Here is a 53,596-nt window from a genome sequence, read left to right on the forward strand (position 1 = left end):
CACTACAGCTTGGTCTCTCTTCCCAGATGTGGTAATGAGGGTATAAAAATTATATCTGTACAAATGGCAGAGGAGTCTTTTGCACAGGGCAAATGAAAGTATAAAAGGCTGTGGTGGGTTCAAGGCACAAAGCTGGAAGTGCAGCAACAAAGAGACAGTCACCCCACACACAGCAGCCTGGTCCCTCAGTCCTGAAGGCAGCCTGAAATTCATGAACCTAAGGGTGCAGATCAATGAACAGCTGCATACCAACAGTTTTACCCACAAAGTGGCAATGTGATATCCGTAACCATTGTACCAAGCCAAGGGCTCCCAGGCTGGTTGCAGCCTGCAGCTCATCCAACCTGCACACTCCACAGAGGTGTGGATGAAATGCTGGAGTGGTGGCAACAAGCTCCTGCCTACCTTACTTCCTTCTTTGCCATTGTGCTGGGTTGCTGTATGTGCTCTACATGGCTGTGTAGTAGAGGTATATATCTGCTTCCTTTTTGGGAAGACAGTAGAGCACCCTGGGTTTTATCGTCTGCTCTGGTTACAGCAGTTCCGTGTCCTCCTTTAGAAGAGGGAGACTGACCGATGTGCTCACAGGCTCCCTAGACTGGAAAGTTTACATGCTAGTCATACCGCATAGAGTGTGAGATCTCCAAAGCAAAGCACTCCTGACAGAAGTCACAGACAAAGGCAAAGCCACTACTCAGTTGAGTGAAGGTTTCTGATGTAAGCACAAAGGGTACCAAAGCTACGACTCCTTCCCAACTCTTCTCTGGTAACACAATGAGCACATGAAATCGCAGGTCAGAGGGCAGTCCTACTGACTTCCGGAAAACAACTTCTAGAAATGTAATGAACTCCAAATGTGGAAAAACAGGCTTTTTCATTCTCCTTTGTAATGTGGAGTGCAAGACCGTTTGCAACAATACACAGCTATTTGCAACTTGTTTGCTGACCCACATGTCAGGTAGGTAAAATATTCTTTATTTGCAGTCAGAAACCACTGTGTGCAATGTTTCCAGGCTCATATCAATAAACCAAGTTCAAATCCATTTTAAAATCTGACCTTTAAAACGACATAATGGGTTTCTCAGCGCATTGTATGAGAGTGATTATTTTTCCATAGTGGGTAATTTCAGATAATAACGAATACCACAACTCCAGCTAAAGAAGGAAACAAACTCCAGGAAAAAATCATGCTGCCTTAGACTTATGACAGTACCAGTCAATTTTCTTTAAAAAGAGATGTGCTTTTGCAAAGACTATCCTGCCTCAGTTTCCCTTCAAACTTCCAAATTCACCCCATTACTTCTCCCTCCCTTGTATCTTTTTCCTCTTCCCTCTTTAAGCAGTTTCTCTCTTACAGTTTTTACCCCTTTCCCCTACCTGCCTGCAGGGATACACCTTGGCTTTCCATTCCAAAAAACTCTTTTCCTCAGCAGTAACTGGTTTTCAAACTACTGCCTTCTCTCACCATCCTTCTTTCACCTCCAAGACTGCGGACTACGCTGTTTGCTTTCTCTACTTAATTTTCCTGTAATTAAATGGTGACCCCCTAAATCAGATATCTGGCTTATGCTTTCTCTCTCTTCCACCAAATTGGTTTTTTAAAGGCTGATGATGTCCTCCATCTATCTGAGTCCTTTGTACTGCTGGAAGAGTAAATAGCAACAGTGACCATTCACTCACGGGGCAATCAGGATTGCTCGGTCACCTGAGCACAACCAGAAGTATGATTCTACATACAGAAATGATCAATTGGAAACAAGAAACGATCAAATACAACCATGGGAGCATCACTATCCCAGTGTAGTTCTGCCTCTTCCTATCTGTGACCATCATCACATGCTCATCCTATCTCATGGCCAAGAGTAGTAGGATGATCAAAGTGAAATTAATCTAACAGCATTCATATGATACTTCTGTCCACTGCAAGAAAGCTCATCACCTACAGCCATTGCCGCTCTTTTACTCACATGGCTCAGAAATAAGACTCATAGGTATTGTGGTTTGAGAAAACTACAATACAATTTATTGTTGTTTAGACAATTATTATATCACCTGATGACCCCTCCCCACCTGGAAAGGGGAATCAGGGAACGCAAGGAAACACGAGGGTTGAAATATAAGTATATTTAATAGGATAAGACTAAATAATTAACAATAATACTAAAGAATCAGTGTTAATCCTGATACTAATATAAGATATACAAGGATTATACTCAGCCCATTCTATCAGCAGGAAGCTGTGCACTCCCAGCAGTGGGCAGCAAATGTCGGACACTGCGAGTGTGGAGGCTTCAGGAGGAAGGGAAGGGCTCAGGGGTCCGGCACTGGGGAAAGGAGTTCTCTGGACTGCTCCCATCAAGGGAGAGAGAGAGACTATGCAGCAAACTTTCTAATATATATTGAAGGTGACGTTCATGGTATGAAATAATCCTGTTGGCCAGCCTGGACCAAGTGCCCAGGCCTCGCTCCCCCTCATCCCTTTCCTGGCAAGGCTTGAAAACACTGAGACCTTGAATCCCACATAGCCTACCTGGCTATAAAGTAAATATTTTCACGAATTCAGACACTAGAGTCTTCTAAAAGTGCAGTTTCCCCAGCATTAGAAGAGAAATTAGTCCTGTGTTGCTCTACCCAGGACAATAGGAAATACTGAAGGCAAATGGATTGCCTTCGCATCATCCTTTGTGCCAGGAGTAGTTTAGCATCAGCTAGTGGTTAATAAGACCACCATTACACACAGACATTTGTTTTAGCAGATCAACAAAACCTCCCTGAAGAAATGTGATACCCTATTCTACAGAGAGACAATGGGGAAAAGGATCAGAGGTACAATTCAGTATCAACAGCAGTGACTTCATTGAAACTTTAAGAAGACTCCCCTATGTCCCTAAAAGACCACATCCTTAGCTGAAGTAAGTAAAAACTCTGGCTTACTCTGGAGCAATTTCATCCACAACACGCCTGCAGAGCTGTATACAGCAAAGGCACTCAGTTCTGTATCCACAGGGTGGTGAGGCACTTTTCCTGACCTCTTTCTTTACAGAGACTTTATCTCCTTTTTCCCACCCATCTCTCAATGTCGCAAATGGCCTGCTGTTGCCATTGACAACAGTCACACATGCTTTTCTTCCTGTCCATCTGGTGCTCTCTTTCCTTCTAATCCATTCATTCCAGCAATCCCCTAAAAGGTGGGCTTGGCTTTTTTCAGCTATAATCTCTCAAACCTACCTTTAATTAAGTACTTTTTCTTTACAATGTCTCGACCTATGTTGTAGACTGGATCAGAAATGGAAAAATGTAATGTTGTTTGGGTATTGGTGGCACTGTGTAGGTATGCGGTGTTCCACAGATTACTTAATTACTGCTAAAGCCTAGTTCAGCTATGAGGCTGGTTGTTAGCTATTCAGATCTCCCGATTACAGAAAATTTCCTCTGCTTGAACCTCGAGAGTGTATAAACAGTCTACAGGCAAGGTTTTTAGAGTCACCACAAAGGCTTCCACCCGGTAGAGTTTTTTAACATGGGATGGTGATGTTACATAGCACACTGAAATGTACTTACTGGAAGAGTTGCAACACTTATCATGCATGAGGCTTATGCAAGTGTTGTGTATTGGCTTAGGCTTTTTAGTATGGGTGACAAAGTGAGTAATTTTAGGACATGGACTGTCATCTTCCATGGGAAATGGAAGCTGGTAACTCCAGAGAAGACAAATATGCTTAGTTTTGGGAGGGGATAGAGGAGGGAGTGAGCCAACGGTTTGCTTACCCTGAAATAGTCCTGGATTCCCAGGTTCTACCACATCTATTTTAATCACGTTTGCAGTGTGGTAAGTCATGTTTGGCCATGATGTGAGCAGCAACGCAGTGAGACTATTTGTGCTGTTCTGACAAACGCCATTAAAATAGCATCAAGATGATGAACTACTAATTCATTCAGCAAGAGTCTCTCAGCTTGCAGAAACTCTAAATAAAGAGACGGAGGGAAAACAAACAAGCAAAGACACAAACCAGCCAGAGCAAGTAGGAAGATGAGAATTAAAGCCACAACTAGCTGCATAAAAGCCAAAAATCCCAGAAACTATGCCTTATAAATTCCCAGTAATACTGCTACCTGAGCACCCTCTAGTGGTACATGGTGGAGAATAAACAGCTCCAGAGACGAAAATGTGATCCCACAGGGGAAAAAATAAGCAGAAGATGTACTGTCTTGTTGACTTTGTTTGGACAATTAATCACTGTATTTGTGTTTCCATTTGGAAGACATGGAAGTAATTCAACATTCAAACCCAATTTTTTGTTTATCTCCTGGCATTGTGTTCCCAGCATTTCCTTAATTTTCATGTAATCTGTCTGGTTAAAGCTTCCGTTCATTTAGAAGTATTCCATCGATTTGTTTTAAACTCATTTTATTTGGAATGGGAGATTAGAGTCAAATGAAAATTAATAAGCTGGTATAACAATACAAAGGGAAGATACAGAGGGAGAAGAAGTGACTCCAACTGATTTCTAATCCCTGTGGTGCCAAGGTATATTTTAACTTAACTGCAGATACACACTGGACTTGTTTGACCTGAAGACAAGGCATTTAACCTGGAAAAGGAGTGGAGACTAGTCTAATCATGCAGTGATCACACACATCACAGGTTTATAGTTCGGTATATGCACAGAGTATTCTTCATGTTTGCTCTTTCCCACAATTTTTTTGTCTTACGGTTTGTTATCAGTTGGGTTCAACATACAAAAAGTGTATGCTACTAAGACTATGATACTAAAATTATGAATTATTTTTACTGCACAAAAAAATAATAAAAATTCATCCCAGATAGCATGAGATCTCTTATTTCATATGGAAATCTCCTATACTTACAACATTTCTAGATCCACCTGACATTACTCCTGGAGACTTTGCCGTAGTGAAGGCACCTGTCATCAGAGTTGAACTGGTGGTGCCAGACAAAACTTCACGTCTTATGTTCTCCTACCTCAGGCACTGTGGGCGACCTCCTTCATGGCAGCACTAGCCTATGCAAAGAGAATGGCTTCAAGGAAGACAGATATCTGTAACTACGGGGAGGCTTAACACATTGGAGCATCAAATTAATCCTACAGCAGGCCATAGGCTCCTTGAAGAAAGACGGGACCATAGATAAGGATCCCTGAAGCTGCGATATCTGTCTTCGGTGCCTGTCTTGCCAAGTGACCAGATTTGGCCAGTAATAACAAACAATGGTGACTCCAGAAGGGAAAAGGCAGCTCTGTCAGACTGCATCCCCAAGGGCTCCTGGCCTGTTTGCGGACGTGTGAATGAAGGCATCTCTATTAAAATAATCACACAGCTGAAGACATGCCTTACCCTCAACAGGCCTTCTTCTCACAGTGTCAGGACTCTTGCCTCCACCCCCTCTTTTTTTTCCTCCTTGGGGAGCACGGAAAACACACCACACCTCCACCACACCTTACCTTGCTGAGCTTCTGACACAGGGGAAAAATTTGTTGATAAGTATATTGCTGTTGATTCCTATGGAAAATAAATGTGTTCTCAGGGTTATGGCTTGAGAAGAGAAAATCGGAAAGATCTTATGTCCTGGATGAAAGGCATGCAGGACAATTACTCTCCTAAGTAATTAAAAAATCCAGGGTAAATTACCCCTCCAAAACTGGCTTCAAGCTGGAAGGTGGGGATCTAAATTCTGGAATATTTCAGACAGCTCACAAAGTCTTGTGACCTGACTATTGTTCAGAGTTCTGAATACAGCCATGATCCACTAAAAATGCATATTCCATCTTCACCAGTCATCTACTGAAGGAAAAATCCCAGAAAACCCCAGAAAATATGTCTAGTTTCCAATTATCTCTTACTTTTTCATCTTCTCCTTACATACGTGAGAGAAATAATTTTACCTTGATCATAAGATATGCAGCCAGAGGGGTCATTTAAAATCTTTGGTGGAGCATGTATTTGAGAAATACAAGCAGAAAAAAAAATTTCATTATAGTTAATTACAGTTAAAATGGATTTGGAAGAGAAACTGCTCATATTTTAAAGGCAGCCATGAAAAAAATGTAACGAGAGTCACATCCTGATCCGTACTTACCCTGTTTTGCATTGGTGTAACCTTCCTGCCTTTGAAAGAGTTTCTCTCCCTTTATACTCCTCTGAGTGAGATGAGAATCAGGCCCATAGTCTACCTGCCCACCCTTGCCATGATGATGATGATAACGATAATGAAAAAATTAATGGACCTGGAGTCAGTATTAAAAATTGCTTGTACCTAATACTAATTTTCCTCACGGCTGTGAAGCCCTCTTTTTGACGAGAAGGAAAACAGGACAGTTACCAGCTGTTCACATAATGACGAACACTAATAAGGGAAGACATGCATGTTAATGAACTGGGGGAGGAGAATCAGAGGGGGCACTCATCAGTGTGCAGCTGTAAGTGCAAATCCTTCCTCTGAGTATTTTGGAAATCTGATGGCATGTCATGCTGGCAAACAGGCTTGAGACTGAAATCAGTCCCAGATAAGGAAAACAAACACTTCCAGAGTCTGCTTCCAGCCCTGACCAGGTGAAGATCAGCCTGTCTTTCACCATGCTGTTAACAGTATTAGGACAGGTATTTTCACCACATGTGACATCCTCTATAAAATTATTATTACAGTCACAAATGAACAGTCAAACAGAGATGACCTCATGGGTCCGGCAGAAAATAACAAGTGAAGAAAGAAAGAGACGTGTGGATCAGCGCTGGAGGGAGAACAACAATGCCTTTTGTACTCTCTGGTCTGTACATCACACAAACAAATTGAAGCTTAAAGGCTTGCTTGCATGCAGAGTTGTAGGGTCTTCTTTCAAAGTGGGATTTAAAACCTGATGTAGCTGATTTAGTGCAAAAGCCAGTGAAAATCAGTCTTCCCTTAGTTTAAACCCAGCTCATTTTCATTAGGTTTAGGTCAGACAAGCACAGGCTTATGCCGATACATGCCATTCAGCCAAAAGTAAGGTCTGCATATAGGCTTACAGTGCTCTGACGCACCCACCTCAATTATGGACAGACAAAATCTGCTCCCAGGTCTTCGTCAAAGCGGTGGACTTCAAGCTACCACAGGTGCAGAACCCCTGCTTGCAATTCACTTCCAGTTCTCTGTAAACAGTATGAAAGGGCATTAGGTTCTTAGAGGACCTCAGCAACATGAACCCTGGCAGCTTGATAAGAAGATAAATTTGTTCAATTTGTCCATCCTGAGCAATCTTAGTAGACAAATCATCAAAACAGAGCGATGTTAAAGGGTAGGTCTGGAGAAAGAGGCCTGCTTATAAAAAGAAAATCTTGCTCCGGAGCTTCTGACCTGCTGAAGATTGCTTGGCCACATCCACAGGTGCCAACACAGAGACTATGGATTATAGTTCCACATAGCCAGAGGTAAGATTGACAATATGAAGGAGAGTGTTTGGTGTAAAACAGAATAGGTGATGTAAAAACGCATAGCTGGGCCTATGCTGATTTACATCAGCTAAAAATGCCTTTGGGGTTTTTGATGTGTAAGTAAGTCTTTACAAAAGGGTTAACATTTCATGGAAGGATGCTCACTTACTAGGTTTTTATTTCTCAGTAGCAGATGTGGCACTTAAATCAGTACTGCAAGTTGTTATATCAACCTCTATGTCAGGCTCAGATTGGAGAGAGGCTGCTGGAGACACGTTCCCTCCTGATTAATATGAATATAGAGCTTTTTTGGTTTTGGTTGGGTTTTTTTTTTAATCTTAATGCAGAGGAGACTGAAGAGAAACATTTACCATCCTAGCTCTGTTTCTACAGGAAAAACGTATGCTGCACAGCAGTCAGCACTTCTCAGCAGGAAAAACTGAGACCAAGAACACGGAGAGATGTGAAATCAGAGAAGAAATTGAAAACATGATCAAGGGAGATAAATTAGAAAAATCATTTAGAAAAACTCAATTTCCTAGTAAGTTCTAGTTAGTCTCACAGAATGCACTGAAATGAAATGCAAAACAGGGAGTCCAACTCCATCAAGATGCAAAGGTTGCACAGTATGGAAGCCAGTGAAATCATATGAATTCATTTAACTCTGAAAAAGTCTTCAGAAAAGTAAAAGCTTCTGTTGCTTTTGCAAATGGCTATAATGGCTGAGCCTGAGAGATGTATCAACAAGAGGATGAAATGCAGAGTTAAAAAAAGCCCGAAACTCAAGTGTTTTAAAACTACAGTTGAGGATAGAGAGCACATCAAGAGGTGAACTGATCTGACGCCTACCTGACGCACAAGCTGATCCGTACCTGAGTAATCCAACAACACTGCTAGGTTGCTCCTGTACATGTTCCCTGCAGCACGCAACAGCAGGGAGAATAGGACTGGAAGAAGCTCCAGGAGATCTACCCTGGCTACCCTCTTGGAGTCAGGACCTGGTACAAGACGAGGAGACATTGGGGACAGCTGTCCAACTCGCTGCTATAAGCTTGCACTCTGCCTAGAGATTTCATTACATTGGCCCTTGGAAGGGTAAAGTTTTCCAAACCCAGTCATTTTTTCTGCATATTAGGCTCGGTTATACTTGTTCCTTCCCTCACGGATTTGGTATACAACTGGTTACCATCCTCTTCAACACCATGCCTCCGAAGTCTTTGGCCATGTCTATTCTCTACTCTTTTTTTTTTTTCAAAGACAAACAAACCAAAATCTTCCTAGACAGCCCAACAATGTATTCCGGTCCTCCAGTCATTCTTGCTGTGGTCCTCCAGACTACCAGCTTCTGGCACAGTACAAGGTGGGTGGTGGGAATGCACAGAAAAAGAGGTTTCTGAAGGCCAGGTGAATGCTCAAGCTGTTTAGACAAAGCTGTAAGTAATCGGGGAAAACACTGCCATTCACTTGGTGAAATCAGCCTTTGCAGAATTTCTAGAATTCTTCCTGCATGCAGACCAAGGGCTTGGTTCTGCAGAAGCATGAAGGCAGAGATGTGTAAGTCACTCCTCCAACCTGAGGAAACCCAAGTCTCTTGTGCCCCTGATCATCAGCCAGACAAGTAGTTGCATTTTCAGTCGCGACTGCAATTATAAAAGGGTGTTGAAGCCACCAGATTGGTGACAACAGACTCTTTGCACCCCTTCAGTCTGCCTCTGCCTCAGATCCCCATAACAGTCCATGTCGGGCCAGTGCAGAAATCTCTTCTGCACCTGGGAAGTGTTGTGCAGGTGAGCTCCTCTGTGCCACTGCTCTGTAATCCCCATTGATGTAGCCATGCTGGAGATTAAGTGGTCTCTACATTTTGCACTCCTGGTAATAGTGTCAATGCCCTACAGGAACGAGACAATGGTATGCCAGTGCATAGCTACTGTGTGACCACTTCTGACAAGAAGCAACAATGAAAAGCACAGAGAAAATTTAGAGCAGGGAAAATTTATCCACAGGGAGTTGCAATTCTCAAGGTTGGAATTTGGTTGAAATACTTCCATGTGTGCTGAAAACCTTATGGAAACTTTAACAGCCCAAAGAAGTTAAGATCTTGGATTTTCACCTCTTCTGGAAAACTGCAGCACAGTAAGATACTGGGCATGTACTGATCAGAACCTTCCAAGATTGGTTTTGGACATCAAAGCACTAAAGCATGTCAATTGACTTTAAATACATGAAAAAACAACAGGACAGCCAACATGTCTTCACCTAGGGCAAATCATGCCTGAAAAATTTGGTGGCCTCCTACAATGGGGTTACAGCCTTATTAGTGGATAAGGAAAGAGTGACTGCTGTCATTTACCTGGATTTGAGCAAAGCATTTGATACTGTCCTGCAGAACATCCTTGTCTCTAAAGTGGAGAGACACATGGATTTAACAGGTGGACCACTCAATGGATAAGGAATTGGTTATACCCAAAGACTTGCTATCAATGGCTCAATGTCTGGGTGGAGACCAGTGATGAGTCGTGTCCCTCAGGGGTCTGTACTGGGACCAGTATCACTTAACAGCTTTGTCAGGGACGTGGACAGTGGAAGCGCACCCTCAGCAAGTTTGCAGAAGGCACCAAGCTGTGTGGTGTGGTTGATACTCTAGAGGGAAGGAATGCCATCCAGAGGGGCCGTGACAGGTTTAAGAAGTGGGCCCATGCAAACATAATCAAGTTCAACAAGACCACGTGCATGGTCCTGCACCTGGGTTGGGGCAATCCCAAACATGGATACAGGATGGGTGACGAGTGGATTGAGAGCAGCCCTGCAGAGAATGACTTGGGGGTACTAGTGGATAAAAAATTGAATATGAGCCAGCAATGTGCGCTTACAGCCCAGAAAGCCAACCACATCCTGGGATGAACCAAAAGAAGCACGGCCAGCAGGTCAAGGAAGGTGATTTCTGCCCCTCTACTCTGCTCTGGTGAGACCCCACCTGGAGTGCTGCATCCAGCTCTGGGACACCCAACTTAAGAAGGACATGGACCTATTGGAATGGGTGCAGAGGAGGACCATGAAGATGATCAGGAGATGGAGCTCCTCCCCTATAAGGAAAGGCTGAGAGAGTCGGGGCTGTTCAGCCTGGAGAAGAGAAGGCTCCGGGGGGAGCTTATAGTGGCCTTCCAGTACTTAAAGGGGGCCTACAGGAAAGCTGGAAAGTGTGGTGAAAGGACGAGGGGTAATGGTTTTAAACTGGAAGAGGGGAGATTTAGATTAGATATTAGGAAGAAATTCTTTACTGTGAGGGTGGTGAGGCACTGGAACAGGTTTCCCAGGGAAGTTGTGGATACCCCATCCCTGGAAGTGTTCAAGGCCAGGCTGGATGGGGCTTTGAGTAACTTGGTCTAGTGGGAGGTGTCCCTGCCCATGGCAGGCATGTTGGAACTGATCTTTAAGTTTAACTGATCTTTAACTCATCTTTAATCTTCCAACCCAAAACATTCTATGACTCTATGAATCTGTGACTTCAAAATAGTAGGTGAATTTGAAATCAAAAGAGAGTAATTTATTTAAGTGTTGGCACCTCTTGCTGCAGCTTCTTCAGCCTCATGTTCATGCACTAGTTGCAACTGCACTGCTGTAGCATGGATGTTGCAGTGCAGGCAGCATGTGTATCCTAATGATGAAAAGAAGGGATGGTCCAAGAAAGAGTATGGACTTTTTGATGCAGGCCAGAAGATGTGAAGAGGAGTCGTGAGTGGGGAAAGGGAAAGCAAAGAGAAAAAATCTGATCCAATTGCTTGCTAGCTAAGTACACTCCCTCCTGTGCAATAAAAGCTGTAGAGGGGCTTTTGAACTAAAGAAGGCATGAGAATATAATTATACATTAAATCATGAAGCAAGCAATCTACATTGAAACAACACTGTTAGCATCATGCAGTTAAGCATTCAACAGCTGGAAATTCTGATAAATGTTCAGACAATTGTAGTTCTTGCATTTCTCGAACACTTGAGGGCCTGACTACAATGTTAACAACGTACTCTTTGTGTTGATTTTGTGTGTGATATATCAGTGTGCTCAGTCAGGTTTTGGCTACTACCTCCCATTCTGAGGATCTAGGGCTGGGGACCTATTTCTCTTCTTATTAATACTAGCGTAAATTCCAAGTAACTTAAAGAGACACCATCATAAAAAAACAAACAAGCAAAAAAAACCCCTAACAGATGCAAGCCATCAATAAAATGATACCCTATTCCTACATAATCAACAGAAACTTAAAGTGGCAAGTAGTGAAAACTACCACTGCAAAAGCCTAAAGTGAGGACTACTATCTTCATTTTGTAGAAAATGATTTTTTATTCTAAATGAGCCTTGTAGATTCCAAAATATGCTTTGTAAAATCATTGCTAATTGTCAGACGATTGAGTCACTCCAACTGAAGCCAGTAAAAAATCATGCAACTGCAGCTGTCAAGAGTTATGGATTTTAAGGCTCTAGACTATTTAACAGCATGTAAAAGAATATAAAACATGTCATTATTCAAATGAGAAAGGCGCAATCTGAAATGTGCAGTGTTTTGAAAATAAGTAAGCATCCTGACACCTGTAACATTGCTGCAATTTGGCTCGCACTATGATTACACCAACTATTAGTGCAGCTGTCACCCAAAATGCTGAATACAAGCAGGGGGTAAATGCTTCATTTAGGTGAGCAAACATACCAGGGCTTCTAAATGAATGACAATAGAAAGATTTTCCTTGGCTAACTGCTGCGGTACCACACATCCAGTTTGGCAGGAGGATGGTGCCGTGAAAGAGGAACACATTTCTTAGTTTGGAATTGTGTTGTTCCTCCAATGTCTGACATAAACATTTTAATTCCTCCTCCAGCTTGCAGAGTTAGGGCATGTGTGTATGTGTGTAGACTTCTGTACCAACACCCATGCTATGATCTATTTACTAACACTGGCCTACGAGCATCTGGGGCCAGATGATTAGCTGATGGAGCTTAGCATGCACTCACTGAAGACACAGTGACACCGCAGTTGAGACTCCTGCCCTTATATTCCAGAATTTGTAGGCTGATCTTTAGAGCTCTCAAACCCAGGTACATTGTCTGTATCCATGACTGCATAATAAAAACTTCTTTCTTTCAAAGCAAAACAAATAAAAATTAAGGTGAACAAAATGACATGACTCATTAGTTAAAATCCCCCAAGAAAACACATTCTTTACCTAAATCAGTTGTGGCAGCTATTAATAATCCTGCCAGCTGTTACAGGAGGCCTCTTCAAGTGTACTGAGATCTCAACTTAAAGGTCTCCTGACAATGCATCCACTGCAGCATTTTAAAAATGAGCCTTACACTCAGTTAAGCCTTCTTAATCTTTATTTGTAACGACTAAAGTGATTTATCTAGGCTTCAACAGTTCATTAGTTTTAATGGTGAATACTGGGAATTTGAATATTACCATAGCCAGGTGTCAGTAGTGTCTAGGGGAAAGGAAATACTTTCCCGAATGCAAGCCACAGGACTGCGAGGAAACAGGTGAGGCTCACGTCACGTTTTGTAGACAGTTGTTTAAACATTTTTGCAATGTTCCACCATCCCTTGAATAACTCCAAACATACAGCCTTGGAAGAACCAGCTAACCTTGTTTTTTGCAAAAGGTCTGAGGAAGCACAAGCAGCGGCTACCCAGAGTGAGAATGATTACAAGCTTAAAACCACATTCAGTTTTCACTCAACTCTGGCTGTGGCAAATTCAAAGTAAATGGGTATTTGAGCAAACAAGGTGCTGATTTCAACCGTCAGCCTGGTGGCAGGGTCTCTGCTGGGTGCCACATGTACAGACACGTAGGAAAACAAATACAGCTGAAACTCACGGTGATCTTTCACAAGTATTTCTCCATCAAGCCAAAACATATATAGAATATCTCAATCCATAATAAACTCCAAACCTTGCAAATTCATCAGAAGAGCTATCCTTCTTTAAATACCTTCAAAATCTGACACTAACGACATGTAGTGGATACAGCTATTTTAAAGAACTTGTAATTTTCCTCCTGGTGTGTACTACGAGTGATTTCCAAGTCTAGTCTTTGCTGTATACAGATGTCTAAAATGAAGCATTTATATGGTAAAATGACAAATGGAACTACTGTCTCAAAAAAATCATACTTTTCAAGAACATCCCAACCACACTCTCCTTCTCGTGAAGTGCTTTAAGAAAAGCTCTAAAAAGCTGGATGGGGGGGCCTTGTCCACCCTATTATCTTGTGCTTAACCAGAACAAGCACAAGCAGCCCATCTCTAGTGCTTCCTGGTTATCATTTCCACATCACACTGACCTCCTTTGCAGAAAGCTTAACAACTGCTCACGGTCAAATAACCCAGCCAGCCAGAAGCTCTGCTCTCCCACAGCAATCATAACCAGAAAACCCAACCTCTTGGTTGACACAGATCAGAAAATCCCTCAAAAATACCTCCAAACAGAAAACATACCTCAGAAACACCTCAGCGTTTTTGAGTATCTCTAAAGAGGGAATGAGAACAACTATTATTATTCCCATTATGCAGACAAAGAATCGAACAGAAAGATTAGGGTTTGCCATGGATATTAAAGAACTGCAACTATAATTTAGTTTCACGCTAAGCCTTAACTCAGCATTGCTGGGCACTTTAGAGGGTACTCCTGGAGGTAGTACAGGCTGAAAAAACAAATCCAGAGGGCAGTGAAATGGTGGTTAACCCAAGTAACTATCACAGTTTTATTTAATCACCACTTTGATTATTTTTTTTTCAGTGGGTACAAAGTAGCTAAATGAAGAAAACTGATGATCTAAATTTGGCAGGGGAAACAAAAAGGAAGAAGAAAGCGAAGGACTGCAAGGGGAAAAGGTTGAAGGTGAGCATGTTAGTGCAAGACTCAAGGAGCCACAAAATCTAACCTGACCATTTGTGCAGACGTTCTCGTCTCACAAAGCCCAACAGTTGAGGTTTGGCCAAAGCATGCTGCCTGCCGCAGCAACCAGGCTTGACCTAAGACTAAGACAAGGCCAGTCCACCGTCGCCCTTGGTCACAGAAGGGAGGGAACATGTAGAGAGAGCAGAGGGAGGCTGGGGAGTAGGGGCTGTAAGGCATTTACAGCAGAATGGCAGGGAACGGGGGATGAAGAGTCAGCTCTTGGTGGGACGAGGTGCTCTGCTGGCCCCAAACTGGCTGTGGCTACTGCTATGCTGGCTCCCTTGGTGAGCTGCGCTGGCTCCTCCTGCCATTTCTTTCTCAGTATCACTCCTGAGACTCCTCCACTCATTCTTTCTAGGGCTGCCCAGAGAGGTGGTGGAGTCTCCATCTCTGGAGACATTCAAAACCCACCTGGACGCGTTCCTGTGCAACCTGCTCTGGCTGACCCTGCTCTGGCAGGGGGTTGGACTAGGTGATCTCCAGAGGTCCCTTCCAACCCCTACCATACTGTGATTCTGTGATAATTCCTGATGCTGAATGTTCAAAAAAGTCATGTGGATGTCTTTTTAAACTGGTATCCATGGTTCTTGTTTTCTTTTGTGGCTGTTGAGCCTCTGGTCGCCTTGTCCTCCTGTGATGGATTCCTTACTCCCGCTGCTCCAGAGCTCCAGGGTACCTACCACTCAGGGGAACACCCCAATTCCCTGCCTCTCCCGGACCTCCCGAGCCCGCAGCCCTAGCGGGAGGTGGCGGGGAGCGGAGGAGGAGGAGAAGCAGTCCTCAAGCGAGAGGCGACGCACGGCCCCCGGCGGCGGCGGACCCGGCAGGCCACGCTGGCTTCCTCCCTCGGCCGCCCCCGCGCGGCGCCGCCGCCTCTGTCCGGACGAGACGAGGCAAGATGGCGGCGGGCCTGGCGGGGAGGTGAGGGCAGCCCGTGGCGGGTCGGGATGGGCCGGTGCCGGGCTGCTCCCCGGGCTCTAAAGGGGGTTCTGTGGAGGGCGGCTGGCTCAGGGCGGTGAGGGAGGAGGAAGGGGCAGGCGGTACTGCCGGGCCCGGTCCGCCGCCCGGCCTCCCCGGCACAGAGCGGCTCGGCCTGAGCGCGCAGGAAGGGCCCCGCCGGCGGGGCGGCGAGGCCGTAACTCTCTGTTTTCCCCCCTTCCATTCCCGAGGAGCCGCAGGAGAGGCAGCGTGTGCCTCACTGGCGGTGCTGAAGTAACACCGAGACACCCGAGGGCAAAGGGATGAGAGTGGGTAGAACCTTGCCACGCTGCGGGGCCGCACCGAGACCAATGGAGCCGGGCCACAGAGACCCTGAGCCAGGTACGTGCAGCAGCAGAGGGGTATTGCCGGATTAAAACAAGACACAGATAAAAACCATTTGTGAGGCAGCAGCTGGATGAGAGAAAAATCCCACATTCTGTGGTCACAAATATCTGCAGCAGTTACAAAAAAGTCCAAATATAACAAAATCTGTGTGTATGCACATTTAAAAATGGTTTGTAACAGGATGCTCTTGACATGGTCTTCAAGCTGCTGTGGATTAGTTACTATGGGCTGAAAGGCAGGTACACTTCATACAAACAACTGCAGCAGCAAAGGACCTGTTCTTGCTAAAACAGAAACCCCAGTTTCATCTACAGTATGTTTTGTAAAAATATTTCATATGTGTACAATAGTTCAGAGCCCCTGTTGGCATAGGTGTTTAGTCCAGTGGCTTTCACAAATACAATGAATGCGCTCCTTGTTTTTACTTGCCAGCTGGGTTGTTCAGCATTAAAGATACATATTTACCTGCTTTTCTTAGTTTATTGTGAATTTCAGAAATACGTTTGGTAAATTGGTGCTTTGCAAAAGTCACTGTTAGGATTACAGAAAATACTTTGTTTATATAAAAAGTTATTCCTAATAGCTTTAAGATTATACATATTCACTAGTAATATTTATATATACACACAGAGTAAACTGCTGAAACTTCTGATTTGGATGTATACAAAACAACTTTATCTAAGTAATCAATACTAAGTATCATAAGTTTGAAAAGACAACGGGATGGTTGGAGGACTGAGAAGGTAAGACAGTTAAACTTTATGCTGTTTCTTACTGGTTATAGCCTCCAAAATTATAATAGTGCAATGGCAACTCGTGTTCCCCTCCTGACATGAGGGAAAGCAGTACTGCATTTGCACATAATGCTTGCACACCATTGGTGGAATTCACCTGCCTTGTTTGAACTTAAAACTTTCTAGAGGTCACTAAGGTAGGGGATGAAAAGCTCCATTTAGCTCAATACAAGTCTTCCTACTTAATAAAGGCGCACAACTGGTTTATGAGGATTAGTCAGACCTTATTTTCAGTTGCTTTGTTAACAATGCTGTGTATTAATGGCACCACTTTTTCCAATTTCCTAGGCAGCATCAAGGGAGAATGGGATTTGTCACACCAACACTAAACTGACACTAAGCTTCAACCCTTTATATGGAACCGTTTGTTGAAAGAGGAAGCTGCAGTACTGAAAGCAGTCAGTGCTTGACTGCATGAAGCCATGCCCCTCTCAGAAGACGAATGATGTCTGTCTTCAAAAACTTTATGAAATGCAAACTCAGTTAAATCCTTTCAAGGTTCTTCTTTGGAAGGTAACAATAAACCAGTGATTGACTTTTCTTAGAGCTGTTATTTGAATAACTGGGGAGAGGGAAAGCTAAGCTTCCTCCTGAAGTATGTACAAGATGTCTTGCTTTCCATTTAGGTAAAGATTTGTAGTTTGATTTACTGTGAAGACCACAAAGGTCAACTTTTGTGGAAGGAAAAAAAAAAGGCAAAAACTTTCTGTTAGCATACGGGTTTTTTTTCCCTCCTAGTTGCTGAAGTGCCTTTTTATGTATATGGTGAACAGAAACTTAGCATGTAGCTGTTTCATACAGAACAATTTTTTTTTTTCACAGCTAGAAATAGGTAGCCTCTGAAAATGTGAAGTTGTCAATATAAAGGAATGCAACAGCAAATTAATCCAATAATTCATAACTATCACTAAAACAGTAAAAACAAAGTAACTGCTTACAAATGCAAACAGTGAACTGATTTTAATTAAACAATACTGCTGCAGACATTCAGAATGCTTGTAACTGTCATCTTCAGCTTTATACTGCTGAAGTAAGACATGCTTCAGGTTGTTAAACTTAGTGTGCTTAATGATTTAATAACATAGATTGAATAATTTGCTTTCTATTGTATGTGTCTAAAGATGTATTAAGATAAATAGCTAGGAACTTGTCCTGGTTTTACTGAACAGTGCTTGACAAGTTGGTGCATGATCCAGTAGGATGGTGAGACTACCAAGCTTCCCTTACTTGGAGAAGTATCAATGGAATTAAGTTTTTCTTATTTTAGAAGAGCACTCCGATCCAGCATATACGTAAGATAGTATCAAAAAGCACACTACTTAAATGGACAATGACTTACTGTGTTTAGGAATATTCAATAAATACCCAGCTTCAGCTTGGCAATCCTTCCCCACCAAAAATTCAACTTTTTTTTTTTCTGATACAACTTCCATTGCCAGCAATGGATGTATCAGAACAAAAAGTTAATAAATAATACACACAGACAGCAGTTTTCTAAACATACTTTCTCTCTTAAAGGCATGATACAGATTTACTAAACAAGTGTCAGGCAAGTTGTTCACAGAAGAAAATTTTGCTACAAGCTGTCTTTGAACATTGTTTTCTTCACCAATGCTGATAGTTTATTTTATAGAGTACGGTATTTATTTTTGAACAGTACCAATGAATCATTTAGAAACAAGTTTTTTTCCCCCCTTAAGGTAAGCTGAGACATGTGACTAGTACTGAACTGTATACATTTAAAGAGTGGTGTAACTCTTGCTGAGCATTTCATAGCAATCATGAATAAACATACAAGGAAGAAAAAGGCAGTTAGAAGGGGTCCAAGGGGTTTTCTTTTTCTTTTGTTTCAGCTTGCTTTTAAACCAGTGTTTGAATGTTAAAGGTATCATATTTCAATTTAATGGATGTTTTTGTTTGTTGTTAACAGTTTGACTTTCCATGAAGAATGGTGTTAAAAACATAACTGAAACTTCCTGCTGCTGAGGAGAATCACTTTCAAGTACTTAAATTTGAATATCCCTCTAAATTCCATTTATTTATTAAAAATGTGTTTTTATAAAAGCATGAAGACTGCAGAAAACCAATTAACATAGTAGAGTTAATCTTGTATAGTTTTTTTTTCTGCGACTGTATTTTACCTATCACCAGATCACTTCTGCTTGAGCAAAAGAAAAAAGAATAAAAATAAATTCTCTCCCAACTATTTACACATGGGAGTTACCCTGCTGTGGTATCCGATACTTCACTGTACAGTCCCTCTAACCCAAGGCGTAGTCTTAGGTGTATTCTGTTGTGATTTAGGTTGTTGGAAGTTTTCAGCAAACCTTTTTCTTGCTTTATCCCAGTTCTTTTTATTCTTGCTCTGGATGATCTGAACATCTTCAATGGAGGCTGGTCTGCTGGTACCCAAACCTGCATGCGTTTTATGTAACTGAGGGTGGATCTGTCAAATGCAGTTACAACAATATTTAATGCAAGTGAGGTATTCTAAATACTTTAAATGTTATTTTACAATACTAATTCTACTCCCCGCTCCCCATGCACTTCTGTTTAAGGCTCTAATATACCTAGGTCATACATGGACATATAACGTACTGTTGATGCATCAAATCACCACCTGTAGAACTATGATCTAGAGTGCTGAATGATGTTGCCTGCCACTAAATTATTGAAGTACTCCTCACCAAGTGAATAGCATATGATCCCTGTGCTGGGTAGTTTGACAAGAAAAGATATGGTGTGGCTCTGAGCAGCACTAGTGCCAAAAGACGGCACATCTCTGGTGACAAAAATGAGGCTAACAGCTGCCACAGAAGCCCAGAACTCCGTTGCTACAGTGACTTCAGACAGCTTTTCCTCTCTCATGGCCTGTCACCTAGCTTGTTTTTTGTGCTACACCAGCCTCAGAGAAAGTGAAGGATTCCATCACAAGCCTGTCTTGAATTCACATCACTTAAAGTAATTTCAGTCTTTCTCCAGACTCTGTGTTTGAATATGAGATTATCGGTTCAATGCCTAGAAGCCATCTCTCCGCCCTTGCTTAGTCTCGTAACAAACACTGACTTACTTAGGTTGCATTTTCCACTGAACGGACAAATAATTGAAAAATTTCAAAATATTTCATTAATCAAGTAAAAATTATTTGAGATTAGTTCCACTGAGATGATTATGCCTTCCTAACCAAGACTTCGAAATGCTTCAAGTGAAGAATGGCTTACAACTAGACATTTTTCACTGTAAATACATTTCTATTTGTATTTGCTCCAAGTTAAAACCAGAGACACCTACCGGATCCTTCATACCACCACCATCTTTGCCCAGGCCTTCCCCTGTCTTCCATCCCATCTTCTCCATCATTTTACGTCCTTTGTTGCTGTTGCCAATTTCACTTTGAAGAAAGTTTAAGATGACTGATAAGCAGGAGTTAATACCAAGAGTATGCTCTCAAATCAAATACTGAAGGACAGAAATGCGCATGCATGTGCTGCTCTAGAAACCAGAACTACTATGCTACAGAACTACTTCCATCAAGAGCTATTCAGAAGACCCGAGTGCTACCTTTTGCAAGTTCTTCCATGAATATCTTCAGTTACCAAAGGTACTCCAAGCCTCTGGTCAATGCTAACTTTCTTAAAACTTCTGAACTACTTTTTTACTTCAGAAGATAAAGTGTGTGTGGGAACTGACTGCACCAGGGAAAAAAGTAGTATCGCTGCCTCACCACCAAATCATCCTAATGCACATACTTTATTGCCTCACATTTCCTTTTACTAACTTAGAAGCACCTACAAGTTCATATTTCTTAAATAAAACACCCCAAAAAGCAAATATAGAAACAAAGAAATAATTGAACATTACAGTAAGTGTCATTCAAGAGTATGAAAATGCATATCCTATGATAAGCTGGATATTGACAATGAAAGAAGCTGCAGGTGAAGAACCTGCATGTGTACTATTACTGGGACCGGACAGGAAAAATAGGAATTGAGACACTTGAAAAATAGCTACTGTTGAATGTGTCAGTAGTGCAGCTGAGGAGTTCCTTGATTTTTTGAGTTTGTAAGAAAGTGATCTAAGCATCCTTACTGCTAAGTTAAATTCTGTATGGAAGGTGAAGAGTTAATAAAAAGAGCATATAAACTGGGAAGTGAGAATAGCGTACTATTTTCTAGCTCTGAACGTATTATATACAGGTAATTCATAATCTAACAAACTGTATCCTAATAAGTAATTGGTACTTAATCATCATTTTAAAAAATTCACTAGAGACACATTAGATTCCCCCCCCCCGCCCAAAAAAAAAAAAAAAAAAGAACCTTACACATGAACAGAAGCTGGACTGTCATCTCTCTGGAAGGTTCCTTCACTTCCAATGGTCTCTCTGCGTTTGCCTGCTCTATCTTTGTACTTTGGATTCTTCACTGCTTTGTTGTCTTCATACTCTGTGTTCTTTATAAACAGATGAAATTCCATCAAGACAAAGAAAGTGGGCTTTAAATTCTTTATTTTTAGCAACTTTGCTGCTTCCTTCCAAAAGTAAGGCAGCTTCAGCCTATTTAATGAATTCTAAATCTTATAATAAAAACCTATAGCTCTCACTTAGTAGTTTCTTACCTTACAGCCATACCTTCTAAGGTATGTTATTGCCATCATCACATAATAATGTAATATTGCCAAATTCATTAATTTCACAGAGGCTGTATATAAACTAAAAGATTATTTTGAATCTTCTCTTGGTATGAAGAATCAATCTGTCCATATTTAGCAGAAAATGATACGGATACGCCACTGGCTTTCTGTTTAAACATTTAGGCTGTTCCTCAGCAACTCTTTTCTTCAGAATAGGTGACAGAACTAAGCATGTGTATAGATTCTGTATCAATATTATTTTGATATCTGAAGAATTTGAAAGAAACGATGGCATTCTGTTTTCTACACAAATACTTAACTACAAGTGCTGGATGTAACCCCACAGTTAAAGTAATCTCTAAGAATACTTCTATAATATAGTGCTTACACATTCATGTTGGCATTCTTCTACGGCAAAGTGGACTTAAAGACTTAAAAAATGTCCCTTTTGCTTCCATCATTTTTTCAGTTGCTCATTATTTTTGTTTTCCAAATAAAAGACAGCACTGCAACTTAGTGCAAACTTAAATTTGCAGAGACAAAAATACTGGTGTCTTAAGAAATCTTAACCTCAAAAAGATAAGGAATCGTGCACACATTGGAATGGATCTTCTTTTCCTAAAATTTTAACAAAACTTCCATGCCCTGTTACCAGCATCTCTCTCTGTAGAGGTTTGTAAATAATTTAGGGTACAAAAAAGACAAGCTTGAGCTAAACTACCAGGTTCAAGTTTGAGTGCATTTGAAAACTTGCCTTATTCACTGAAATCTCGCACTTAAAAAAGAATAACAAAGTAGATGTAGACTTCAAACACTTAATCAACTTTTACTGTCAACCCACCTGTAAACCATATTTTACCCGGATTTGTTTTAATGCTTTTCTTCTGACTGTCTCTCTTTCTTCTTTGCTAAGTGCTGGGCAAACTAAAAGGAAGAACATAGGATTGAATTTCTAATTAATAATGTAACAATATTTTGTAACATAAGATAACTCTGAGAATTTTTGTTCTAACATTATTACACACAGACACACATACCAAGAAGAAAATACATCATCATGTATTATAGAACTATTCCTAGTTGACAAGAAAATTGTAACAAACCTGAAGTAGTAATTATGTTTATGAAGTAAAGAGTTATAATAAAAAACATATCCCGTGATAACATGACTAACCAGAAGATTCAGTTTTCCTGTCCAGGCGAAGATGTGCTCTGACTTGTCCTGGTTCACATCCATCACAAGTATCACTGCCAGGATGTATATGAAAAGAAAGCACAGTTTCACCAATCTTCACTTCATCTCCATGCTCCAAGATGTAGGGATCACATTTTCTTTTAGGCTACAGCAAAAGAAAGTTTTGGCAGCCATGTTAATCAGTTACTAATGAAGGGCACAAACTCTATTTCATGAATACTGCTCATAATTTAGTAATTCAGTTTGGTCTCACAAATGCAGGCAAGTATTTAACTACAGTGGGTATTTCACTCTAGCAACTGCAACCATAGTGGATTTTTCCTAATATAAAAAAATCAAACATTTAATATTGTAAGTGGCCGTTAAGAACAGAGGGGAACCAAGGAAGAGACTAATGTATGAAAGAAGCCATACAATGACATTGTTAGTGATTTGCCATGACATATTTAAAATGACCCCATGACTACAGATTTCTGCAATGTACACAGCATAATAACAACAGGGACTCACCTGGAGAATATGATTTCCATTAACAACTGTTCCATTCTGACTGCCTTGATCCACAAGAACATAATTTTGCAAGTCATGGTCAAAATACACTTCTGCATGGAACTGACAAATAGAAGCATAAGTGAAATGTTGTTATTAAGCAAATCACCATTTATATGCTATTTTAAAGTAAGATTTCAGAGTAGCTCTGGTACTCTTAAGTTAATAGAGCATTCCACACCTTATGATTTCATTCATGTGAAGTGCAAAGGGACGGGCCACAAGAGCATGAGCTAAAGTATACTAAAGTATACTATTAATAATATGATTATTTTGACCATAAACTGATTTAGTACTGAAAAAGTATATACTTCCAATGTGGCAAAGTATGAGTTACTTAAAGGACTACAAGATACTTTATGATAAAGTTCCAACTAGCTGACATCAGTATTTTATATAACCTTAATACTTAACAGAGTAATACGTTTTCCTCAAGTTGAATAACTAAGAAATTCAAGATTCAAAGTAAAATTTTTTTATGGTGCATTACCCTGTGGATATGTAAAACTGCACTTTAAAAAAATACTTAACTTTTCTAGACATGAAATCACACTACTGTTCGTGTTAATTTCCCATTCAGTAAAACACTGTATGTTTTCTTTTTTCTAACTTCAAAAGTGGCTAAACCCACACCTCATTCTAAAAGTTCTTTAAAAAAATTAACATAAAATTTTGCAAAATTTAAAGACATAAAATCTACAGCTTCATTCATATGCTGATCTACCTTTCAGTAGACAGAAACAAGAGTTACCTTACTGACTCCAACTTCAGGAATCTCAAGTGTGTGTCCAACATCTTTTTCTCTGGAAAGACAAGTTGATATATAAGTCATGACAAAGTAGAAACAGGTCTAATACATGGCTTACAAAAGACCTATTTCAGTTGAACCTTAATACCATGTTTCTCTTCTGAGCTAGTAGGGAGCTTTACATATGTAAGACACTGTGTTGCAATATACACAATGTAAAGACTTCCTTCACGTCCCTTCTTCCATCTGTAAACTATACACAGTAGGCAAAGAATATGTGATAAAGCTGTATCTTTAAATTCTTATCTATAACCATGACATTTCTATCAGAACTTTTATACTCATAAAACCTGTAAATAATAGTTTGAACTGCGCATCCTTCAAACTCCTCAGTGCATCTTGGCACCAGTCTTCAATTCTGAAGTTGAATTCTTGGTAGCACTAGGTTGGTAATATAAGCAATGAAAGTAATCTGTAAAGGGTTTTTTGGGGGTCAAAAACACTGCAGTAGGAGCAAGAGATTTGTGTATTAATTTCTTATACTAGGGGGTGAAGAAACAATGCGGTTAGCAAATGATCTATATGCAGATTGCAAGCAGAACTGTCATCTGTTAACCTTCACATAAATGTACCTAGAAAACTCCAGCTGTAAGAGCAAATCAAAACACATCTATCAGCATTAGAAAAAAGCAGCTGAAAGGGTGAGGTTTTCCAGTAAGCATGGAAAAAAGCATTAATTCATCATCCACAATGAACAAACCAGATTTTGGTTTGGTTTTTTTTTTTTTTTTTTTTTTTTTTTTTTTAATATTAGAACTGGAAGAATGGATACAGGCTGGCACAAAACCCAACTTATTTAAAAAACTATGAACCAACTCTACTGGAATTTACACGTGTCAGGGATTCCAGGATATGCTTTCCTGTGATCCTGAATTTCGGAGGTGTGTTCCTCCATTTCTGAAAAAGTTACCTTAGTGGCCCAGAAAAAAAGTTTACTTACTTTCTAGAAAACAACAATTTTCCAAGAATGGCTTGCATTGGTCTGCTGCCACTAGGATTCAGACGCAAGATCAAATGATCGCTAACAAATATTCATGACAGCTGAGCTACACTAACTGTGTAAGCTGTTATTACAGCAAGCATGATGTTACATGACATGACTTAAATTCTTACTGTGGGCTAACCTAACTCAGAGTACCTCACAACTGCTGCACACTAGGAGAACAAGCATGAAGAATAGGGCCAAGCAATCCTGAGTTGGCTTCCACAGCTTTCAAAGTGAGGTACAGTTTCAGACACATGTAACAAATTCCATTCAGTTTTACCTCCCAATTGTGGCAGGTTTCACAGCAGTGATTATATAAAGTGATCCAGTCTGCAGAACTGGTGATCTTACTACAATTACTCTGATACAAGGAGGCCAGATCTTTTCTTCATCTGCAATTATAGAAAAAATAAATACTGTTACTACTAAGAAATTACAGTTTTACCCTGATGTACATTCAGCCGTGACCTGGCTGACTCCTGTGCAACTTTCATAAAAAGGAATTATACTGTATAAGCACATCTGAGAGAAAACTTTGATGAGACTCCTGTTTCAAAGGCTTTCTGACTGCACACTAAAGTATTAAAAATGTTTTCCTAATTCTGGTTATTTACATGTATACAACTGTTTAGTTACAGCAACAAAATATAAATACATTCACAGAATTTACTATCATATTATAATTTATGGACCATTACCCATAACAGATTAGAATATAATTTTACTTTAAGAAAAAGCAGCACCTTTTTGCTCACCACATCACAAACCTAACTTACTTCTGGCTAATGTGCAAGTAAAGAGAAGGAAACAAATACTGGTAATGTATAACACTTCTCAATTCAAAGTATGTCTATTTGCATGCTTTTATTTTTTTTAATTATCCAAACTGTTCTCTTGTAGTTTGTTCTTAATGGGGTCCTGGAAAAATACAGTAATATCACACATAAAAGCCACGGTAATTCACCTTCATCTTCCAAGTCTTCTGAATCAGTAGTTTCTTCACTTGTTACTTCATCCTCAGTGCTGTAAGCTTCACACTCAGAATCTGTAATTTCACCTTCCTCTGGATCACTCTCTGTGTCTGCTGTTCTACTGTCATCTGTGTATGCTACTGTATCTGGTGTACTTTTGCATGAATGTGAACTTACGCTGTCTGTAGAAATTGATTCTTTGGCTGTTAGATTGTTTTGTGGTTTTGTGTCCATTTTTGTCTTCTTTCTTACATTTAGATACTCTTCTTCTTCAGTAGAACTTACTTGCTCAGTAGTGAAAGAACAATTCAGGCTGTCAGATGATTTCTGCTCTTCTGTGTCCAAATCCTGGAGGGGAGTTAATGAATGTTAAATTCTTTGCAGATTGAGTTATTCTGAAGTCTGCTATCAGCCTGAAAGTAAATTCTTCACTAGGAAGAATTATTTTTACAACTATAAAAAAATGGTTAAATTTCCAGAAAGTTTAATGTATGCAGTCAACAGAACATTTCAGTAGAAATGTTCCCACATCCTATTAGACGTGACTGAGACCATCTTCTCTTTGAAAAAAAAGTGTGACTGCACTCCTCTTCTAAACTTCACTTATTCCTTCCTCTTTTCTCACACAAAACCTAAGATCCTTGTCCTCACTTTCAAACTTGTACAACAGCATCTTGAATATTTTCCAGTTTTGCTTTTATGACACCTGCTTCTGTCCCTCTCTTAAGCAATTCTTGCAACTTGTTTAAAAGTTCTTTCGTTTATCTTCATCATATCTTCCTCCTGTTTTTTGTCTTCTCATTTTTTTCCACAATGGTCCAGAATATCAGGAATGCCCACCCATGCTTGCCTAATGACCTGCCCTTCATACTTTCAAAATTACAACTTTAACAAAGCCTTTTGTGAAGATTCTGTAGAGAACTTAAGTTTAATTTATGCTATATGGAACAGTTCTACTGAGAATCCATTTTGTACTAAAACAGATTTCTCCACTGAACACCAGATAGATGATTGCAGGTTCTTCCATTGCCACTTGAATTCATCAGCAGAAAAAAGAAATTTTTTAAACTGAGAAATCCAAAGTTTCAGATTATTTTTCCCAGAGTACCACGAAAATACTCAATCTAGTAACCCTGATGACCATCTTAAAAAACAACGAACGAATGGCTTTAAAAGATAAATTAACCCCCCTTATTGTAAGTTATTTGCCATCTTGCATTCATAATGAATGCATTCAATTGCCCTGAATTATGCAAAATATTGCAACACAGCAGTTAAAATAAAAAACATCCTTGACTTTTTTCAGAAAGTTTTCATATAGAGCATTTTACATTTCAAGATACATTAATTACTGTGAATGTTAACATCATGGAAATTAAAGCACCTTCACTTTTCAAAATCGTAAAAACTCATCAGTGGCACAGCTGTAAGACAAATACAAGAATTCCTCTCAGTCCAGCAGTCAAGCTGTTGGACAGAACTTCAGTGTGCTTTTCAAACACTTTCAATAAGACATCAGATTCTCAGGAATATTCAGTAAATTTTAAAAGACCTCATGCTTTAACTGATGGACTGTCAGCGTGTTTGGCGTTTCTCTATAATGCAGTAGCCCTCCTGAATCCTTTAAGTTTTAGAACTAGGAAAGAAAGGATTGCAAAGTCACTCCATAATGTTGTTTATTTTAAATAAGAGATGTACCAACGCTGCCAAAAGTAAGACTACACAGTTCATACATGTCAGACACATTAATTCCTTTAGAAACCTTTTTGGTAAATCTGATTATTACTTTTATGAATGATCTTTTCCAGTATATTTATCTTTGTCTCTATTTATGTTTGGTAAAGATATGAGATCAACACCCAATATTATCAAGGTGCTCTGCAATCCTAAATGTATTTCTTCCCATAATACTGTGAGCTACCAAAGTTTTACTAATCTGACCTGAAAATAGAAAACATAAATGGTCTGCTCAAATCACAACCGAGGCAAAGCAACAGATGACTGTGATGCACTAATGCCCAAGTATAATGCTTCAATTACTCAGCTCTTTCTCCACAGTTATTCCAGTGATACTTATTTTTGGCATCACTTCAGATATTCTAAATTAAAAAATAAAAACGTGGTGTTTCAAAGCCTAGCTACTAAAGAGTAGACTCTCTGTTCTGAGTTGAAAACAGGAATTTTAAAAAACACTCACATAGACAGACCAAGGATTCTGTACATACTTTCTGCCAATATGGCCATTAAGCCGGTTCTCAGCAGTTTCTGCATTTTTCCCACTATTACTACAATCAACTGTTAAGAAAGCAAATATAAAACTGCATTCCTAAAGAATATGGATTTTGAGCCCTTTGTAATTCCACAGATCTGTATTAAAATGCACATCTTGACAATATCTAAACATTAAACCTGGGGATGCTGAATGTATTCTTAAAGCATTTAAGGTGGGCTTTACTTGTGCTGAAGAAATCCTTTTACATTATATATGACTACTAGTACTAACATAGAACGTATGTAGCATGCATGAAAAGTGTAACAGCACCTAGTGCCTTGCCTCCATGTAGCCACAGCTTAAAAACCAGGAATGACCAGTAAACAGAGTATTTAGTGAATACCATCTTAAATGATCTAATCAATATTAGCAATGTACTTCATTTCTCAACAGCAGCATATTTAATTCTTCATCCCAAACCCATGATACAACACACAAAGTACGCAAGTACATGCTCATTATAACCATGTTTGTCACACCATGATAGCAGGCACATACAATACTTCTAAACAGTCAGCAGACCTACCCCACAGTCACATGTTGGATGTGGACTGTCTATACGTGATTCAGCTTTGAAAAACTTTCTATCTAGTGGGTATCACCACTAGCTTTTCTCTCACGAAGCACCAGTAAAGTTGAGAGGTGGGATGAATCTGATCCATAATAAAATATTGCTTAACTCCAGGGCTGAGTTACTTCATATTTCTGCATTCCTGACAAAGACAGCCAAAGGTGCAAGTGAAATCAGGATTTCTATGTATCCCATGCGGGGTGACCTTATAAGAATTGCAGATCATGTTTGTGTGACTAGAATCAATGGTTTTGCTTTATAAAGGATAGGCCACAAACTACTGATTACAACAACCTTCTGAAGTGCAGATTGGCCTGCTTATAATATATACATGAACGATCATAGTAACCAAACCGTTTTTAACGAAAAATTCAAAATATTTTAAGCATTTAACTATACTCTTGCTTTACTGTGACAAAGGCATTTTGTCTTTCAAAACTTCACATTTTTCTGTATTATGCCTGATCAACATGCATGTTCATGCAATTCTTCATCATGCCTACAAATTAGAACTTAAAAATTATTGTGAGCTTAATTCTAATAAATGCACTCTTTAAACTGTATTGTTTTCTGAATCAATTTATTTTATATAAAACATACAAATATGTACAAATACAACTTTTCAGAAACGCATAGTCTGTTGCTTCTTAGTTTGCCAGAAGTTCAGTAAGTGACTTAATGGAATCATGGGTACTCAACACCCTCATCTGAAGGGCTGAATGTATTAGATCTTTAGCACTGACTCTCAATTGGAAATATTAATCTGAAATTCAGTATTTTACTAAAGAAACATTTTCAAGAAATTTAAGTAGCTCTTTCACTCAGATGACTAAGCTTTCACTTGCTAGCACCGTTTCACAAGTACTTCAGTTACTGTCTTCCACCCTCTGCAATACTCAAGTTTCCAAGGCAAAAAGTCCAATTAAAAGCCATAAAGAGAATAAAGCTATTCCTATATCATAAAGAATCCATTTTACGTACTGGTGGACAGCTCTGAAATACAGGAAACATGAATTTGCCTTACCTAAAGAACACATAGTTTGTTTAGTCAGGACACCCTATGTTAATACAGTGATGCTAAATATGTCTCTTCCCAAATATTCTAGAATGCCATCAAAGTTTTCTTCAGATGTTTTACTTATACAGTATTTCAAATATATTTCAAAGTTACTTTGTAGACGGACTGATTTTGATCAAATAGCTTCAAAAAATTAATTAATTTAGGAAAACAGCTACTAGATACTATTTTTCCTTTAATAAAAATATCCAGGTTAAAGGTAAGCATCCACGGACTAATGTGTTTGGTGTCTGAACTCTACCTTCACCAGAAGCTGCCAATCCAGAAGAAGAAATCTGCAGATTAGCCATGTTTTCTGTCAACTGCTGTACCTAAAGATGGGATGAATATCAGCAAAAAGTAAACTACATGTAATAAAAATAAATAAAAATCACTGCTTCAAGAGCTCTATGGGAAATACTACTATGAAATCCTTGTCTCTCCTACAGAGGTAACTAGGGTGCATCTATAATGGAAAAATACAGCAGAAGTTAATTTTGAGCACTGTGCTGAAATAAAATGTATTAGACAGTGGTTTAAGAATAAACTGTAAGAATAATTTCTGGGAGAAAAATGGCATATGTGCATCTAAATTTTGCTACGTATTTCTAATGGCCTCAATCCAGCAAGAAAAACTATATGAAGTAGTAGTAGAACTACTACTGCTGCATACAGTCTGTCCTGCAACCTGTACGGAAGCACTAGATCTAGATGTTGAGACAGGGAATCACATTATCATTTATGCCACCTTGTGGTATACTTGGGTTATTGTTTTGTTTGTTGTTTTTGGTTTGTTTTTTTTTTTTTTTCCAACTTTTCCAAACTTAAAAATTTAAAGATTTCTCTTGTATAGGAGACAATTATGCTATTTCTTGTCCCACTTTTTTTTTGGCCCGTGACTACAAAATGATAATCAGAACTAAACTATATGCCTGAAAGTTCCAAAGTATTCCATCTGTCCACTTCATGCGACCTGCACAGAAGCTATCTAATACTTTATCCTGGCAAATACAATTCCTGATTGTCTATAAAAAGCAAGCATGGGGGCAGCATGCATATTTTCACGAGTCAAAATAAAACTATTTGTAATATAGAAGTTTGGTGATTAAAAAGAAAGAATCTCTTTCAAGAAAGTTCTTGTATAATCAGGAACATTCTTGAGGAGATATTAAGCACATGAGTTCCCCTCCACTGTTTTTTTTTGCAATTAGAAGAACATTCATTTTTTCAGACACTCACTAGTATTTTCTTGTTTGTTAACTCAGCAATAATACAGTAATATATTAACAGATTAATTTTTTTCTTTAGATTCTCAGATCTATATTGCTTTTTCAAGAATGCTGTAGTATTTGTGGAGCATACACTTGCTATTTCTGTAGTGTTAAGCATCTCAACTTACCACTTATAAACAGATACTAAACGTAAGTTTGCTGAGCACATCGAATCTTCACAATAGCTACAAACTGAAGTCTACCTTGACTTCAGCAAGGTATTCGACACCGTCTCCCACAGCATCCTCACAGGGAAGCTTAGGAAGTGTGGGTTAGATGAATGGACAGTGGGGTGGACAGAAAACTGGTTGAAAGACAGAGCTCAGAGGGTCGTGATTAGAGGCACAGAGTCTAGTTGGAGGTCAGTGACAAGTGGTGTTCCCCAGGGGACAGTACTGGGTCCAGTCCTCTTCAATATATCCATCAGTGACCTGGATGAAGGGATAGAGTGCACCCTCAGCAAGTTTGCTGGTGACACAAAGCTGGGAGGGGTGGCTGACACAGCAGAAGGCTGTGCCGCCACACAGAGAGACCTGGACAGGTTGGATATTTGGGCAGAGAGGAACCTTATGAAATTCAATAAGGGCAAGTGTAGGGTGCTGCACCTGGGGAGGAGTAACCCCATGCACCAGTACAGGTTGGAGGCTGACCTGCTGGAGAGCAGCTCAGGTGAAAGAGACCTGGGAGTCCTGGTGGACAAAAGGATGACCATGAGCCAGCAATGTGCCCTTGTGGCCAAAAAGGCAGGTGTCAGGAGGATGAGGCCAGGCTCTTTTCAGTGGTACCCGGCAACAGGACAAGAGGTAAAGGGCACAAACTTGAGCATAGAAAGTTCCACCTAAACATGAGGAGGAACTTCTTCACTTTGAGGGTGGCAGAGCACTGGAACAGGCTGCCCAGAGAGGTGGTGGAGTCTCCGTCTCTGGAGACATTCAAAAGCTGCCTGGACGTGTTCCTGTGCAACCTGCTCTAGGTGACCCTGCTCTGGCAGGGGGTTGGACTACATGATGTCCAGAGGTCCCTTCCAAGCCTACCATTCTGTGATTCTGTGAGATTCTGTGAAACCAAACCAAAACTAAAAAAGCCTCCTATGACCAGAAAGTTAAAGATTGGCCCAGTTACAATCTTTTTTAGATTAAAAAGAGATTAACTTTGGTTTAAATAGAATAAGTCATTGAAAAATCACACGCAATTTTTGAAAAGACTATGTAGGTACCAGTATTGTCTATGTAGAAGTATTCGCTGTGATAATCCACACATGCAGCTGCTAAATTTCCTTATTCCTTTTATTTGATAACTTTTAAGTAATACTGAAAATCTATTAATACTTGTTTACATTTAATCCTTTAACTAAAAAAAGAGAGAAAACAAGTTTAACAAGTGTTTTGTGTACTTGAGGTTCCTAACTACTGCTCACTGTCTTCCCTTGCTGCACGTGCATATTCTTTACAAGCCGCCTCATCTTCATCCAGGAATAATAAAGTTCAGCAGGTATACGGCACATTCCCAGAATTAGACCCTGGTATTGCTTTATTTACCATTACTAGTGGTCCACAGACCAGGCAATAAACCAAACAATTCTTCTACTTGTACTGGCCCTAGAAAAAGAAACTCAAGTAAAGCCTACTTTGGTCAAGAAATTAGATAATAGCGTTTTTCAGGCTAGCAGCACAATTTAATAACCAATTGGGAAAAGTAATAATGAAGTACTAACCTTCAAAATAATTGTCACAACTTTAATAATTTAATCAGTATGCAGAGACAGGTTTTATTTTAACTTTGGGTTTTTTTTGGTAAAGAGTGGAAGAGCAAATGGAATGAAAGGGAGACGGCTGGGCATAAGTGCGTAATGTAAGAAGCATTTCAGTAGACAATGCTTCAACTACAGAGTTCTACTTAAAACCAGATGTTTCTGGTTTTATTTTAGGATGTAAATAATACAATAACTAGAATGAACTAATCAGTGCCTTTACAAATACCAGACCAAACTGGACAACAATATTGCCAAGAAATACCAGAAATCTATGAACTGGATGTGCAGCTTAAAAACTATTTTTTCAGTTTTATAACAGAAAAATCTATTATCTTTTATTCTAATAAATCTTAATCTTTTATTCTAATATAATTTTTTTAAGCTAATGAACAAATTTCTTATACGATTAAGAACCACACAACAGGAATGAAGTGGTTTAACTCAATTATGTAAAATATGACAGTAAGGTGCTTTGTTTTTTATAAATCTAACAGTGCATTTACATGAAAGTACACTGACAAAGAGGCATTCTTTTCTTCTTGAAGTTCAAAGTGGAGAGTGATTGTTTCAAATTTCACTTTGTATTCTCCTTTTTTTTGTTCTTTAAAAAAATAAAAGACTAATTCTCACTATGACACTAACTTTCATTTAATGTTCACAAATGCAAAGATCTGCGCGCTACAGAATGTGTTTTCCTGTTATCTTGTTGGTCAAATTAATTCACAAATAAAGCAAAGTACTCAGTTCAGCATCAATAAAACTAATCATAAGTAAGTGGATGTTTACCTTCTACCTTGTGACTGGGCAAGCGTCACACAAGATTTATTAACAAGACCATCTGTGTAAAAATATATTATCAATATAAAACAAGCTAAAGACAAGCAGCTACTTGTAGTATAATCAGATGACAGAAGCAGATTCTGATGAGATCCCAAAAAGCAGTCAAAATTATTTGTTAGGTCAGAGCTATATATGCCACAGAACTTTTATATGCACACTTGTTGATTTAGGTCAATATGTAAGAGTTCATCCCAGAAATATCTATTAATTGCACTATATGATAAAGGCTCATTCCTACAAGCTTTTCATGATGCCTTCCTGACACGTGATGAATAAAGTTCTGTATTAGCAACGTGTTTTAAGAGTGACAGAATGATAATTCAGCAGCCACACACAGCATGCCCAAAACTTGGATGCTGGTAAAACTCCTAGCTTCAACTCCCTTAGCTTTCTTAAGCCTAAAGGATTGTTTTATGTAGTATTGCGAAGTATCTACTTCAAGTTTTCAAAATGGAATGGTTCACGTGAAGTTTTCCCAAAGAACAGTAACTCCCCCATTAGCCACAGTCTATTTATAAATTCTGTAATCAATGAACTACCCCTATCCATTTAACCGACCTTCACTGGTTCTTAATCTAAAGAGCTTCCATTTTCTAATCTATCTGAAGACCTCACTCCTGATAAGAAAATTTTTAAAATCTGTACTGATGCTACGTAGCTCTTACATAAGAGTACCTGTACACTCACATAACTATTTCAGATTTCAACCAATCAACTTGACTGAGGACTACATAATGAAATTATACACCAGTTAAAGCAATAGCTTTGAAAAATGAAAAAGACGGAGTGCTACAAACTAAAGAAATCAAAACATTCCATTAAATCTTAAGACATAAAACAAGGTTGCAGAATAGGGCTATACAAATTTGATTCAACATCAACAATACATTACGAAAACGCTTCTTGAGGTTTAATAGCTGTGTTACAATAGAACTTCTGATGGTCAGGAGTGAGTAATGTTTTTGAAGGCAGTCACTATGTACTACATGATATGCTTTCTCAGTAATAGGAAAGACAACAGAAAAGCAGTTATGCTTTTTATAGCTTAAAATTAAGTTAAGTACAATGGGTATTTATTAAGATGTACAGCCTATCCACACACCATGGACCACAAAAATGTATTGACCAAACAAAATATCAATAAGTGGGCATAATGTACGAAGGATTAGACCTTCACAGGCATTTTCAACAATCCCAAATGATGGCAGAGATATAGTAAAATGTCAATGGAATGAGCTTTGGAATACCATTGCAGAGAAGGGGTGGTGTGTGTGTGCGTTTTCAAAACTTTTGTAATTTTTTGATTCATCACATGAACTAAAAAAACAAAACAAAACAACCAGCCAATAAAAAAACCCAACCAAAAATCAGAAGCCAAAACCCTAAAATCAAGACACTGAAGTAACACTGAATTTCTGATGTAAATCCAGTCCACACAGTACCCTGAATTCATTCTAGTGTGCTTGTTAATCAGAGAGCTTCACTGACACTCAATTTTAGATATCTATACAGTAGTAATAAAATAACATTGAAAAAGTGTGGGAATCCAAGTTTAAAGTTTCATCCTTAATCATTCACTGGGACAATTGCTTGAAAACTAACTACATGTTAGCAACCTGCTGTATATATAATTTGAAGATGTTTGAATCCTTCAGAAAATAAGCATACATCCTCTACATAAAACTAAACCCCACAACTCATAAATTCCATCATGAAAAAAAAAAACAAATAGGTTTTGCATTTTCTATCTGTCAGTTCTAAAGTTACCTTATATTCACTTGCAATCCGCTGTGGTTCTTTTCTCTTCTTTTTCCCTTTTTTATCCTTGGTGTGCTGAGTACTAGAGGCCTGATAAGACTGTAGATCCACCTGTGAATGAAACTGGTATCGTCCACTTTCCACATCACAGTAGTAATAAATTCCAGTTGCTGGATCATAATGCAGTTGATTTTCCTTTATAGCAAACATAAAGAACAATGTTATCATTACTTCAATAAATACATCGTTCAAAGAAACACACAAAGAACGACATGCTACATTTAAAAAAAAAAGAAAAACAACATCAAACATACTAAAGAACTGTAGTGGCTTGACCCTGGCTGGTTACGAGGTGCCCACCCAGCTGTTCTCTCAATCCCTCTCCTCAACATGAGCAGGGAAGAAAATAAGACAAAAGCTCATGGGTCAAGATAAAGACAGGGAAATTACCATCATGGGCAAGCCACATTCAACTTGGTGAAAATATATTTAATTTATTGCCAGTTAAGAAAGGGCTGGATGATGAGAAACAAAGACAAAACACCTCTCCCTGCCTCATTTTTCCCAAGCTCTACTTCACTCCTTCATTCCCAACTCCTCTACCTCCCTCGCCCCTGCCCAAGCATCGCAGGGACATGAGAAGTGGGGGGTTGCAGTCAGCTCGTAACAATTCCTCTCTGCTGCTCCTTCCTCCTCACACTTTCCTTCTGCCCAGCATGGGTCCTTCCTGTGGGCTGCGGTCCTTCAAGAACTGCTCCACTGTGGGTCCGCCATGTGCCACAGCTCCAGCCAGGGGAACCTGCTCTAGCATGGGCACTCCATGGGCCACAGCTCCTTAAGGAGCTGCTCCAGTGTGAGTTCCTCCACAGACTGCAGTATGGATATCTGCTCCAGCGTCGTCCTCTTCCGCGGACTGCAGGGAATTGCCTGCTCCAGTGCTTGGAGAACCTCCTCCCACCCCTTCTTCTTTGACCTTGGGATTCACAGCGTTGTTACTCACACTCCCTCCCCACTTTCACCCCTGCTCCCCAACACGTACACACTCCACTGTGCAGCATTTTGCGCTTTCTTAAACATGCTTTCACTGAGGCACCACCAGCTTCTCTGATGGGCTCAGCTGTGCCCTGCAGCGGAAGGTGCTGTGCCCTGCAGCGGAAGGTGCTGTGCCCTGGCAGGCCCTGACCTCTTCTGCAGCCCCCGGGCCCCACTACCAAAACGTGGCCAGTAAACCCAAACAAGGAATATTTCCTGTAATTCAGAACAGTTACTGAACGAGAAAATATATTATTTTGTGTAATTGTACCATAAACTGTAATCTATAGCCCCAAACACTTATGTATCTAACTACATCCAGAAATTATGTCAAAAACAATGCTATAATTTAAGACTTTAAAAATGAAGTCCAGAATTGTCCCTGAAAACAAGTAGTTTTGTGTACCACATGCACTTTTTTTAATACAAAATCAAGTTAAACATAATGCTGCAAACAGAACTTGTCTTCATCACAGTAGTTCCGCTGGGATTTGTGACGGTGTGTATATATCTACCTATATAAGCACGTACGTATACACATACCTCACAAGACAAAAAGAAACGTCCCCAAAAGCTCTCTTATGAAAAACATACAGCAGAAATTAACCATTATGAAATTTTGATCCACTGTGTGACTTCTTTTTTTAAAGCATTGTTTTCTTTACCCAAACGTCAAACTAGTTGGTAACAATACTTACATAAAAGTACAAGTATTTCAGTATTTCATAGATTTTCTGTGAACTTGCCTTTCACTGTGGAAAAGCCACTGACTTAGTTCAGCAATCTGTCTTTTTTTTAAGTAAGTCATCTTTTAGCTCAAGCTTTTAATTTTGAAAGTTACAGAACAGCTTTAAAGTATAAAATTTCTACAATGCTAAGCAAGTTAAAGATCTAGAAGACATCAAAAAGAACTGAATTAAAATCTAATTTTTTATTTTTGCCTGCTATCTTTAATTTGACTGAAATAATTCAACAACTAATTAACAAATTTCCATTACTCTCTGCCTTCAGTAACATGTTTTTCAAACCATAAAGTCAGGTTGGATCATAGTTCTTTGCTCACATAAACTTTTACTACTATAACTTTGCAAGAGAGAAAAAAACACCAAAGGTTTCGAAAACAATCCTTACCGAATTATAGTAGAATCCAGTGCTATGGTCATAATACAGTCCTGTATTTTCATCATAAGTAAATCCGGTTTGTGAAACAGCAGCTTCTGCAGCAGCTCTCAAGCTCTCTGCCAAAGAACCCTCTATTACTGAACTATCTTCTGCTTCCTGACAACAAAAAGTAAGAAATTAAATTTTCTTCTAAAAAGAACCTCCTTAGTTCTTTAGCATTTTACAATGCCCTATTTTGAATAAAATAAATTAGTCCAATATGGACTTTAATTGATTCAAGAACTATTAAACAAGAAGGCAAAAATCTAGCTGCAGTTTACTGACAAACTCCTACTGATTTCAACGGGACCGAGACTTCATCCTTTGGCTTTCGCTTTCCCCAGCCTGTATTCAGAAGTGGTTCATGTCAAAAATATACACAGTGAATATCTTTCAGTACATTCCTAAAATAGATTTCTGCTCTCTGTTCCACTTCAGGCACAAAAATCAGTTAAACGAGTGAGATGAAGTGAGTGATCTAAGAAAAGGCTGCATAGCAGGGGAAAAAAAACCCACAAGAAAATAAACAAAAAAAAAAAAACACCAAGAACTTTCTTGTCCTGGTACGTTGCCTCCTTATATCAATGGATGGAAAAAAGCCCCCACCATTTTAGGAAAGTCAGCACGGCCATATTGAACATATTCTGCTGACAAAAAAATGCCACGTGTCCAAGCTATGTAAGACATATGTTTTAAAGTGTGCTTTTTTTTTTTTTAAAACAAATCTAAGAGTGTGTTACACTTGAAATATACTACAAAAAGAAATGGTTTCAAAGCACAATAATGTTTGTCTGTTATCGTCAGCACCACACCATCACAAAAAATAATTTCATACAATGACATCAAGACCAAAAGCACATCTTTTAAATGAAATATTAATAGAATCCTGACTTCAAAATTGGTAAAACCCTGAACAGTTCTATAACCTGCAAATTCTGGACGAAGTTTTCCTCTTGTCCACCTTCAGCAACTTTGGTGCTACCCATCCTTAAAGGAATACTAGCATCTGTCTGCAATTCCTCTGTGGAATTGTGCTCAGTGCCTTCAGTGACATCATTGTGCTGCACCGATAGTTCAGATGCACAGTCCTGAATACCAGTGTGTTTGTAATAATTTTCATAGTAGTAATAATCTGCAATGGGGAAAGAAAAAGTTGAAGTTGCATAAATTAGCAAAGCAATATTTTACACAATATAGTTTAAGGACCCTAAATTTTAAACTGGAAATTTATGCATACAATTAGTTTAATTAAAATCAATTATTAGGTAGTGCCTCCGCTTTGAATTTATTCTACTCTCACTGAACAAATTCTGCCTTGTTTTACTGTACTTTAAAAATCGGTAAAATATGTCTGCATGTAATGTACAAGATCACTATGTAACAGATTATTATGGTATGAATTCTGCTTACAGACCATTAAGAAATGGACAAAAAGGCAATGTCAGGTTACTGAGGTTAATACAGCTAAGAATACCTTTTTATGTTAAAAATGTATTTTATATTTTTATATTTTTAAAAAATATAGATTTTATATTAAAAATATGTCAAAGAAAGATACCGGTTTAGATGCCTGTTTAAGCAATTACCACTCTCTCTACCTGCTTGTGGCCACGCAGCATAGCCCTCTGTCTGTAATTCTACACTACTTATGTCTTTGTTCTTCATGTTATAGATCTCCTTAGTGAGCTCTTCAACCTGAAAGACAAACAGCATGTTACAGAATATAATGCTGCACTTTAGGAGTCTATGTCAGAGAAGAATATCAGCCTATTTTACATTCTATAATTCAAACAAAACATAACCACATCATAGCTATTTCAACTGATCTTTGTTTTGCAGGAGACAATTTTCTCCTTGAATGGTTGGCATAATGAAAATCATAATTTCTGCTAACAGAGGGTTTAACAATAAAGCCAAGCAGTTGGGAAGAAAAAGAAAAACTCAACCATGGTTATTTTTAAGATCCCCAGCCTGAAAAGTTTAATTTCAAGCAATAAGCACTGTTCTGGGGTGATGAACCATCGCATTTACAAAACTTCCCTATTTTGCCATAAGCATCTGTGGGACCGTTTTTTCACTTTTCCTTTACCTCACCTTGTTTACTAAGCTTCTTTCCTTCACCTAAATGCAGTTTTACCTTCTGACTGCGAGACCAACTTTGCAGCTGAGAAGACGTTACCGTTCTCGCCATCACCACCACCACCACCTGTCAAGCCAAACCTCGGACGCTGACTCGGGACAGCAAACTCCAGTCGTCAGCAGCAGCAGCGCCACTTTCCCTGGTGGATGAAGTCCCGCGGGCCCGGAGAGCCAGGCGGGCTCCAGGAGGCACGGCTCCCACTGCCCCATCAGCTCAGACAGGCGAAACGGGGGGTCCTCGGCGTGTGTGTGGGGTGAGGGCTGAGGGGATGCCTGACGGGGCTGGGCCCGGGGGGGAGAGAGAGGGTCAGGGAGAGAGAGGGTCGGGGGGAGCCGGGTGCCGGGGCCTACCTGTCTCCTCAACTCCTCGCCGCTCTCCCGCGCATCATGGTAGAGGCGCTCGGTGCGGCGCAGCCGGCAGTGGGCCCGCTCCAGCTGCTCGCGGCAGGTCTCCAGCGCCGTCTCCAGCGCCGTCACCTGCTGCCGCAGAGCCTGCTCCTCGCCGCCAGGCGGGGAGGCCATGCCCGCCCACCCCCTCACTAGCTCCTCAGCACCCTCCCAGCAGCCGCCACCCAGCACCGGGGACAAAACGGTGGTGGCGGCGGCGTCCTCGCCCGCCTGCCCCGGCCATGGCGCCGGCCCAGGCCGGGGCGAGGGCACTAGTGGCGCGGGCGCGCAACCCGGAAGGGAACAGTACACGTCGGAAGTGACATATGGGGAGGGGGGAAGTGCGCTGAAGCCGCTCACGAGCGTCTGGTTGCCAGGCGACGCGCCGAGGGGGGAAGAGCCCACCACCGGCAAAATGGGCTGCGGGCGGTAAACGCGCGGACCAGAACAACAGCAATCGCTAATGGGGGCCTGTGTGGTTCGCGGCGGGGAGGCGGCGGCGGCGGAGAGGAGCGGAGGGCTGGCCGTAAGCCGCCACAGAGAGCCGGGGTGTTCGGGCCGGGGGCTGCGGGCGCAGCACGGGGCGGCCTCGGGGCAGGAAAACCTCCACATCTGTGGACGTCCGCGCCGGGTGGCGCCAGGGAGGGCTCCCTGCTGTTGGCGGACTCCGAGGTTTCACCTGTAACACACGAGAGAGTGAAAAGTAATTCCAGGACGTGCACTATTCTACAAAAGTACAGCACAGTTTTGCTTGCTTTTTTTTTTTTTTTTTTTTCTTCCCCTTAAGATTTCTCAGTCTATACTGTGGCAAACCTTCTCCTATCCTGGCTAGCAATTGCCATGTCTGGACAGTATTGCAATTGTAGCCGACTGAGCAGGCCTCAAGGCTACTATGTTAAATCTGTGCTGAGAATTGCAGTATTGCAGTCCTGTATAAATTTCTGTTGCTGGAATTTCTAGAGACAGCTGCAGAGGACTCTTGGGTTTCCCTCCACAGCCCCATCTCCGTATGATAACTTTCAAACCTTCAGCTCACAGGTTTCTGTTTCTTAAGTATGCTTTGTGCCTGATGAGCATGATGCTGCTCAGTTGTTAACAAACTGTAAATGTGATATGTTTTGTTACTTTTGCACCTTGATCCAGAAACAAGAAGTACATCATAGTAGGTCATAGCCTAATAGTTTTTAAACCTGGCAATGGTGAATGTATTACATATGTGGACATCTACTCCTGCTAGCAGATGTGTCCTGAATAATGCACCACCTTTAAAGGAAGTGATGTATGCATTTCATATATATGTGTGTATATATATATTCCATATATTTTCATATAAATATTCCATATATATTTATTCCATATATATCTATATATTTCATGTAACTTTTTTGGCCTTTTTTTGAGTGCTGGTTCTAGCTATGCTGAAAGAGTCTCCAAAGAGATGAGGGCTCTCTAGCACCTCTCTCTCTAAGTGGAAGGAGACACATAAAGAGATTTACAAGTTTAGAAGGAAGTAAACTACTTAAATGAAATATTAATAATAAAATAAAAAGGAAATAATGAAATAGATACAATATATACAAAACCGTATAAAGCTTCCAGGATGATGTCACTGGCACGCACCAGGGAAGTATCAGACTGGGCTTGGCAAAGGATGGAGCTGGATTTTGGATCTGGAGGAACTGAGAATCCAGGAACGCTCGGATCAGGATCAAAGGCAGATGAACAGACAGGGTCCTCCTAAAACGCCAGCCATTGAAGAAAGAGGCTGACCCTTTTGATCCCTCAGCTTTTATACTGAGCATGATGCGCATGGGATGTAATACCCTGTTGGTCAGTTTTGGGTCACCTGTTCTGTCCGCTCCTCCCTGCAGGTGCAACCCCTCTACGCTTTTCCGTTTCCAACCTTCCAGACTGGCAAATAATAAAGTTATCGTCTGGCCTTGGTTGTTATAGAAATTAGTATAAGCAAAAGCCTCTCTGTGTAACATTCCTTACAGCTTGTTAACTGTAAACATGTGTCTTATCACGACAAGAAAGAACAGTTTATGCACAACATTCAGAGATACAGAAGCGGTCCAGCTAAGAAGTAAAATTAATGAACAGAAAGTTGTTTCTGCTCTACCTCAAGCCAGGACAGGGCTTTAAAGTATGCAGTATGTCATGATGCAGGACACAAAGTTGTAGCCATGCTTCTGTGGCCTGCTTTTTGACTGCTGATTACAAGGGTGTGGCTTATTGCCTGTCCAACTTTTGTCTGAGCATCAAATTAGTGATTATTTTTGCCAGTGCAGCCTCTCTAGGCACTTCTGAAATGGCCTCCTGCCATTACTTACTAATGCTTGGTAGCAACGTGGGACTACAATAGATTTCGAGTTAGACTTCACTCAGCACAAGCAAGCTTGAACTTTACATAGCTCTGTGGAGAGCAGATAACACTTTCAGTCTATGAGTTAGAGGCAGAGATAGTGATATCTTTATTCATTTGCTTCTTGCAGCTGCTGGAATGATGACCCGTTTCCAATAAATAATAAGCCCAAAGACGTGTAGGCTTAAAAATCACAGTATGTTGCAGTGTTATTTTAGCATGAACTGCTTTTTACTGCAAAGGCAATTGCGTCATGCCCTCCTGCATAGCTTAATAAGTACCATTCTGACCAGAAATGGCTGGAACCAAATGCTTGTGCTCCAGAGGGTGTTCTACATAAGCAGGCAAAAGGCAAATCTTACACCTATCATAAACTAACTGAAAGGAAATGGGCAAAAAATATACATAGCTTGTCTTCTTTAAAGCATTTTGTAAAAGCTCTAGTGTGGACTGTAGGTCCTAAGAGATGTTAAAACAACACAGTTTCAGGCTTCAGTTTTGCTTCCCCACAGTTTCTCACCAGAAAGGAATGTCTTATCAGTGGCGAACCAGTGTATTGTCTGTATTAGAAGTAAACAGGGACCTGAGCTGAAGGAAGATGCTTTCTGAAAGAGCAGAGATTTCATCCACTGTCTTGTATTAAATTGTATTAAATTCAGGGAATCACACTATCTTCTTATTAAAAGATTGGACTAATCTCAGGCCTTTGATTTGCAAGTCATATATTTCATTGTAAAAATAGTGGGTTATGAAGTTTAAGCAGTGAAAAGAGGATGAAAAAGTGATGCCAGCACTTCAACCAGTGTATATTCCTAAAGGTTTGCAGCAGATGAAAATGAAGGGGGTGAAGGAGATGCACATCCCTGCCAGCTGGGGGAAATGTGTTGGGGTGCATTGGCTGTCACCACAGGCTGTTGTTCCACCGTGCCTTGCTGTCAGGAAGCAGCAGATGGGAATAGCAGCAGACAAGGTGGAGGATGCAGATTCTGATTTGCATCTGTGTGCAGGGGCATTAAGTTTGAAGGAGAAGGAGGTGGCAGCTGTCACCACAACCAGCCAACTTCCAGGCGGACCTCTTGGTTCATGAATGGTTCAGCCACAGGTCTAAGGTCTCCATTCTGCTCTTCTTCGTTCTCATGATAAAGCCAATCAGTCGGTGCCTCTGCCCTTTGCTGCCCATGCCCATATTATTCATGGGTCCTTGACATGGACTGATGAGCTGCTGTTGCAGCTGCCCCTGTCCATATTCCTTGCTCCTCTGGGATGGGGTAGTTACACTTGGAAGTATAGGTGACATCCCAGTCCAGCTAAACAGAAAACAGATTCTGAGTTCCTGCACACTCTGTATTAAAGGGAGGGGAGGACTTCAGCTGGAGGGGCGTTTGCCACCAAAGGGCAGGGGATAGCAGAAGGAAGATGAAATTGGTTCGTAGGAGGCGTGGACAGCAAGGCTGCTGAAACACAGACTGTCTGGCTAAGGGCAAGATCTCCAGGAAGGCTCTCCCTCCCACACAGCTATCACAAGCCAGAGCCTGCATGAAAGAAAATGCTACTGTGCATGCTGCGTGAGCGAAATACAGGAGCTCAAAGCCTACAGGGAGGGCCTGGAGGAGTAGGAAAGGTGAGGACACAGAGCTCTAACACTGCTGTTCTTTCCCCAGACTGATGCCATGCAGGAACAACCAAGAGCTGCAGGGAGATGTACCAGCCCAGCATGCATGGAGACCTACTACATGTAGGAGACCTACTTGTTGTCCTACTGCAAGGACAGATTCCTCATTCGCAACTAGGGATCCTGCTTCCTTGTGGAGGCACTCGAAAGTGAGACACCACAATACAAGGCAATGCAGAGCTTAAGTCCTGTGAATGTATTTCCAGTATTCCTGGTCTGACTTTATGACATTCAAGGATAACAATGTGAAGGAAACTCAGAAAATCCGAACAGGTCTAACCGTGACTGCACAGTGCTCCTTTTCCAGTTGTGTTTCTCTGTGAAGCAGAAATGTAAAAAGTAACTTTTACCACTAGATGGCGTTTAAGGATTGTTTTTTTGAAATGCTCTGAGAGAGTTCTGAAAACTGCCTAACTAGGCAAAATAATGGATTTCTAACCTAATTTTCTTCCTCTCTCCATGCAGTTTGGGCTTGGGCACACAAGCATGGTGCCGATATAGAAGCACACACAGGGCTATAAAGTGGACTTGAATGAGCTGTGGAAGCTGCCTTACACTCCTCAATCTCACCAAAGTTTTCTTAAAGAGCTGGGCAAAAAGCAGTGCATGCAAAAAAATCACAAATCTTAGCTGTGTTGAATCAACTGGTGCTGGAGACAGCCACCGAAAATGGCTTGTTGCTATTCCTTGAGATGATCTGATCTAAGGGGTGTTAGCACAGTAATAGAGCAAGACTTGCCTATTGCCTCTATAGTAATTGGTACCCTAGAGAGAGTGAGTCACCTGTGTCTAAGAGACAGTCAGCTTCTTTGTACCCTTCTCCTTTGGGATCTTGGCTGCTGGGAGATAGCCATATCTCTAGCGCAGTAGAGTGAACAGACACCTTAACACAAGCGCCCAAATTGCCACAAAGTTGGAATGCTCTTCTCTGAACTTCTTATTGATGTTAACTGCAGAGGAATAAATATGGATGCCACTTTCTTGCTGTACAAGTGATAGCATTGCCTGCATTTTGTCATTACTCCCTGAGTAGCTTGTCTCAAGCTGCAGATGCACATACAGAGCTGTTGCTCTGCGTCACCATCCACGTGCCAGCAGGGGCAGATCACACGGGCGGCACCCGCCTAGACTTTTTGGCTTAGATGCTAAGTATGGTGCCAGGTTTTATAAAGGCTGTTCAACTTTTTTCCAGTGGCATGAAGCTGCCAAATGTCTGGCATCTTTGCTTGGTGATTACAAATAAACTCTGACAACTTTGCTGATTTGCAAAGGCAAAAATAGATTAATGCAGGCAAGAGTCAGAGTAGTAAATGTAAGCTGTTCTCTGAAGGGAGCAGAGCTCAATACCTTGCAAGGGTTCAGGCTGGAGATCCCAGAAAGAAGAACATCTGCCTCTAATGATGACAGACTTATTGCAGCTAACCCTCTCTGGAATGCTACAGCCTCTCCTAAGGAGGCTGCCACAGGCATGAACATCATGGTGGATTTGTTTGTGTCATGCATGCCCCCTTGTCAGTGCAGCAGCAGGAGACATTGTTCTTTCCCTTCTTGGGGTATGCTGTTATGGTGTCCAATGCCTGTGGTATGCTTGCACCCAAGGAACGTGCCTTCCCACTCTGCTTTTTCCAGGTAACCATGTGCAGTCCCACTTCCATCCACTACATCTGCCCTTCTGCACCAGCCCTGCTGATGCTCCTCCTGCTTCTTACCCTGGCTTCTGGCAAACCTTAAACTAACAAGGGCCAGGCAACAACATAGACACATGTGGTTTGCCTGTATGCTGTATACAGGGCCTTTCTCTGCTTGCAGACGCCACAGAAATCAAGATGACCGTGGTTGTTACAGGAAGAGAAAGTCACATAGGCCAATATAGAAGCAGATGGCTCAAAAGCAAGAAAACTCCCTCTGACTTTGTTATCATGTGGTAGCAGGGTGGAAAAGTGTGCCCACCTCTCCATGGCGGATCACACTGTGAGAAGATGCGGGTGTTACACCTATTTGATCTGCAATACTTAAGTATTAGCTGTGCCAGTTGCAGTCTTCCAACTTACCCCCCATCATGGTCATGCTACAGGTTGCATAATTTGAAGTTCTGGCTTTAATGAAGAATCAAAAGAAACACAGAAATATTGGCAGGGGGGTGTGTGTGTGTATTGGCAGGCAGTGTGCGGGTGTGAATTTGTAACACATTGTAAACAAATTTGTGACGATTAAAAGGCTTTCTTTAAGTTTTTTTTTTTCTTGCAAATGCAGTCCTTTTTTATCTGGGTCATTATGGGAAAAAAATAGGGATGGTTTTGTGAGGGAAGGTAGGAAGTAATCTCACCACCGGGTTAATTATACTGGCAGCTTTATTCAGCTGACTCATATTTCATGAGGTGTTTTATCATTTAGTTAAAAAATAACTGGAGTAGTGATCAAAAAACTGCTGTAGTCATTTATAGCCATGGAGAGATGCATGTAACTATTCATATTGCAATGCATTATGCTGAAACTCTAATTAAGCGCAAATCAGGTGTGACCTGTTTTAATAAGTATGCCATATGAATTACTTGAATCTTCCATTGGAAGCCTGATGAATTAAAATGGTCTCAGTAGCTTTGTTATCTGAATGAGAGCCAAATTGGATTTAATCTAGTTAAAACAAAAACCAATTTTTTTTTCAATTTTTACTGTTAATTATTAGATAATTAAATGAGATACAAATGAAACTCAATGTCCAGGCTATCAGTGGTTTTGCTATGAAAACAAATTTTTAATTTTTACATTTCTTTGGGCTGAGACATTGGTGATACATCTGATTTTTATCTAGTATGTGCTTTTCTATTCTGGGGTAAAGTAACATTTAGGATTGCAGGTTTTTAGCTCTTTTTCACTCTCAGCAGCCTCTTGAGTCTGATTCATTCTTCACATCCAGAACAGCCTCCATCTCTTTGGAACGAACAAAAGTTGTGTCAAATAAGCAATGTTCAACGTAATATCCTGTTCCCAATTATGCCCCTATGATACTCCTGTGGTTTCTCCTCTGGGGTCTGGTGTGTCCTGGAAGAGAACATTCAGGCTGTAGTTTTTTCAGTTGTCCCTCTGAAACAGGGACTTTCAGTATAAATGTTAAAAAGGTATTGGTGGATGTACTGTAGGAACTTGTCTCTGCATTTAACCGTAAAATTGTACTTGCATGGCACACACACATGTTTCCATCAAAGAGGTTTTAGTGCTTTTATCATGCAAAATGTCATTTTTTGGAGTCTTTCTACTTGGAGGGTCATACCTGATTTCTCCCCTTGTAATCCTCATTAGAAATATTTATATCATCTTCCCAAAATATTCCGTCAAGTCCTAAAACAGATCAGGAAGAATATTTATAGCAAAGAGGGCACAAAGCATCACTAGGAAGGCTGTGCTTTCGAAGGGACACACCGTACTTTGCCTCAATAGCTGAGATACAGCTCACCTCTAAAAAAGCTGCTGAAAAGCCAGAGAAGGGAGGTGTATCAGGTGTTTCGGAAGGATCACTCTGCATTGTGGTGAAAATTCTGGTGTCTTTCTTTTCTCACTACCCTGCTTAGTTGAATTCCCAAACATCAATAAACCATAAAAATCAGCATTTCTTTAATATGAGCAGAGCCCTGCAAAAGTTCTGTTCTTGCTGTCTGTTAGAAAAGCGGAGCAAGTAAGCAGGAATGCATCTGTGTTTTGAAAGCAGGAAGGTTTGCAGTGAAAACTCCCCCAAGACCTTGGTTTCAAAGCAGTTCTCAACTCAAATGTCTTTTCTCTTCCTCAGAGGCTATTACAATGGTTTCTTTCCACACAGAGGTGCAAACCAATTGCTTCCAAACCTTTGGTTTAACCTGTCTCTTCTCTTTAAATGGTACTTCTTGGCTGTCTTTTTTTCAGGCACTTTTCCTGGATTTTTCATAGAAATGTAGAAAAGCCCGGGTTGAAAGTGGTATCAAGAGATCCAACCTTTTGTGGGAAAAGGAGCCTAGATGAGATTATTTAGCAGCCTGTCCAATCGCATCTTAAAAACCTCAAGCGACGGGGACCCTACCACATCCCTGGGGACGTCGTTCCAGGGACTGATTGTTCTCAATCCACACTTACTAATACAGGTGTCTTTTATCTTGGATATAGCGGGGTCCCTCACACCAGAACTTTGTAATCCTGGTTAAATCTTCCTTTCTCATTCTGTCCTTGTGATGACATACAGCAGAGGTGTAGCACAATGGAGGTTTACTTCTGATGTAAAAAATGAGGTGAACGCAAACTTTGTTCAAATTTATTACAACAGGTAATGAGTTTACCATATATATATATTTGTATTTATTAAGACTTAACAAGATAAGACTTAAATAAGTCACAGTTCTCATGTTGATGTATACTGTGCAGTAGATCTCAGAGAAGATTTCACTGGCCTCCACACTCCCAGAGAAGGGCATGTGGCAACTCAGGGTGAGCGTGAAAAGGAACATGTAGGAGAAAATTGTTCCCCAGGAGGTAACGACCACTTTGCTCTCTTTTCCAACACAGATACACTAAATTCCTTTGTTAGAATGATCTTGATAATGAATAGCCTATACCGCTTGTTTTCTACTATATTTTTCTCTTAAATCTCCATTGTGATTTACATGCGCCTACACATACACAAGTCACCACAAAATTTATGTTAAGATCCCAATCAACTGAAAAGCATTATAGCTGCATCTTGTTACTAACCACACTGAAACTCACTTTTTTGACTTCTTGTTCAAATTCCAGAGTGCCAATTTGCATGCACAGTTTTGGAAGGAGTATAGACTGGCTACAAGTGAGACGAACAGAAAGCCAAACCTCTCACCATTACTTGTGTGTTTGATACCCGAGAACCAGCTACTGAATTAGTGATAACGAAACAACTTTGAAATAGTACCAAAACTGAATGAAGGCCTAAATTATATATGATGCTGCTAGCTTTTTCTCCCTCTTTCTTTACTCTCCTGTTCCCTGCTGCTAGTGTTGCCTGCCGAGTCTTTCAGCAGCACTCTTTTTCACTGCAGATGGAGCACAAACACTTCTAAAAGTTGCTATTCATGCCTATAATGAAGCTCATAACCTAGCTACTCATGTAAGGAATCCTGTAGTATGAAAATGCAATGCTTCTCACTGTTGTATCTCTGTTCAAATAAATTCTTGGTCATTAGCTAGTCCCAGCATCATAATTTTGGGGCAAATGTCTATATTTTCCTCTGCCTAAAGAGAGGGCTTAGGAGAGAATTCTATTACTACATTGCCAATACAAACTAATCACCTCTTCCCTAAGGAACTTACTAATAGCTTTTTAGATGAGAGGAAAAAAATCTGCCCTGTGCTAACTTGGGTTTTGAAGATTTTTTAATAACAAATAATTTATCTTTTACCAGAGCAGCCATCAGGGACAGAGATATAAAAGTATTGCTTTACTCTCTGGGCAAGTGTGAACACTGGTTGAGAGAGTCCATTGGGAGATAATCCTGAAGGGCAAAGGGGTCCAGGAAGGCTGGACGCTCTTCAAGAAGGAAATCTTAGAGGCCCAGGAACAGGCTGTCCCCAAGTGTCGCAAGTCTAAAGGGCAGGGAAAACGGCCAGTCTGGATGAATAAGGAACTTCGCATGGGACTTAGGAATAAAAGGAGGGTTTACCACCTCTGGAAGAAGGGACAGGCAACTCAGGAGGAGTACAGAGATCTCGTTAGGTTATACAGAGAGAAAATTAGGAAGGCAAAAGCCCAGCTGGAGCTCACCTTGGCCACTAACATTAAGGACAACAAAAAAAGCTTTTATAAATACATCAACAAAAAGAGAGCCAGGGAGAATCTCCATCCCTTACTGGATGCTGGGGGGAAAGTTGCAACCAAGGACGTGGAGAAGGCTGAGATACTGAATGCCTTCTTTGCCTCTGTCTTCAATAGTCAGACCAGCTATCCCCATGCTCAGCCTCCTGAGCTGGAAGATAAGGATGGAGAGCAGAACAACACACCTATAATCCAGGAGGAAGTAGTCAATGATCTGCTTCTGCACCTAGATGTACATAAGTCTATGGGGCCGGATAGGATTCACCCAAGAGTACTCAGGGAGCTGGCGGCAGAGCTCACCAAGCCTCTCTCCATCATTTATCAACAGCCTTGGTCAACAGGGCAGGTGCCAGGTGACTGGAGGGTGGCTAATGTGACGCCCATCTACAAGAAGGGTCAGAAGGAGGATCCGGGGAACTACAGGCCTGTCAGCCTGACCTCGGTACCAGGAGAGATCATGGAGAGGATCATCTTGAGTGAGCTCTCACGGCAAGTGCAGGGCAGCCAAGGGATCAGGGCCAGCCAGTATGGGTTTAGGAAAGGGAGGTCCTGCTTAATCAACGTGATCTCTTTCTATGACCATGTGACCCGCCTTCTGGATGCAGGGAAGGCTGTGGATGTTGTCTATCTGGGCTTCGGTAAGGCCTTTGACACCGTCCCCCACAGCATTCTGCTGGAGAAGCTGGCAAATCAGGGCGTAGACAAGTGTATTCTTCACTGGGTTAAAAGCTGGCTGGATGGCTGTGCCCAGAGAGTTGTGATTAATGGGGTGAAATCCTCTTGGCGGCCGGTCACCAGTGGTGTCCCTCAGGGCTCCGTTTCGGGGCCAGTTTTGTTTAATATCTTTATCAATGTTCTGGATGAGGGGATCGAGTGCACCCTCAGTAAGTTTGCAGATGACACCAAACTAGGTGGGACTGTTGATCTGCTTGAGGGTAGGAAGGCTCTACAGAGGGACCTGGACAGGCTGGATCGATGGGCTGAGGCCAACTGTATGAGGTTTAATAAGGCCAAGTCCCGGGTCCTGCATTTCGGTCACAACAACCCCAAGCAACGCTGCAGGCTTGGGGAAGAGTGGCTGGAAAGCTGCCCGGCAGAAAAGGACCTGGGGGTGCTGGTGGACGGCCAGCTTAACATGAGCCAGCAGTGTGCCCAGGTGGCCAAGAAGGCCAACAGCATTCTGGCTTGTATCAGGAATAGCGTGGCCAGCAGGAGCAGGGAAGTGATCGTGCCTCTGTACTCGGCACTGGTGAGGCCTCACCTCGAGTGCTGTGTTCAGTTCTGGGCCCCTCTGTACAAGAGGGACATTGAAGTGCTGGAGCGTGTCCAGAGGAGAGCTACCAGGCTGGTGAGGGCTCTGGAGACCAGGTCATATGAGGAGAGACTGAGGGAGCTGGGCATGTGTAGCTTGGAGAAGAGGAGGCTGAGGGGAGACCTCATTGCCCTCTACAACTACCTGAAAGGAGGCTGTAGAGAGGTGGGTGTTGGCCTCTTCTCCCAAGTGAATAATGACAGGAGCAGAGGAAATGCTCTGAAGTTGCGGCAGGGCAGGTTTAGATTAGATGTTAGGAAGAATTACTTTACTGAAAGAATGGTCAGGCACTGGGACAGCCTGCCCAGGGAGGTGGCTGAGTCACCAGCCCTAGAGGTATTTAAGAGACGTCTAGATTTGACACTTCAGGGCATGCTCTAGTGGCAGAGATTGTAGGTTGTTTGGTTGGACTCAATGATCTCAAAGGTCCTTTCCAACCATGAAGATTCTATGATTCTATGGTTCTATGAATATGAAACTGGGTAAGAATTAGGAACTTATTTCAATAGCTATAGTGTACTGAGAAATAAATAGATTCTGAAGCCATTAAAACTCTCAGAGGGGCCAGATGGCTGCCAGTGGCAAAGGTCTGTGACTTTGATACATGCACCCTTTTTTAATGCCTCTTCAGAGAAATCTGGAAAATTTCACAACACAAAAATTATTCCTTATAATCAAGCGTCTCAGACCACTTTGAGCCATGGGGTGGTGAAGTTTTCTCCTGACCACTGTGATCCTTTCTCTCTCTTCAGTCTTTCTGATATCCTACAGGGATCTGTGAAGGAGTTGGAGATGGACTGCCTACAGATGGTGACAACTAATGGAAAAGACTGTTTCTGAACTGCTCAGGGCTGATACCTGGGGCCAGAGGCTAGCTCTTTCAACAGTTATTGTCAGCAACTGGGAATCCAGGCCCTCAAGCCTGGATTTGGTGAATGAAAACTGAGTCTGAGATTGCCTGATGGGGAGAGGAGGGGGTCAGAAGGGACATGGCATCTTCTGAGGTCAGGTCCTTGGTGAAACTGATGCTACATGGAGGCAAGAAACGTTCTTTAGGGGAGAGGAAGGGGAAGCCATAATGCTCTCAAGTGACTGTCCCAGAACTACTGTGCCAAGTAAAGCAGAAGTAGCAGGAATGCATATTAGTGTAGCAACTGACTGGAGCGTGGGGCAAGTTACCACCTGCCCCATCACTTTGTGATTGGTCACAGCAAATGCAACGAAGTGCATAAGTTTGCTCACCCAGACCAGGGTCCTCCTTGACTGCTTTGGCAGTAGTGTGCAGGAAACTGCCTGCAAGGAAAGGCAGTCCCTCTCGCAGCGCTAAGGGGGCAGCTGACAGGGACCTCAGCTGCAGCAGTGGCCACATCCTGCACGGCCCCAGCCCTCAGCCTCAGCACCATCCTGTGACTGCCTCTTGCACACGCAGAAGCCAAATGGGGAAGGGAAGAGCAGCTCCTTGGTCATTCCTGCCCCTTGTGCTCCCACCTCTGCTGTGGCCAGAGCCGAGAGTCACCAGCTCCTCTGCCAGCTGCCTACGACCCCAGGACAAGGGTGGCCAGCAGGGTCCTGCTGTCCTGCTCAGGAGCAGTGGAACCACAGGCATGGCGGGTGCAATGTGCAAGGGTGCCTTCCTGGGGAATTGTGCTAGGGACAATCCCTAGGTGTTCTTGAATTCATTTGTGTTGATGGAGCTGGGTTGTATCACTCTTCAGCCTCAAACAGCTTCTCCTCAGCTTCTGGCGTTACACAAGCAAGCCTCCTCTTTCCCTCCCCCTGCATAGCTGTATGCAAATACTGAAGGTATGCGAGGGAACTTTGCAAGGCTCTTGTGACTCTCCCTCCTTGAGACCTCCTGTCTTGAGACATTGTGGTAAAATTGAGATTAATGAGGATTTTTCAGGGATTTCTAACATACGATTTGTCAGGGGGGAGTATTTGAGGACTCACATGGGCTGCTGAGATGCTCTGTATCTCAGAGGAAAGTGCTTTGCTTCATCAAGCTGCAAGATCTTACCAGTTGGTGATGTGCTGGATCTAGCAGCTACGAAGGACAGCAGTTAAGACCTGAGCATAGCAAGGTTGTGGGTCTGGACTTGGGAATCATCTGGTCTCCCTGCTTCATCTGTGACTAACCCCAGCTTTTAGGTGAAGAAATGAGTTCTCGCAAAGTTTTTAACTTCAAAGCATTACAGACATAACCTGTGACTAACTGGCTTTAAATAATTAGCCTATTCTTGTACACATATACTCCAGATCTTCATCTAGGGAAAAAAAATAAATTACCTCTAGTGGAAACAGACATCCTTTAATGTCAGATTTTACATAAAGCTAGCTCTCGCTCCTGCCTATAACGTGCCTGGGCCTAGACCATACACAGAAATGTAATTTAACCTGGGCAGGTATCACACTAACACAGCTGAGCCACTCCTAAGACTGGTAACAGACACCACCAGGGCTAGCACTGTGCTTTGTAAATAAAGCTGCTTGCTAGCAACCGCTATCTAAATTGCTAATGCGAGACACACTGCACGGCACAGATAAAGCTTCAGAGGCAGATCTT

The 53,596-nt window shown here is 41.1% G+C and overlaps 1 protein-coding gene, 1 long non-coding RNA gene and 1 other non-coding gene across 4 annotated transcripts; 2 read left to right on the forward strand and 1 right to left on the reverse strand.

Moving 5' to 3' along the window:
• The first annotated feature begins 15,236 nt into the window (after nt 1-15,236).
• LOC141735775 (uncharacterized) lies at nt 15,237-18,706 on the forward strand. Its single transcript, XR_012584830.1, has 3 exons — nt 15,237-15,295; nt 15,544-15,694; nt 16,783-18,706. It is a non-coding gene; the product is annotated as an uncharacterized LOC141735775 (long non-coding RNA).
• LOC141736622 (small nucleolar RNA SNORA47) lies at nt 16,429-16,567 on the forward strand. The gene has a single exon (XR_012585033.1). It is a non-coding gene; the product is annotated as a small nucleolar RNA SNORA47 (small nucleolar RNA).
• On the reverse strand, nt 17,983-40,172 carry AGGF1 (angiogenic factor with G-patch and FHA domains 1). 2 transcript variants are annotated; one of them, XM_074568915.1, is made up of 14 exons: nt 39,840-40,172; nt 38,948-39,044; nt 38,276-38,481; nt 37,320-37,466; nt 35,166-35,351; nt 25,628-25,982; nt 24,944-25,055; nt 23,622-23,673; nt 22,832-22,933; nt 22,301-22,466; nt 21,968-22,050; nt 20,819-20,946; nt 19,786-19,885; nt 17,983-18,940 (listed from the first exon to the last, which is right to left on the reverse strand). In XM_074568915.1, the coding sequence occupies exons 1-14, from the start codon at nt 40,008-40,010 to the stop codon at nt 18,740-18,742; spliced, it is 2,106 nt and encodes a 701-aa protein (XP_074425016.1). In that variant the 5' UTR covers nt 40,011-40,172; the 3' UTR covers nt 17,983-18,739. The 2 variants fall into 2 exon arrangements, with proteins under 2 accessions (XP_074425016.1, XP_074425017.1); XM_074568916.1 differs by lacking the exon at nt 25,628-25,982 and adding an exon at nt 29,797-29,866.
• Nucleotides 40,173-53,596: the final 13,424 nt, after the last annotated feature.

The sequence above is a fragment of the Larus michahellis genome, chromosome Z (genome assembly GCF_964199755.1).
Source record: "Larus michahellis chromosome Z, bLarMic1.1, whole genome shotgun sequence".
Taxonomy (NCBI): domain Eukaryota; kingdom Metazoa; phylum Chordata; class Aves; order Charadriiformes; family Laridae; genus Larus; species Larus michahellis.

What these genes read in the sequence shown, in the direction of transcription:
- AGGF1 (XM_074568915.1), bottom strand. Translation starts at nt 40,010, where the DNA reads ATGGCCTCCCCGCCTGGCGGCGAGGAGCAGGCTCTGCGGCAGCAGGTG. An exon ending in CTGGATTCTACTATAATTCG is followed by an intron (nt 35,352 to 37,319) that starts GTAAGGATTGTT and finishes TTTGCTATAAAG; the next exon opens with GAAAATCAACTGCATTATGA. An exon ending in CTGAAGTTGGAGTCAGTAAG is followed by an intron (nt 22,934 to 23,621) that starts GTAACTCTTGTT and finishes TCTATTTGTCAG; the next exon opens with TTCCATGCAGAAGTGTATTT.